This window comes from Vicia villosa, unplaced genomic scaffold, assembly GCF_029867415.1.
Source record: "Vicia villosa cultivar HV-30 ecotype Madison, WI unplaced genomic scaffold, Vvil1.0 scaffold7, whole genome shotgun sequence".
Classification (NCBI taxonomy): Eukaryota; Viridiplantae; Streptophyta; class Magnoliopsida; order Fabales; family Fabaceae; genus Vicia; species Vicia villosa.
The window spans coordinates 2,002,703-2,074,791 of NW_026706810.1; the positions used below are offsets into that span (position 1 = coordinate 2,002,703).

Consider the following 72,089-nt stretch of genomic DNA (forward strand, 5'->3'; position numbering starts at 1 on the left):
CCCAACTTGAATTGAACCACAACATAAAGTGAATACTCTCTACTTTCTAAGGCAAGGCAAAAATTCAAACTATAAATCATAATTGAGGGTTCAAGAAAACAAAGAATCAACATCCATACACAAATCAAAACCAAACGCTCATAGACAAGCATTAAGCAAAAACAATATGGAAATTGACCAAAGGCTCAAAGGAGATACTAATGGTCACACACTCACAAGGTGAATTGATATTTGGCTATGGTAGTTGTGCTCAAAATCAAACAAGTGCCTTGATCACTTTCGTGCATTCACAAAACCAATACAAATGAAAGATTAAACATAATAATATCCAGTTAGAACAAGAAATGTCGGTCTCTCGTATATATACACAATGGAAAGCCACCTCACATTTATGGTAAAAAGGGAAAACTAATTGTGATTCAAGTCATGAGCAAGTTATGCAAAAAGAATGAGTAATATGAAATGTGTACTAATAAAAAGTCTCATAAACATGCTATGCTATAGAAAGCGATAAACGAGTACCTTGCGACGTACAAATTTGAACAATCATTACCGCACAACCGACATGTTGAATCTATCACAGTCGGAGAATTACCAAATGCGACTCCAAATAATCGGGCCAAAATTTGAGTCTAAACAACAACAAAAGAATTAAAAAATAAAACTATAAAATACTATACTATAAAGCCTTGGTGTAAGTGGGAAAAATGCTAGCCAAGTGAATCATTAAAAAGAATTCATTGGCCAAAAGTTACAAGGCGCGCGACGTGTCCGCAAGACCGCGTGACGCGCGCAAAGTTCTGCCAAACCAAGCTTTTCAGCTCCCAGGCCGCGCGACACGCCCTCTTTGCGCGCGACGCGCGCTACAACAGAAAAAGAAAAACCAGTGCGGCAAAACACAAACCACGAGCAACCTCCACTTATCACATGCACTACTCATTTACAGAAAAATAGAAAAATAAAACTGTTGGGGTGCCTCCCAACAAGCACTTGTTTTACGTTGTAAGCTCGACGCCTTTATTGTGCACGGTAGTAACTTCCTCCACGACACGCCAATGCTTTCGTCTCAACGCAACCTAAAGAAAGTGTCCTAACCACACACGAACAAACATTACGAAACAAGAGAATATACAACAATACGTAAACAACACGTATTAACAAACACGTAAGGATAAGTAAAAACACAATTTTTACAAAAGTTTGGTGAAATTGACTAAACAAGTTTAAAAGTGAAGATATATAATTTTAAGAGCTAATCCGAGTTCAACTTGTTTAGTCAATTTACCAAACAAAACAAGTATAACTATACACAAATACACAAGTATGAGTCTAGGCACAAAATATACGATATTCACAAAACTCAAAACCAAAGAAACTATCGCAATGCGAATTCAATAAAAACACCAATCCCCGGCAACGGCGCCATTTTGTTGAAGCGGTAAAGCGGAAAACAACAAAAGTTTTGGAAGTATTTATCCAGGAATTTATCGTCTCCACAGGGACTAGTGCATTGAACTGTCGTTCAACAGTTTCCGCAGTTATGAGTTCGGGTTAAATGGGTTGAAAGTAAAAACTGAAAAGTAACTATAAACATAAACTGAATTCGTTCTTTGGAAAGAAGTAACTTATCTGGTTAGAATCTAAACTACTCCTCACTAACTTAGATTTATCACTCCGCCGCACTCAATCTAAAATACTTGTCAGAATCACCACATATCCCTCACATCATTGTCCATTTCTGAAACACCGATGAGATTTCAACCATATTGCTCTTTCGACGATGTCTCAACCGATCGAACAACACAGAGGCATGAAACTTAGATATTATGTGGATGTTAACCCCAACCCTATGTCTAGAATCAATAGCTATCAGGTGTTCTTCTAATCAAGATTTACGAAGCATATGTCTATAACAACATAAATTCGAAGCGATTAAGCAAAAAGAACATAAAAACACCGATTAAGATTTGTAAAGCAAACTTTATACAACTAGTAGAAAGAGTAACAAACATCCATGTGTTTAGAGTCATTAATATACAAACTCACCAAAAGAGAAATACAAAGAGAAGAGAAGAAAAGGAACCAAACATTTCTTGGTTTGTCAACTCCGGTCGATGAGAAATTCGACCTCCGATCATCCGATTGCGAGCTCCAATGGTGTTTCCAAGCTAAATCTACCCAAAAATGACCTAGGATGAGTTGGGGTTCAAAAATACCCAAAACATAACCTAAAAAATCTGATTTTCGCCTATTTATGCAATTTTCAGTTATATACAGCGCGCGTCGCGCGCAAGAGCGCGCATCGCGCCCACACTGCTGTCGTGAAAAAACAGCTTTTAGTAAAAATGACGTAACTTGAGAACCGTAACTCCGATTTGCGTCCGGTTCGAAGTGTTGGAAAGCTTATTCAATTTACCAGCTAACAATGACAACATATCAACCAAATTGATGATTAATTATTCTTTGGTTTTGAGCTTTATTCGTTGACGAGTTGGTTTCGTTGCTCAAAAATGCGCGTTTGAAGCCGTGTCTTCGACACGTTATTGCTCATGCTCCAAATACGCCTCAATACCTACAAAATAAATAGAAAACTATCAAAAAGTATAAAAGTATATGAAAATACATCTATTCACAAAGTATATGTATTAGTACACAAAACGGGGTATTATTCAAACGGTATTAACAAAAAGTATCGATAAGTGCAACAATACATATATACAAAATAAGTACATTTTTGCACTTATCAGAAGGTTAATTAATAGATTTTATAGAAATGTGAAAGTTTTGCAAATAGGAGTTAGATAATAAGTAATTTTCTTTTTCTTGGTTGATAATTTTTAAATGATCATAAGTGGTACTTAGAAATAGAACATATGAACGTTTTTCATTGGCACAGTCAGAAGTTACGAATGTTGAAAACACACAAGCAAAGCACTTTAGTCAGTGGAAGAAAAGAAGTCACCCATACTTCGATCTAGAAAAAAGTTCTTTAGCAATAAAATTAAGTGAGAGACAAGAGATTCCTTCTTAGGGTTCCGATAAATTTGCCTGCCTTTTGGATTTATCCTTCTTGGATCTGGGCTAATTCTTGAAAGTAGTAGTAAATACTCCTATCTCTACTTTAATAGAAAACTACTGATTCTCATCCTCAAGCCAACTCATTTTAAAGCTTTTACATCAGGGTACAGAGTGGTGATCGGGTGGTTATGTTAGTACTCGATTTTGAGTGCACTATCCTTTAGATGTTTTGATTAATATTAAAATTAGGAATTAGCATTTGTGTACATTGGATCTATCTTCCTTTGTCTAGATGTGCTTCTTCTCTTTAGGAAACTTAAAATCATGTTAGAGTTGCTTTACATATTGAATATCAAGTGTTTTTTGTATAAAAAAAGTCTTGCATAGGTCAATTCATTATGTTGGTTTTGCAAAAAGAATGATTTTAGAACTTTCAGGTCAACACATGCTAAAACAATTTTTGAAAAATTACAATATGTTCAGTATGTGTCAACACATATATGCTATAGGTTGACACATAAACTGCATTTTTGCTCTATAGATCAACACATTCGAGCCATAGCTCGACACATGCTGAATATTTTTAAAACCAGAAGTTTATGTTAAACATGTGTAGACACATACGATTTTTCAGGTCGACACATAGAAGAAAAATTTCTACTATGTGTCGATACATAACATGCATAGGTCGGCACATGTTGTAAGTTTTCAAAAATCAGAAGTTTTTATCTTGTATGTGTCGACACATAGCAGAAAAATTTCTACTATGTGTCAGCACATAACTAGCTCAGGTCGACACATATTGTTATTTTTCAAAAACGTGTAAAAGTCTTTAATTTGTTTTATATGTTTTGTTTCTCACTTAACACACACCATATAAATACCATCCATGCATTTTTTTCTAGACATTGAAACCAGAAAGATACAAAGCATTGATCATCATCTTCAATCTCCCTCTATGCATACACGCAACAATTACACATAATGATTTTTGTTGGGTGCCATCTAGATTTACGTTGATAAGGTCCAATTTAAGATTGGTGTAATCGAATTGGGATGAGAATTTTTTGGGGGCTTCAAGATAAATCCATTTAGGATTTTCTTCCAAGATCAAGGATTTATTTGGGAGTTTTTCATAAGATTGTGCAATTTAGATTCAACCGAGTGAAAGTTTTGAAGAGCGGGGGTTTCTGTAACACCCTTCTAAACCCCGCGGAAAATATAACATAAATCAGAGAAAGATATCATGCATATTAATTCAAGGGTTTCACACATAATTCAAAAATCATAAACACATGCCATACTCAATAACACTTTAAATACAATTCATGTTTCCATAACTACAACACATGCACTTTCGCAGCAGATTCACATTCAATCAGACAAAACACATTATTGTCCCATAATAAATTTACTTCATTAAAAACTTAGGCATAATGGCCAAACATCACATAATTCTATTAAAATAACACAATAGAAAGGAAAATAAGGTATCCTTCAAAACATGAACCAATAATGTTCCCCAGTGTTACATAATCAGAGCACAACTCAAAATCCAAAAATACTAAACAAATAAATAAAGAAATAACTCCACTACTAATCCTTGCAAGCAAAACACCACTACTCCTCGATACCTGAGCGATGTCGTATAAAACATCATTTCAACAGGAAGAGTCCTATTTATAAGAAAAGCTTTACTTTTTATGTTCATTGAAAAGACAATGTATCTGATATATTGTCTAAATACATTAGTTACTCAATGTATCTAAACATAATTTTTTTTCTTATAAATAGGACCAGAGGGAGTAATAAGCAATGTGTAACAACATACAACAAAAAAAATCATCACACTTCCAACATACATGTATTCAACACTTTATAAATACATATCATATGTTTACACGTACGACATAACTCAATAGATTCAAGATAATCAAGTAAATCATTCTCAATTTTCACCAAAGTACCAATTCACACAATTAACACATAAACACACCGACATAATTCACATCGACACATGTGACTCCAATGCAAATGCATGTGGTACCAATGTTATCCCTAGCGGATTCCCTATGTCTCTCTCATAGACAGAAAACCACAAAAAATAAGTCTGTCCTCTAGACTTCAAACCCATCTCCACGGTTTGGGACAAGTCAATAGCTCCCACGGAACTACCAAACATTGACTCTTTTTTACCTGATAAAAGAATGCATGTGAAAATATCGACAACCATATGCAATTAAGACCATCTCTCAATCTTAATTATACAAGCATATATCTCACTAATTCATCATGAATCACCTCACATTTGCAAAAACATACACATATCTTGTTATCAATCACACATGAAAACACATCCATAATACTCACCAATTCAATACACCGCGATTAACATGTAACAAACAAGGTTCAACAATGTCAATCTCACCTAATTTCAATTCACAACATACATAATCAACAAATTCAAGTATTATGTTCATACAAAGATTTACCTTAAAAGTCATCCAAATATCAATTCTCAACATATATATTCACACATACATGTCATTTTACACAATCATACAATGATTAAATCACCTACTGCCAACACAACTATTTTTATTGAAAAGAATATCGCGCTAGCTTTCTAACGCTTCGAACGATACTCAAAACAGATTCACGATTTGAAAGTTATAAATTTGTAAAGTTTCAACGAGAATGCAAACATCGACATCATAATTGATAACTCTAAACATACAAGGATAACTCTTATGAACTTAATTTGCTAACAGTATGACTTAAGTAATAATAAAACAACTCTAAAGAATCAAATACTTTTAATATTAATTTTATGACTCATCGGATTTAATTTTAAACAACTCGAAAGCAGCTCTCACAACTCTAAACATGTCAGAGTTACTCAAAACAAATAAAAAAATAACTATTAATAATCCAAAACAACTCTGAGCACTCTATTGACAACTCTAACAGTCATATTAACAATTTTACCAAGATTGAAAATAATTGAAGTTAATCAAATAACCTAAATAATTATCGCTAACTCAAAGCTCCTAAAAATATAATATTATTAATAATAAAATTATTATTATTATTATTATTATTATTATTATTATTATTATTATTATTATTATTATTATTATTATTATTATTATTATTATTATTATTATTATTATTATTATTATTATTATTATTATTATTATTATTATTATTATTATTATTATTATTATTATTATTATTATTATTATTATTATTATTATTATTATTATTATTATTATTATTATTATTATTATTATTATTATTATTATTATTATTATTATTATTATTATTATTATTATTATTATTATTATTATTATTATTATTATTATTATTATTATTATTATTATTATTATTATTATTATTATTATTATTATTATTATTATTATTATTATTATTATTATTATTATTATTATTATTATTATTATTATTATTATTATTATTATTATTATTATTATTATTATTATTATTATTATTATTATTATTATTATTATTATTATTATTATTATTATTATTATTATTATTATTATTATTATTATTATTATTATTATTATTATTATTATTATTATTATTATTATTATTATTATTATTATTATTATTATTATTATTATTATTATTATTATTATTATTATTATTATTATTATTATTATTATTATTATTATTATTATTATTATTATTATTATTATTATTATTATTATTATTATTATTATTATTATTATTATTATTATTATTATTATTATTATTATTATTATTATTATTATTATTATTATTATTATTATTATTATTATTATTATTATTATTATTATTATTATTATTATTATTATTATTATTATTATTATTATTATTATTATTATTATTATTATTATTATTATTATTATTATTATTATTATTATTATTATTAGAGTCAAGTAGAGTATTAGTTTTAAAATTAACTTACCGTAAAAAAAAAAGGTAACTTACATACATAGCTATTATAATTAACTTACTGTTCCAAGTTATTATTATTAACGATATCGAAGCACAAGGCCGCAGCTACAATTTATCTTGAATAACGAAGCCATATGTATACGTACCAGTATATATATATATATATATATATATATATATATATATATATATATATATATATCATAAAATAAAATGATGCTACAGTATACAAATGCCAATATTTAGAGTCGGTTCCGACTTTTTAGAAGTCTATAATAAATATAAAAAATGGATCCCAAACAAAAATCTGACTTTTAATTTGCCTCTAAAATAAAAAAAATCCCGAAAACAACATCAAAATATAAGAGTTACAATAAATAAATATTAAAAATAAATTAAAATAGAAATATAAATAACTACTAAAATTAAAATTTAATTATTTATAATTAAAATTTGAGAAATGTTAATTATCACACCCTATGTAATTAGGTAACATTACTTGAATTGCATACGCCAGTTTACTATACTGAAAGAATAGAGTGTTCCTATAAAACAATAAGAATTAAAAATAATGATGAAGCTACGTTTTGAACTGATGACGGTTTGCTTCCAATAGCACAGTTTTAACCGCTGCGCTACGAACAACAAGTATACACAATTTTCGATAACACCTACATATTTTACTTTTTTAATATTATAATTTCTTAACTACACCCTTTAACATTGAGGCCCCCATTTTTTTTAGGCCCTGTATTGTGGGCCTGCTTGCCCTGTCCCAGTGCTGGCCTGCCAATATCTAATAAATATTGAGAATTCAACAAACAATCAAACACAATTAATCATCATATATAAAGAATTATCCTCAAAACCTAATAATTTTAAAATCATAGAAATTTAGAGGTTTCACTCTAAACATGTCAAAACCTAGAAATTGAAGAACAAAATCTCTAAATCATGTAACTACCCATTACATACATCATTATACAAATCCATAATAATGGAGAAATCTCACCCTTACCTTAGGATTTGAGTTTCTAGAGTTATCTCCTCTTCTTTCTTTCTCTCCTCTTATCCTCTTCTCTCTTTCTCTTCTCTTATCATCTTTTCTTACTATCTTTCTCTTTTCTCTCCTATTTTGTGAAAACCCCTCTAATTCATATTTTAAATGGGCTTACCAATTAACAGTAACACCTCCACTATTTCTCATGCTAACACAATATTAGACACAAATGATTATTTTTTCATTTTCACACTTACTAACCCAAAACACATATATCACAAATTGATTCAAATAATTCATATATTCATAAAATCACACGATTTAATTAATTACTATATCATATAATAATTAAATAAATAACTATAAGAAAATAATTAATAAATGAAAATGAGGGTGTTACAGTTTCTATCAAAGGAGTAATAGAAATAAGATGATCACTTTGGTAATCTTGGGTTACAATACATTCCCAATTTGGATCTTCTTAGTGAAAGCTTCAAAGAAAAGAGTTCTGTCAAAAGAGTAACGGTAACCGGAGGATCAAATTGGAAGTATTAAATTACTTGATCTATCTCAAGATCAAGGAAAGAGAAAAAGATATGACCTACATCAACCATAAGGTTTGGAGGGTTGAATTGCTACTTTTCTCTTGTAAACTACATTTGCAAAGGTTAATTTTTTATTATCTCTATTCCTTTGGAATTGGGGGTAGACGTACCCGTAGCGAGGCCGATTGGGGAATTTCCTAAACAAATCCCTGCGTCTCTCTCTCTCTCTCTCTCTCTCTCTCTCTCTCTCTCTCTCTTTCTCTCTCTCTCTCTCTCTCTCTCTCTCTCAATCTCTCTCTCTCTCTCTCTCTCTCTCTCTCTCTCTCTCTCGATTTTATGTTTACATGGAGATTGTTAAACTGTTGATTATGTGATTGATACATAGAGATTATTTCTTCGTCTAATACTTCAAACATTTTTTTGAGTTGATTACAATCTAAGTGATTGTAATTGGTTTCTCATATTAACAAAATTCGAAGAAAAATATGGGTTGAATCGATTGCACACAAAATGTTTGAAAAATTGCTTAAGTCGCTTTTTGTGTATTATATCATTGGAAGGTTACTACTGTGTGATTTATATTTAAACACAAATTGATGAAAATATATTGGTTGTCTTTCTCAGCTTATGTATTCGTTCTGGCGATTTACGCATATCCGGTCTTTTCGATAACGGTTCGGGATAAACGATTCTCGATCTGGGATTGTTTCCGCGCACCATAGTAAAAAATTTCATTTTCAATCTATTCACCCCTCTAGATCATAGCCTATCGTCTAACAAGTGGTATCACGACCGCCTGTTTATCTTGTGCTTCAAAGTTGCTTATTAGATAATGGATTCCGAACCTAAAAAGAAGTATAATAGAGCACCCATTTTCAATGGAGAAAACTATATTTATTGGAAAGATTGTATGAATATCTATCTAAATTCCATTGATAGGAAAGTATGGAGCTCCGTCACAAATGGTCCCTTTGAAAATTACTATTGTTAGAACAAGAATTGTTCTGATCAATATTCTTAGTTTTGATGATAACATTATATATGAATTTTGTATAAGACAATGTGGTACTCTAATCCTATGCATTTTCCATTTCAGGAAATCTCTAAAGAGTATGCACAATTCAGCGCAAGAAGCACTGACTCAGAAGGTTCAAGTATGCAACATCAGAACATGCTTCGCAAGACATCAGAAGATGGTCAAGCAGAATCAGAACATGGTCTATTGAAGCATCAGAAGAACTTGAGTTCAGAAGCAGAAGCACTGAAGTTCTTATGGTATCACGCTAGAAGCACTTCAAAGTCAGAAGACAAGAAGATGCTCTGCACCAAGCTGTTTGACTCTGATTAATTCAAACATTGTATCTACAAACATCAGATCAGAAGCAAGTACAAGATGACAGGCTACGCTGACTGACAAAAGGAACGTTAGAAGCTATTAAAGGCAAAGTCAGTTAAAGCAGGAAAAGCAAGGCTCGAGGTAGTTGACAAAAGAGTGAAAAATTAAATGCAATGCTGTACGGATCACGCAACGCATTAAATGCTCCCAACGGTCATCTTCTCAAAACGCCTATAAATATAAGTTCTTATGAGAAGCTGAATAACACAACTCTTGCGCAAAAATACAGAAACGCTGTCAAATTCAAAAGCTCTCAAACTTCATCTTCAACCTCACTTCATTTGTAATATCTTAGTGAGATTTAAGCTTAGAACTTAAGAGAAATATCACAGTTGTGATTATAGCTTATTAAGAAGCATTGTAATACTCTTGTAAGAATTTGTTTTACATTAATTTGTAAAAGGTGCCTAGAGTGATCAGGTTGTGATCAGAATACTCTAGAATACTTAGAGGGTATCTAAGTGGAAAACCATTGTAATCAAGGTTGATTAGTGGATTAAATCCTCAGGTGAGGTAAATCACTCTAAGGGGGTGGACTGGAGTAGTTTAGTTAACAACGAACCAGGATAAAAATCATTGTGCAAATTGTTTTTATCTTACTAGTTTTAAAAGCTACACTTATTCAACCCCCCCTTTCTAAGTGTTTTTCTATCCTTCAATTGGCATCAGAGCGCCGGTTCTAAGGTGCAAGCACTTAACCGTGTTTAGAAAAGATTCAGGAAGAGAAAAACGCTTCAGTACAAGATGGCTGGTGAAGATCCAACAAATACATCTACATCTTGCTCAACTAAGCAACACAATGGAAATGGTAACAATGGTTATACTAGACCACCAGTATTTGATGGTGAAAACTTTGAATACTGGAAAGATAAACTTGAAAGTTACTTCCTTGGTCTAGATGGTGACTTATGGGATCTTCTGATGGATGGTTACAAACATCCAGTGAAAGCTACTGGCGTAAAGCTTACAAGACAAGAAATGAATGATGATCAAAAGAAGCAATTCAAAAATCATCATAAGTGTAGGACTGTTTTGCTGAATGCTATCTCTCATGCTAAATATGAGAAGATATCTAACAGGGAAACTGCCCATGACATATATGAATCATTGAAAATGACTCATGAAGGAAATGCCCAAGTCAAGGAGACTAAAGCTCTTGCTTTAATCTAAAAATATGAAGCCTTCAAGATGGAGGATGATGAAAACATTGAAACAATATTCTCAAGATTTCAAACTCTAACTGTTGGATTAAGAGTTCTTGACAAGGGATACACAAAGGTTGATCACGTCAAGAAGATCATCAGAAGCTTTCCAAGAAGATGGGTCCAATGGTGACTGCATTCAAAATTGCCAAGAACCTGAATGAAGTCTGTCTTGAAGAATTGATCAGTGCTCTGAGGAGTCATGAAATAGAGCTGGATGCTAATGAACCTCAGAGGAAAGGTAAGTCTATTGCATTAAAATCTAACTATAAAAAAATGCACTAACGCTTTTCAGGCTGAAGAAAAAGATTCTGAAGAATCAGAATCAGAATAAGAAGATGAACTGTCCATGATCTCCAGAAGGGTAAACCAACTCTGGAAAAGCAAGCATAGGAAGTTCAAGAACTTCAAAATTCTAAAAAGCTTGAGAAAGGAGAATCTTCTGGAAGCAGAAGATATGACAAGAAGAAGGTCACGTGTTTTGAGTGCAATGAGCCAGGCCACTACAAGAATGAGTGTCCAAAGCTTCAGAAGGAGAAGCCCAAGAAGAAGTTTCATAAGAAGAAAGGTCTTATGGCAACTTGGGATGATTCAGACTCATCAGAATCAGAATCAGACTCTGAAGGTGAGCAGGAAAACATTACGCTGATGGCCACAGTTGATGATGGATCAAAATCTACATCACAATCAGATTCTGAAGAGGTATTTTCTGAACTATCAAGAGAAGAGTTAGTTTCCAGTTTAACAGAACTTCTGGAACTCAAGGCTCGTCTTAGTATCAAATACAAAAAGCTGAAAAAGCTATTTGAATCTGAAACTAAGAAGCTGGAAGTGGAAAATTCTGAACTGAAAGAAAAAGTTTTAAAATTATCCAAAGATATTGGATCTCCTTCTAACTCAGAAAAGTCTACTCCTAGTCTGAACCATATTCTTAAAGAATATGACTTGAGCTTTAGAAAGTTCTTATCTAGAGGTATTGGAAGAAGTCAACTTGCCTCTATGATATATGCTGTTAGTGGAAACAAGAGAGTTGGCATAGGCTATGAGGGTGAAACCCTATACAAACTTGAACATGTAGATGATATTAAAATCACATACAAGCCCTTGTATGATCAGTTCAAGTATGGCCACTCCCATGATATTAAGCTCACATCACATGCTAAAAGCTTTCAAATTACACACACTAAGAAGCATGTGACACAAGCTAGGAAATATCATGTAACTCAGAATAAGAATTATCATGCTGTACCTCCTGTTGTTTATCATGCTAAACCCAAGTTCAATCAGAACTTTAGGAGAACTAACAAGAAAGGACCCAAGAAAATGTGGGTATCTAAGGAAAAGATTATTCCCGTTGCAGATATCCTTGGCTGCAAAGAATACAAAGGAAAGCATGTCATGGTACCTGGACTCTAGGTGCTCTCGACACATGACGGGAAGAAGGTCTATGTTCCAAGACCAGGTGCTTAAATCTGTTGGAGAAGTTAAGTTTGGAGGAGATCAGAAGGGCAAGATAATTGGCTCAGGAACCATAAGTACTGGTAATTCTCCTTCTATAACTAATGTTCTTTTGGTAGATGGATTAGCTCATAACTTGTTGTCCATAAGTCAATTAAGTGACAATGGTTATGACATAATCTTTAATCAAAAGTCTTGTAAGGCTGTAAGTCAGAAGGATGGCTCAATCCTATTTACAGGCAAGAGAAAGAACAACATTTACAAGATTGATCTTCAAGATCTTAAGAATCAGAAGGTAACTTGTCTTATGTCTATTAGCGAAGAGCAATGGGTCTGGCACAGAAGATTAGGCCATGCTAGTTTGAGAAAGATTTCTCAGATTAACAAACTAAATCTGGTCAGAGGACTCCCTAATCTGAAATACAAATCAGATGCTCTTTGCGAAGCATGTCAAAAGGGGAGTTTTCCAAACCTGCATTCAAGTCTAAGAATGTTGTTTCTTCCTCTAGGCCGCTAGAACTTCTGCACATTGATCTGTTTGGCCCAGTCAAAACAGCATCCGTCAGAGGGAAGAAATATGGATTAGTCATCGTAGATGATTATAGTCGATGGACATGGGTAAAGTTCTTGAAACACAAGGATGAGTCTCATTCAGTGTTCTTTGAATTCTGCACTCAGATCCAATCTGAGAAAGAGTGTAAAATCATAAAGGTCAGAAGTGATCATGGGGCGAATTTGAGAACAGATTCTTTGAGGTTTACTTCAAAGAAAATGGTATTGCCCATGATTTCTCTTGCTCTAGAACTCCACAGCAAAAAGGAGTTGTAGAGCGAAAGAATAGGACTCTACAAGAAATGGCCAGAACCATGATCAACGAAACCAATATGGCTAAGAATTTCTGGGCAGAAGCAATAAACACTGCATGTTATACTCAGAATAGAATCTCTATTAGACCTATTCTTAATAAGACTCCTTATGAATTGTGGAAGAACAGAAAGCCCAACATTTCATATTTTCATCCTTTCGGATGTGTTTGTTTTATTCTGAATACTAAATATCATCTGAGTAAGTTTGATTCTATGGCACATAAGTGTTTCCTTCTTGGATATTCTGAACGCTCTAAAGGCTACAGAGTATACAATACTGAAACATTGATTGTTGAAGAATCAATCAATATCAGATTTGATGATAAGCTTGGTCTTGAAAAGCCAAAGCAGTTTGAGAATTTTGCAGATATAGATATCTCAATTTCAGAAGCTAAAGAACCAAGAAGCAAAGTATCAGAAGCTGAAGAACCCAGAAGCAAAGTATCAGAAGATCAAGTTGCTGTTTCTTTAGAGAATCTCAGAATTTCTGAAGAGCCAACTGTCAGAAGATCTTCTAGACTCATCTCTGCTCACTCAGGAGATGTCATTCTTGGAAAGAAGGATGATCCTATCAGAACAAGAGAATTCCTTAAGAACAATGCAGAATGTCAATTAGGTCTTGTTTCTCTGTTCGAGCCAACTTCTGTTGATCAAGCTCTAGAAGATGCAGACTGGATAATTGCTATGCAAGAAGAACTAAATCAGTTTACAAGGAATGATGTGTGGGATCTTGTTCCTAGACCAAAAGGATTTAACATCATTGGTACGAAGTGGGTCTTCAGAAACAAGTTAAGCGAAAAAGGAGAAGTTGTAAGAAACAAAGCCAGACTGGTGGCTCAGGGCTATAGTCAGCAAGAAGGTATTGACTATACAGAAACCTTTGCACCAGTGGCCAGGTTAGAATCTATTCGCTTATTGATTTCTTTTGCCACTCAACATAACATCACTCTATATCAGATGGATGTTAAGAGTGCCTTCTGAAATGGTTATATAGATGAGGAAGTCTATATCCACCAACCTCCTGGTTTTGAAGACTCTAAGTCTCCATGACATGTTTTTAAGTTAAAGAAATCATTGTACGGATTGAAGCAAGCTCCTAGAGCTTGGTATGAAAGATTAAGTTCTTTCCTTCTGGATAATGGTTTCACTAGAGGAAAAGTGGATACTACTCTCTTTTGTAAAACCTTTAAAAAGGATCTTTTAATTTGCCAAATTTATGTTGATGATATTATCTTTGGAACATCTAATGCTACACTTGGAAAGGAGTTTGCTAAGTCTATGCGGGCTGAGTTTGAAATGAGCATGATGGGAGAAATCAAGTATTTCCTTGGGATCCAGATCAATCAAACATTAGAAGGAACGTATGTTCATCAAACCAAGTATGTGAAAGAACTTCTGAAGAAGTTTAATCTTTCTGAAAGCAAAGAAGCAAAGACTCCTATGCACCCAACGTGTATCTTAGGTAAGGATGAGGTAAGTAAGAAGGTAGATCAGAAGTTGTACAGAGGTGTGATTGGATCTCTTCTATATCTTACTGCTTCTAGACCTAATATTTTATTCAGTGTTTGTCTGTGTGCAAGATTCCAATCAGATCCTAGAGAATCTCACTTAACAGTTGTTAAGAGAATTCTGAGGTATCTGAAAGATACTACTAATGTTGGTTTAGTCTACAGAAGATCTAAAGAATACAACTTAGTAGGATTCTGTGATGCTGATTATGCTGGAGATAGAATTGAAAGAAAGAGTACTTCTGGAAGTTGTCAATTTCTTGGAAGTCATATGATCTCCTGGTACAGCAAGAAGCAAGCTACCATTGCCCTCTCTACAACAGAAGCAGAATATGTTGTTGCTGCTGGATGTAGTACAAAGATGCTCTGGATGAAAAGTCAGCTAGAAGATTATCAGATATATGAGAGTAACATTCCTATCTTCTGTGATAATACCTCTGCTATTTGCTTGTCTAAGAATCGAATCTTACATTCCAAAGCTAAACATATTGAGATCAAACATCATTTCATTAGGGACTATGTTCAGAAGGGTGTTCTTTCTTTAAACTTTGTTGATACAAACCATCAATGGGCTGATATCTTTACAAAAACCATTGCTGAAGATAGGTTTAAGTTCATTCTGAAGAATATTAGTATGGACTTATGCCCAGAATGAGAAGATGAGAAGTTCTGACGTATGGATTAGTTCTGAAATGATTTTGTTTTATCTTCTTATAAGAAGTTCTGATGTTGATCAATTAGATGTTCTGATTCTGTTATTACTAACGTTTCATTATCTAAGTTGATTCAGAATCTCTTTAAAGCAAAACAGATGTCACCATCTTTCTAGATGTTGAACACGTGTTCACTCTATTTGGACAAGTACGCGTGCAGTTAAGGAGACGCCGCCCTAGGTAACTGTGCAAATCATTTCAAATATTACGTTATCTCTCCTAACGTCATTTCTCATTAAATGCATTTGATTCTATGTTTTTCTGTAACCCTGTTCATTAAAACGCATATTGCATTTCATTTCAAATCCGTCTCTATAAAAACTCATCTCCATAACAATTCATTTCTTTACATTCTCTCTCTTCATTCATTGTCTCTTTCATTCATCTCTTTCTTTCTCGTTCTTGCATAAACCCTAGTTTCTAAACCGAATCTCAGAGTGAATTCATGCTTTCATCCTCAAGTATTCAACACAAATTGTCTTCAGCACATCTCGTTCAACACAGATATGGATATCATCCTTTGAAGACTTGTTCTATTCCACATGATGAACTTGAAGTTCTATGCAAAACAATGGTGAATTTTGAAAATCTGTTGGAACATGATTTCAAAACCAAGGCTGCAATGCTGGTACAAGGTTGGTCAAACTACTTTGAAAGATTGATTGGACCAGTTTATGCTCTCTTGGTTAGGGATTTCTAGACTCATGCAACAGTTACTCCAACTGCTATCATCTCCTTCGTATTAGGGCATGAAGTTGTTATAACTGAGAAGGTGATAAGGAAGTTGTATGGTCTTGATGACACAGATGGAATCACAGGTGCTCTTCCTGGTAGAGTTGATTGGGAGAAAGTTGGTAGAGAATTGTCTTCCTCTGGATCTACATCTCATCAAACTGCTTCTTTGAAGCCTTCCTATAGAGTTTGGACTGAGATTATTCTGGGATCTCTCTATCATAGAAAGCTATCTCTTGCTTCTACGTATGTAAATCAGGATCAGAAGTATGTACTTTTCTGCATTGGAAAAGGTATGAAAGTTAATCTCTCAAACATTCTCTTTCAACATTTGTAGACAAATATTGAAGAATCAAGAGATGAAGAACGCAAGAAGAATCCAAATTTCAAGAAGAACACTATCCCTCTTGCTAGAATGATTTCAGATATTCTGATAGAAAGTGACTTGATGGATCTTCTGAGAGCTGTTGGTTCACCCAAGTTCTTAATTGTCATCCAAGGACACATTCTGAATGCTTTTGAGTTACAAAGGACGCAACTGATTGAGAAGGTAACTTCTATTCCAAGAATATTTCCAGATATTCTAACTAGAAGAACCCCTGTTGAGAGTTTCTCTCACTTGTTCAAAGAAGATCTAGACAAGTCTGTTAAGCGCTATTTGAAGTCTTGTGTCAAAGCTCAAACTTCTGTTGATCCTGCGTGGATTCGAGGGAGAACTCTTCCATCTCTGGATGAGTTAAGAAAGAAAGAACAGAAGAAGAAAGAAAAGAAGTTGAAGAGAAAGGCCTCAGAAGCAGGACCTAATGTTAAGCCAGCTAAGAAGCAGAAGCAACTCTTTGATCCTCTCAAAGTACAATCTGATGAATACCTTGATAACCGCATTAAGAAAGCTTTTCGTGTAGATTCTTCTGCCTGTTCCACTCAGAAAAAGCCTCCTCCTTCTAAACCCCATAATTCTTTCACCATTCCAAACAGTAACCAACCACCTCCTTCTACGCATATTCTGAACCCTCAACCACTAAATGCCATTCCCCCAACACCTTCTGAAAATTCATCTTCATCCACCTTCACCACAGATTCTACACCTTCTCTAACTCATTCTTTACCTTCAAGAAAATCCAAACCCTATTGCCTTCTGTACCCTAATTATCGATTCACCTTTAACCCTCCTGAACCATCTATTGATATCTGCTTTGACTTGTTCAAGCTTAAATTCAGAACAAGGATGGAAACTTTGAGAGTTTCTCATGACTCCAAGTTGGATCATGTTGCTATTCGAAGCTTATGGAGAATCTTTAAGAAGGACTTTCAGTTTGATGCTATGAACATCCAGAAGAGATGCGTGGCTGAGGCATCTGGTTCTTCTGGTTGTTTCTTAGAGGTTGATGATGGTAATTACTATCATCCAATCAGAAATTGGAGATCTTTTGAGGAGAAGAAATTTGTCAATGAGCTTGAAGATGAACCATGCGTTGCAATGGTTGTATGGAAGCCTCAGTTTCTTGTTCTGACTGGAGACTTTCAGTCGTTGTTCAACTGGCTAAGGGAGAATCCCTCAGAAAAAACACCAGATATGGTATATCCAACTGTTGAATACCCATCAGAAGTTGCTGGTCCTACACCTCCAAGGAATCTGGCTGAAATTCTTCAGGCTCTTGAGAATGAAGATTCTGATATCCCTGCTCCGGAATATGTTGAAGATGCTTCTATGTCAGAAGCTGATGCTGAGAATCCTAGTGCTGAGAAATTTCCTGTTCAGGAAAATCAAGATGATGTTCTCATGATTGATGTTGCTGTTGAGCATGCTACTCCCTTGAATGATAGTTGTGAAGCTTCTTCTGATGAACCTTCTGTTCTGGTGAACGCAATGAAGGCTTTTCAAAAGAATCAAGATGCTCTAGCTTCTCGTTTGGATAAGCATGAAGATACTCACAATGAGTTTCGCTCATTCATGAAGACGCAGACAGAAAGCACTTATGAGATTCAAAACCTTCTGGCCAAGATAGTCTCTAGGCTAGGCTAGTCGTAGTCTTTTGGTCTTAGTTGTTTTCTTGTTTCTTGCATCTGTTTCTATCTTTTTCTATCTTCTGATATTTTGTTGAATCAATGAAATATTATCTTCTTCACTCATATTGTTTTTCATCTGAATCTTTTGTATGCTTTTTGATGTTATGACAAAAAGGGGGAGAAACATGATAATTGATTAAGTCTCAACATTCCTAACATTATTTGCAAGTTCTATGTCTTTGAGATTTTTTGCAGGATTGAAGATATTCTGAAAAAGCTCAACATGAGAAGCAAATACATGGGGAAACGCAATTCTGTAAAGAAACATGCACTTGGAATTGAAGCAAGCTTAGTGCTGTGAAGCTTCAAGATCAGAAGCAAGAAGGAAGAATGTTCTGATATTCTCGTGGCAGAATATGCTCTAACACATTCTTATCCCTCATATGTTCTAATACATAATTCTTTTAAGAACTTATCAAAGCTTGCTCTGATATTTTTTTTAGCATTGCTCTGATACATGTTCTTTCTTAAAAGAATGTTCTAATTCATTCATGCTCTGACTTTTGTTGTCTAGTTTGTTCTGAAACATTTCAGGATCTAAAGATGCTCTGATGATGCTCTGGTACATTTAAGAATGTTCTGATACAATTAAGCATGCAATGATTCAAGAAGAAATTCAAAGCTCTGAAGCTGTCCTATAGAAGCAAGAAGCAGAAGCTCTGAATGTTCTAAAGTTCTAGGCAAATGTGAACGTCTCGACTGAAATGAAAAATACTCAGGGAAGTCTTTTATTTATAAATTCTTCTAGTATTTATTTCAGAGGGAGATTGTTAATCTCAGGGGGAGACATATTCACACACTATGTTTATATGCTTATGCTATAACTGTGTAATTATCTTTAGTCATCTGATATTCTGATTGCAAATTCATATCAATTATATATGTTTTTGTCATCATCAAAAAGGGGGAGATTGTTAGAACAAGAATTGTTCTGATCAATATTCTTAGTTTTGATGATAAAATTATATATGAATTTTGTATAAGACAATGTGGTACTCTAATCCTATGCATTTTCCATTTCAGGAAATCTCTAAAGAGTATGCACAATTCAGCGCAAGAAGCACTGACTCAGAAGGTTCAAGTATGCAACATCAGAACATGCTCTCGCAAGACATCAGAAGATGGTCAAGCAGAATCAGAACATGGTCTAGTGAAGCATCAGAAGAACTTGAGTTCAGAAGCAGAAGCACTGAAGTTCTTATGGTATCACGCTAGAAGCACTTCAAAGTCAGAAGACAAGAAGATGCTCTGCACCAAGCTGTTTGACTCTGATTAATTCAAACATTGTATCTACAAACATCAGATCATAAGCAAGTACAAGATGACAGGCTACGCTGACTGAAAAAAGGAACGTTAGAAGCTATTAAAGGCAAAGTCAGTTAAAGCAGGAAAAGCAAGGCTCGAGGTAATTGACAAAAGAGTGAAACAATAAATGCAATGTTGTATGGATCACGCAACGCATTAAATGCTCCCAACGGTCATCTTCTCAAAACGCCTATAAATAGAAGCTCTGATGAGAAGCTGAATAACACAACTCTTGCGCAAGAATACAGAAACGCTGTCAAATTCAAAAGCTCTCAAACTTCATCTTCAACCTCACTTCATTTGTAATATCTTAGTGAGATTTAAGCTTAGAACTTAAGAGAAATATCACAGTTGTGATTATAGCTTATTAAGAAGCATTGTAATACTCTTGTAAGAATTTGTTTTACATTAATTTGTAAAAGGTGCCTAGAGTGATCAGGTTGTGATCAGAATACTCTAGAAGACTTAGAGGGTATCTAAGTGGAAAACCATTGTAATCAAGGTTAATTAGTGGATTAAATCCTCAGGTGAGGTAAATCACTCTAAGGGGGTGGACTGGAGTAGTTTCGTTAACAACGAACCAGGATAAAAATCATTGTGCAATTGTTTTTATCTTAAGAGTTTTTAAAGTCACACTTATTCAAACCCCCCTTTCTAAGTGTTTTTATATCCTTCAACTATGACCAATGCGGCCGACGTTGTTGTACCTAAACTGAAAGCACAATGGGACGTGGAAGATGAAAAAAAGTGGTCGTATAATTAGAAAGCAAGAAATGTTCTCATATCCTCTTTAGGAGATGATGAATATTATCGTGTGTCTCATTGTACAATCGCTAAAGCTGTGTGGGACTCATTGCAAGTTGACCATGAAGGTACTAATGAAGTCAAACAAGCTAGAATCAATACTTTGAGTCAAGAGTTTGAACTCTTTCATATGAAGAATGGTGAAACCATTGCCGATATGCAAAAAGAGGTTCACTCATCTTGTAAACCATTTAAATGCACTTGGTAAACCTGTTTCTAATGAAATTGCTACTAACAAAGTATTGAGATGTCTTAATAGGAAGGGAATGGCAACCAAAGGTTACCGCTATCAAGGAAGCTAATGACCTATTACCTTTAGACATTACTGCTTTGTTTGGAAAGCTTGAAGAACATGAGAAAAAGTTCATTTGCTTAGAGAAGCATGAGAAGAAGATTAAGATAGAATAGAACAATGAAAAGGAGATAGACAAGAAGTCAATTCCTCTTTTGACTTCTAGTTCTAAGTCCTCAACTAAAGAGAAAGATAAGAGTGACTCTAGTGATGATGATTGTTTGGATGAGGAAGAATGAGATTGTTTGTTAGAAGATATAATAGGTATCTCAAGAAAAATGGAATGAAGCACTCCGACAAAGGTCTCATCAACTATAGATGACAATCGAGTTTCGTAAGGCAAGATGAGAATAAGAAAGATAAATCTAAAGGTTCATGCTATAATTGTGGAAAGGTCGGTCAGTATAATCCAGATTGTCCATTGCTTAAGAATGATAAAGGAAAGGGCCAATACAAGAATTCTAGCAAGTCTATAAGAGCATACATTTCTTCGGAAAGTGATAATGAGTCCTCAAGTGAAGATAGCTCAAGTGATAATGATGAAACGACAAATTTTTGCCTCACAGACCATCTAAAGAAGAAGAATGTAAGTCATTCTAAATATGAACCTAATGATAAAATGTCTTATTTTGATTTACAAAATGCTTTTGAAAATCCATATGGTGAAGGTAAAGACACTTTTAAAAGATTGACTTCAAATAAAAGAATAATTTCACACATAGAAGCCAAGGTTTTATAAATGAAAAAAATAAAAGGAAGCTCTTAAGCAAACCATGTTAGAAGTTCCAAAAGTTAAAATTGATATTTACACAATAACATACGGTATACACTATAACATAAACTATACAAAATGTACACAAAAATTGAGGTTTATTGACGAAAATCAAATGAATTGAGCCGATGAATGCTAATTATTCACAGTAAAAATAAATACAATTTAGCACTCAACAAACTCTCCCCAACTTAAACTTGTTTGTCCCCAAACAAGAATTAATCAACCTAAGGAAACAAATGTAATCAACAAAGAATCATGCTCAACAAGTCTCAAATGGAAAACAAATGAATGGTAAACAAATAAAAGTACACATAAGGAATCATGCTTAACACTAAACTACAACGACACAATGAATACGAAACAAATTCTAAGTACAACAAATATGTCAGAAATTCTTAAACAACAAATGTTCAAGAATGAATCATGCCTAACGCACAAATAATCAAGGGATGAAAAAAATTGAGGGACATTCACACACAACAATCATGCCAACATTAATTCAAATTATGCATTCATCTAAAAAAACTCATGTTGAAAGTACAAAAGCAAAATCACAAGGGCTTTAAGGGTTGTAATGTGGCTTAAGTAACAAAAAATTGTTTTTCTAGGTAATTGAAACAAAAACTTGCCTAAACAAATGAGAAATTACATGTCACCATTTCAAGCATCCGCAAATTCCATTCACTTTTATCTTTTTTCAAATTGTTACACCACTCCATACAACTTATTAACACAACCATTATTCTAGCTTTTTTTCAAGTCTTTTCATTTTTTTTCTTTTCTTTTCTTTCTCACTTTTCTTTTTGACTTTTTTTCTCAACCGCATAGCAAACTACCTTTCTTTCTCCCCAACTTGAATACAACCAAACATGTAATGTGAATGCTCCCAAACTTATAAGGCAACGGTGAAGACTCAAATAACAAGTCATCGTTATGGTTCAAGAAAATTTTTTAGAATCCATACAAAAATTGAAATCAACACCAACATCGATTCTAACAAAGACTTAAAGGGGTAAGAAAATTTCTCACTCACCCAAAAGGTAAATTGACTATTTGGCCACATGGTTGTGCTCAAAATCAAACAAATTCCTTCATCATTTTGATGTTATCATACAAAACAACACAAATGAGAGATTAAACATAATTCAAACGAGTTAAGCAAGAATGTTGGTCTCAATGCAATTTAGTAAATAATGGAAAGGTTCCTCGCATTGGGGTATGAAGTGATTAAAAAGTGAACAAAAATTACAAAAGAATAAATGTCATGTAAGTTGTACAAAGCCTAAGATTCATAAACATGTTATGTTATAGAAAGGAAATAAACACAAACCTTAGCAATGCAACTCTTTTTAAACTTTTCACTCTACCGTAACATTTATTTGTTGAACAATCAAAATTGAACAATCACCAAATGCATCCTCAAGCTAATCAAAAACAAAACTTGAGAACAAACACAAAATTTATTTCTAACAACCTACAAAATTGAACTAAAACTAACTAAACACAAAAAACATAAACCAAAACTGGTGAAAGTGGATGGAAAAATGAGAGATTTTGCAAAATTTAACAGAGCACGCTAAGCGCCCTCTGTTCCCGCTTAGCGCGAACTGGAAAAAACCATAATTTCAAAAATGGGTTTTCTCTCATGCAGCCCAACCATTCTCACTCTTTATTGACTATTCTAGTAATTGAAAAATATACAAACTCAAAAACCTATTGGGTTGCATCGTAACCACTGCTTGTTTCACGTCGTTAGCTCGATGCTTTTATTGTGCCTGGATAGTAACTTCCTCTTGTCATGCCATGGTGTTTCTTCACACCGTGAAAACCTAAAGAAAATGTCATAACCAAACACTTGAACAAATGTTACGGGTACAAATATACACAACACATGCACAAACATAAAAGAAAACACAGATATACAAATATGTACACAAACATTAATTAACACATATATACAAGTATGAAACACATATATTCACAAGTATGGAAACAAATAAAAATATACAACTATGGAAAACAAAAGCAAAATAACCATCTATACAAGCCTATATACAATATATACTGAAAATTCTTGTACATGCATAACACATGCTAACACAATTGTCCTACATGTTGTTAAGACAAATGTAACAACATCTGGAAACAAACCAGATTCAACAGACTGCATTTGATATATAATTAAAATTGAATAATGATAAATAACACATAAAGTTGTTAACCCAGTTCAGTGCAACAACACCTAATTTGGGGGCTACCAAGTCAGGAAGTAAGTTCACTATCAATAGTATTAGTTCAAAGCCAAACAATCCCAATTTACAACTTCTCGTCTAATCACTACCCAGTGCTACTTCTGCCTAGAAGTCGACATCTAGACCTGGGAAGTCGACATCCCACAACCTAAATCACCGCAGCGATATCTAATAGCCCTAATCCTAGTGACTGTATAAAAAATAACCCAACTTATAAGATCACACTTCCAATACAAGAACTCAACTCTTTTACTTAAAAGCTTTAAGAGTGAGAACAAAAGAACTCAATACATTACCTAAAGACTTCTGAGTGAAATAATAAACAGCTCGACAAACTGTCAAGCAACATACATTTCTTGGGAAAGTGATAGAGTTTTCCAAAACCATTGTCATCGGACCCTTTTAACAAAATATGTAGGGATTTGGGAATCTTAGATTCCCCGTGCTTCAAATAGAATAAGTTTTCTGCGTTGTTTCATTTTCTATATATTTTGTTTTCACTAACACTATTTTGTAGCAAATTTTAATTTGTGAATTACATTAGTATGTCTCTAAAAATTTATCATTGTGTGTATTTGTTTTATGTATTCACTTATGTGCTTGTTAACTCTTTATTATGTTTATTACTTCAGTATATCTTTGATTGATCTTCATTGCATTTAAGTCTTTTAAATGCGTAGTGTTAATTATGTGCATTTGAGCAATTGTAAAATTGATCATGCATTATTTATCATCTAATGCATTTTCTTATTTTGACTAGTTGATCACTATTTTGAATTGTTGAAAATTGTTGTTGTGAGGTAATAGGTTATTTTTTTGATGATGACAACAATGAAGAACAGAACATATAAATTAGCATGATAGATGCAACAAATTTTGAATATAAAGGAGAGAACATATACTCAACGTGATGCAGGATGATGTCAAAGATCATAAATAAAATAAAGATGCAACCATGATAAAAGTCAACCAATGCACTAAGAAGTTAAAGATGAAAGTCATGAGTTTGATAAAGGATTAACAAAGTATCAGATAAAGTCTCAGACATCAAAGGTTGTTCATACAAAGGCAAACAAAAAGACTGCATCAAAAGTCTTAGGAAATCTCAAAGCAAAGTATCAATACAATGGATACACCAGACACATGCTTAGGGAATTTATCCCAATTTTGTAAGTGAGTGAAACTTTTGTAAATGCAAAAGTCTTTCTGTATAGAAGTAGTTGGCTATAAGCACACATAATAAAAACTTATTTTAAATTTTCGTGGAAATGAAATGAATTGAGAAAGATATATAGAAGTTGCATAGAAAGAAATAGGAACATTAAAAAAGCCAAAAAATATATATTTTGACTGGATCTAATCGATTATGCCAATTGATTAGATCGAAACTTTTTTGAAGATTAAGGTTATTTGAATGTACCTAAATGATTATCAACGACTATATATCAATTCTTACGTATTTATTTAATGAGGTTTCCTCTTTTGGAGAATTTGAAACCTATAAATAGAGGCCTCATTTGTCATTTCATTTCATTCGGAACTTGTTTTGTATATTGACACACACACACTCTCTAGTTTATGTTTATCACTTTCTCTCACTAGTTCTTATAGCCAAATGCTTTTGTGAGGAAAGTTCTTTTGTGAGTGAGGTGTTCATGTAATTATGGATAGGTAGCAATGTATAAACTTCTTCAAGGTTGTTGCTTATGCACCTTAGATGAACATTGTCCATTTAGGGATAAAAATATGTGGTTGGAAGCTAAACCGATTAAAAGCTTTGGTTGGGGATTGTGTGATCAGTTCTCAATATTTAGTTAGGTTGAAGAACGTTAATATGGTTGAACTTCCCTTAAGACTAGTATAAATCCTTGTTCATTAAAAGGATGAAGTTCTTCCATATTGATGATCTTAGCATTAGGTTCATGGTTAGCCCGTATAAAACCATATGTTAGATTATCAGCCTGTTCAAATCCCAAATGTTAATGGTTATCCTGTTAAACCATATTGAGCTCAGATATTTTGTGAAGAGAAGTCTCACCTCTTTAATCTACCATTGGGAAGGAAGCTTGGCCACTTCTGTCTCAACATTTCAAAGGAGAATACGCAATCGATCATATCCTTCGTCTTGTGTAAATATGATTGTAAGTTAACCACTATTTCTTTATATAAGGGGGTTCGTGAGTTTCACCTGCTAAAAGCTCTCAAGTATATAATGGAAAATCTCAAGATCAATTCTTGAGGAGAGGAGCATGTCTCTTGTTTATGACCGAACCTTTATACATCGTGGTGTTCTTCTTTTCCATTAAATTTTTTATTTTCCGCACTTTATCTTTCAAAATATTTTTCCTCTTAGAAAAACTTTTCAAACTCTGATAGATCTTAGAAAAAGTTTTCAAAACATTTTTTTTCAAACAATACGATTCAAACACCCCCCCATCTCATGTGTATAAAGTCTCAAGTCCAACCAGTAGCATCATAGCCTAACTCGTGTTTAAAGGACTAATCGTCTTAGGAGAAATATGACTTCCGACACAAGATTCTTTTTTTTCTCACCACCACCTTTTTGAAAATCTTCTTTTTGTTTATTTATTAAATCATTTTTAAAAAAATTTGTTTGGTCCGTTTTACCCTACTCATCAAATAAATGATGAAAGAGTGGAAAAACTTCTTTGATCGATTATATTTTATTTTTTGTTTTAATGTCAAGGAAATGTAGGATTCTTTGGAAAAAGATATATGAAGTTTTTCCAAATATCAAACCAAAGGATATAAACACATGAGGCGATGAAAAATTCTTTTCTTAAAATGTTTAAATTATTGTTACTAACATATTATCTAGAGAATTAAGATCTGAAATATTTATACAACTCTTAAATCTATAGATACAAAATCTTCATGAGTTTTAGGGAAATCGAAAAAGAAGAAAAACATAGAAACCGATAGACTAAATTGAAAGATCGTCACTCATATTATGTTCCAATCAATCAAGAAATCCTCATGTTCAAAGAATAGTGCGTATAACTTTTAGAAGGAGACTTATAGCTCAGAACGAAAAAAAATACGTGCTTTTATGTGATGATGCGTGAGGAGAGTCCACTTATATGGTAGAGTGATGAGCACCTTAAAGAGATTTAATATACATGTATTGAACTAGTCCGATCAGGTCAAAAAATCTTGTTCAAAATCCATGAGTAACTCTTTCTCGTTGTTCAACCATTTCTCATGGTAATCATTTTAACTTTTAAGTAACTTTGTCCTCCTTTATTTTGCATAAACTTCTACTTTTTGTTTGAGTTTAGCAACAGCTTTAACCCCTATTTAACTATCCAGCAAGCCTATTTCAAGCTCAAATATGGAAACCTCACTTACTCTCTACAACACTATTTCATATAACTAGAATGCAAAATGCCTTAAAAAGCTAATATGGGTGAAAGTACCTTTAAAATCAGAAATGAAGTACATTGGTAATTTTAAATCCACTTCTAAGGGCATTATTATATACTGTATGATGCACCAAGGGCCCCTTTGTCTGATAAAACACAAGCTAACATGCAATTTATGCCAACTAAAATATACATGACACATGGGTAGTCCCCACTTCATCTTCTCTTATACTCCAAAAACATATATCATCACATATCCACCTTCAAAGCTATGTTTTTTTTCTTAATATATAGGCTTAAAGGTTTGGTACCTTCATTTCTTTTAAATTCTATGAGATTGAAACTCGATGATGTGACAAATGACATGCTTATGTGATCATTGAACTGATGATAATAAACGGTGTCTTAAATGAGAATTCACTTAAATAATGACATCAAATATGATATAAAAAATAAAATGACAATATAAATTAGTAGAATAAATAAAACAAATCATTAAATTCAATGTCTCTAAAAATAACGATATAAATAAAGACAAATTTTGTCTTATTATGTCTAAATTTTCATTGCTACTTGAATTTTTAGTAAAGAAATTTTAAATCTGGTTGATTTTGGGAAGAAAAAAAAACTAATATGTATTCTAATAATATCATAAATGAGTCGTGAAGTAAGAAATTAGCATAAGAATCTTTGAAATAAAACTAATATGTATTCTAATAATATCATAAATGAGTTGTGAAGTAAGAAATTAACATAAAAATCTTTAAAATTGTATTGTTTATTTTGGGTACGAATTCATTGCAGTTTCTTTATTTGAAGAAATATTGTATTGAGTTAAGAAGTATCCGTATTGTATATAAATTATCTCTAACTTTGATTCTCAAATAATATTTGAATTTAGATCTAGATTTTTTTGCTGTAAAAAAATTATGCATTCTCGCAGTTGTGTAGTTGGCTGTTTGATTAAAAATCAAAAAATTCTAATTTAAGATTGATAATTTCAAAATAACTAAATATGTTTTTAGTCGTACAATCAAGATCCAACGGTTAATAACATTTAGGCAGCGCAAATGCGATAAAAATCCGATTGCAAAGAATTCAATTTATTTTTGATATGCAACAAACTAAAATTGTAAGTGATATAAAATACAACACCAAAATTTTATCTAAATCAAACGGACTTCGGTGACATTTTCTTATATAAAAGAATTCACACCCTTGAATGTTTTGTCTCTTCTACTTTTAACATTAAACCCTCTTTCATCTCTTATTTTAAATGGCTAAAATTTCAAATGTTAAGAAATATGGTTGGCCCTAATTCAACCCTACAAAACTGACTTGTGAGGATTGTCCCCACTTATAAGAACATGTTCAGGCCATATATTGTCCGATGTGGGACTCTTAACACACTCCCTCATGCCCAGGACTAGATAACTGGAGCGTGGAAATAAATGGTGGGTGGCCCGATAGAGGAAACCATAGAAGGTGGTCCACCGGATCTTAAACGAGGCTCTGATACCATGTTAAGAAATGTGGTTGGGCCTAACTCAACCCTACAAAACTGGCTTGTAGGGTGAGGATTGCCCCCACTTATAAGGACATGTTTAGGTCATATATTGTCCAATATGAGACTCTTAACAACTTATAAACCAATTAATTCCATTCACTATTGGTAAGATATTAACTTAAAGGATTAACTAATTCCTATTATTTCACATACCAAAGTTTGCTAAAAGGGAATTAAAACAAAAGAAGCATTTTGTATTTTGTATACATACACAACAAAGACACACTTGATTATATTCTTTGTTTGTTTTGTTTTCTTTCCAAGTTGTTAATAGTTAACATGTGACAATAAAATTGTTATATTTAATGGCTTTTCAATTTGCTCAAATCACGAACTTTATCTCAATTATTAAAAAAAAAGTATGTACCAAGTTCTGTTGCTAAACGTGTTTACTAGATTGTGTGTACATTTTTATTTTGTTGTTGAAATATACTATAATCAAGATTCGTTCATAAAAATATAGCCAAAAAGATATGTGAAGATACTTAACAAGAACCGTTCAAAAATGCAAACGAAAAGATTTTATTAAATATTAATAAAATGGAAGTTAGTACAATTGATACTCAATCCCTCATGAAGGATAAAATAGCAAGCTATGAGCACCAAAACACCAACACAAACGGCAACCTATCTAAGAAAGCAGTCTAATGGAATTAATATATTCTAATTGGACGCCTTTGTTGGTTGGAGGAGCAATTTGGTAAGGCGGGTGGTATTGAATTGAGATGGTTCTTCGGTTTAGTTTTTTGTTGGATCATGTGAAATTGTAGAAATGATGTTATTTTTAATGGGTTGGATGTGTCCTCTTTTGATGGATTATTGCTTATGAAATTCCTATTATGGAATTGGTTTAGTGTGTTTTTTAGGAACCATTGTAATAGGTCCCGGGAGGATTCGTTCCTAGACCCGAGACTTTTCTTTTTTTGATTGTTGGTTGGGTTGTTTTCGGTTTGGGGTTGGGGGTTTTATCCCAACCGAATTTTATATCTTTGTATTTGGGTTAAGCACCCCTAGTGCTCTTTTAATCCAATTTTGATTATTAAAAAAAAAAGAACCCTAGCCAAAAACTATTTTTTATGACACACATTTGAATCGACAACCTCCTCCACTATTAGAGGTATTTGAAAAGAAAATGTAACTATTTAGTGTCCTCCAAATAGTATGAATGATCAAGTGACAAACAAACATATATTGGTTTGAAAACTAACTTATATTAGTTGCGCTCAACTGAAGTAACTTAGGGTAATAAAAAGAAATGTGAGTGAAGAGTTTATAGAGTTAGTAGTAGAAGCATGAATACATTATTACAAGCTTCTAGAAAAAAGAAGGAAAAAATAACCCTTAATGTCTTACATTTAAAGATTCAACCCTGGGGTCGTCTTAGTAAAAAGTCGGAAGAAAAAATAAAGAAATATTCAGTAGGTACAATAACACCAACCTAGATAAATCAAGATATTTATGTTTCCATATGAGCAGTAATCATAACACAAAATAGTGCATTCATTTAAAGGACTTTATTGAAGACGTCAATCAACAAAGAAAATTGACAAGATCACAACCCAAGATAAAGGAAAAGCGACAGATATGAGGTGTGAGAATACATCACCCCTAGAAGAAAAATGCTTAAAGTGCAGGGGTCGCTAAAGAGAGAATCGTTTGAGGGCGAAGATGAGAAATAGCTACTTGTGGCTAACATTATTTCCAAAGTTGTTATGGAAGAGTAGGAGAAACTTCTCATCATAATGAATGTGGATGGAAAAACCTTTAGATCTTGGTAATATCTTCCCCATTAACATCGTGACAAAAAGAGAAAGATGCACGAATAAAGACCATATTTGGACCAGGTATAGGATCGAGACAACAACAAAAATTTGACAAAAATTATGGAAATAATGTCACAAGGTTTTCCCAACTCTGAGGGATCCCCTTGTAACTTAGTAAAAAGAAAACTAAAAAGAATGATGGCCCTTGTGGCCAAGGAAGAAGGGTCGTCTCTACTATTATTTTTTGACAAATAGTTGATTAACGAAACCCATAACCCTCACATTCCCCTCCTAGTAAGAGCGATGATTGAAAGCTATGGTATATGTCGAGTCTTAATTGATTAGGGAAGCTCCTGTGACATCATGTATGTGGAATTGTAGGATGTCTTGGGGCTAACCCTAAAAGATATATAACCATACAGAGGGAGCGACCTATAAGGGTTTAACTGTTCGATTTCCAAACCTTAGGAATACATGGAGCTAATGGTAACTTTTTGGGAGAAAAATATCACTAGAGACTATGATGGTATAATTGTGTTTGATTATTGTAAATTAATTAACAAATATATCATTGGGAGACTCACACTATATGCATTTGTAGAAATATCATTCATGGTCTATCTCAAGATGAAATACCACATGAAAGAGGATGCAGTGATATCTATTGAAGCCTACCAAGAATCATGCAAGTCATGCTTCCTCGCATTTCCAAAATTCACCAAGACGAGTTCCCAAAAGACAAGGAAAGCTAAAAGAACGATAGAAGTCACTAACAAGGGATTGAACTTGAATCTACATGACATTTGGTCCATGCTCATTAGGGACCTAATGAGAAAGAAAGTAGTATCCAACCAAGGAAAATGGACCTTGTCGAAGAAAGGAATGAACATACCCCTATGTTGGAATAAATGTAGAAGTGTTGTAAACTATGTGCCAACAAAAAGACACAATGGGTGAGTAATTTAATATCGTCTCCAAAGACATCATTTTTATTTCAACAAGACATCAAAAACTATACTTGATATCGGGAACATAAAAGACATAATATATACAGGGGTGCACATAGCGTGGTTGAATTGGTTGTGCAAATTGTAAAGTTAACAAACTAAACTAACTATTAATGATGTCTTTCCTTCTCCCTTGTTCCAATGCTTCATAAAGTTCCTATTTGATCATAAAATTTGGAAGCCTAATGACTAAACATGTTTTACAATTTATAGAAAACATTTGTGATCACAGAATCGCACTAATATGACTTATAGGTGTGCCATAATTTTTATTTTGTGTCTAGCGTGGCAGTTTGTGATTGTAGTTAATGTGAAAATCTTTCTTTGTGTGAGTGGTGTAATATTTCCATTAGAGAAATATCATGACGTGTTGGCTTTGTTGTAATGTTATTTCTTTTCATGTTGACTTTTATCTTACCATGCTTAAATCGAGCTGCTGTGATGGATGAGTACGACCCATTTTTGGCTCCTTTTTTAAGTTTTTCTTCTTTTTCCTTTATTTCTTATGTGTGAGTCCTCTCCTTAATTTGTCATCAAAACTTCTATGATAAAATACCAACAAAATTTTCTAATTAGGATGATTTTGACTTAGATTGGTCTTTTCCATGCTTCTCTAGATTTCTGTTAAATCCTACAAAAACATAAATGAATTATAAGCAGAAAGAACTTAAATTGAATATAAATTATACTAAAAACATGCATTGATGAAATGGCATCAACCCGTTGTAAAACACCTCAAATACTTGTGACCATAAGAGTAATTTATCATACTTTTAATCAAACTTATTTTATTTCGTTCAGTTAAAAAAAAGTTGTCTCAAATAATCAATGAGTTTTCCTTCACAAACCTTCTTCATCGTAAAATCGCTCCACAATGAAGGCCTAAACATCAAATGGACGTACGACAACAAATATCCATGATATATACATACATAAGATTCAAAGACATAGTCATCCTTGAGGTATAGCGAACAAAGGAAAACAACCAGATGACTAGTTAAAAGTAAGGCACATGCCATCCCAGAGAGGACAGTATAAACTCATGAAAAGGAAACTCACAATGGCAGACAAACTTCTCTTCTCGAATAGCCATCAACAAGGAAAAATGTCCCCTAAAGTAGTCCACCCTCAAATCAAGGTAACATCCCAAAGATATGAGAAGACAAATGACATCACTTAAATGAATGTGAAATCTTATATTGAATAGACATGTGAAAAGATACATTAAAATGGCTTGCAACCAAACACCAAAACAATGTACTTTATAACAAGTAGAATCTTTTTCACAAAAGGGTAAGGATCATTCATTGAAACAAACATGAGATTACAAAATAAAAAAATTCAGGTACAAGCACCACAACCCATCTTGAAATAACTTACCCAAAAAATAGTAAAGACTTACTATGAATGTCCACTTATCAAACAAAGTCTTCATAGGGCTACCAATGTATCAAAGGTTTATAGGCCTGTTTGTTTTAGCTTTAAAAATTTTGATTTATAATTTGTATTTTATAAAATTGTTTTTATAAAATTGTTTTTTAAAATATTAAAAGTTTTTAAAATTTTTTTTTATGGATTGAGAGACTAATTTTGACATCGTTGTCTCAGCGGGAAAGTTAGCTATTAATTAACTTAACTAACAAATAATGCAAGAGTCGGCACCGATCTTTATTGTTTCTAAAGGAATGGGAAAAGAGCGAATAAAACCCAATGAAGTTTTAAAACAAAACTAATAAAATAAAGAGAAAAGGGTACAGGGGTTGGTTATGCAAGGGGGAGGTAGTATCACCCCTCACATCTGTGGTACTCCACATGAACCTTTTTGAAAATCAGTGTTAAAATAAAGAAGAGCTCCAACTTGGATAGAGATCAACAAGTATGCCACTAGCTTTTTAAAATGGAAAAGAATCAAAACCATGTCAATCAATATCATGGGGATGGGATAATTCTCAACTATGATGATTACTCATGTATAATCTTTGAGAAAAGATTTTAAAAGGAAAAGGCCAAATGGCAAAAGATTTGAATGTGGTTTGTGTTTTGTTAGGAGAACTATCTGAAGTGGGCCCCTTAAGCAAGTGGTACTTGAACATTTCCTCCTTTTATTTTGAAAGAGTTTTGACATGCTTAAGTGTCTTAGCATTTATTCAGGAAAAGATTTGATGATCACTTGACAAAGTCAAGTTTTATTGAAAAAGAGTTTAAGTTTGAAAATAAGAAGATTTTGAAAAGAGAGAGAGAGAAGATTTTGAAATTTAAGAAGATGGGTAAGAGATGAAAGGACTATCCTAAAACACAAAGTAAAAGCTAAGGAAAAGAAAAATATAACCAAGAAAAAGTCAAACAAATTAACACAAGAATTCCCTTCCTTTGGATTAACCTCAAGGCATGATATTAGATGAATCAAAGTACTCGAGCAGATGAATAACCAATAGCCATAAGATAGCAATCCAATTAATCATTTATCAGATATAACTTGAACTTAACTCAGATGAACTTGCATCCGATGAAATTATATCAGATAAACTTTTTAAGTTTCAAATAATTAGAACACCTGTACACAAACAAAACAACCAAACAGAATAACCAACAGATAGAATCCCAAGTCTCAGATAAATTAATATCATATGAATTATCCAATTCAAGGCTCTAATCCAAGGTCCAAAAGTCCAACTCCATAAGCAAGGGATATCAGCTATTGTTCAAAGAAGAGATTAAGTCTTTTAAGTTTTTGCCTTTATTAATGTTTTTTAGGAATAAAGCAAAAAGTCCAAGTGGACATAGGAAAAATTGCATAAATATAAACAATAATGATGAGATGAAATGCTAATAGTAAAGCAAAAGATAAATTTCAAAAATATGAAAGGCAATCATTTAATGTTAGATTTAATTGTTAGTGTTAGAGTTAATGATCTGATTCAGGGAAAATTTAATGTTATGTTAAGCAACCGTAGATGTACTTATATAGAAGTAGCATCTATGAGGTCAGTCAATAAAATTTATGTATCATATTTGTTAGAGAAATGGTAGAGATCATTCTCCTAAAACAAATAGCACAATTCAAAACAAAGGTGATCAAGACTAAGTTAAGGAGATAAGATTATTGCATCAACTAAGTCCTTCTTAGTACCTTAGGACAAAATTATCATCAACCCAAAGTAATTCACATGATCCTTTGGTCAAGTGGAAAGTAAATTTGAATTGGTGAAAGTTCATCAGATACTAGTCAAGACTCAATTGAACCAGATGAATCATCAATCATCCAATTGATCAAGAAAAGGAAAAATAAGAGAGAGATTGAGAGAGAAACCAAATTGGATCAAGATATGATCAAGATACAAGGCAAACAACAATATCAAGTATAAAAAGCATTAAAATACAACTAAATGCATGAAAGGATTTTTAAAACATTTTATAAAAGGAAAATAAAAGGTAAAATACCAAAGTATATTCAAAATAGAAAATAAATTTTATATGAGACCATAGAAAAAACATAAATGATCAATAATACTTTTAGAAATTTTTTGGTCATTTTTGAAATCATTTTAACTATTTAAAATTAAGTAAACAATCAAAAATAAGTGAAAAATAGTAAAATAGAAAATAAAAATATAAAAAATAAGAATAAGAAGAAGAAAAATCATAGAAAAAATTTAAATTATTTTGGTATTTTTTGAATTAAAATGAGTGAGATATTGATTTTTGAAGTTAAAAACAATTTAAATCAAATTTTGAAAAAAGCAATAAAATCAAAAATATCTGAGGCATTAGATCATACTTCATTAATTGATGTGGAAATATGGAAGGCTCAGAAGAGAGGATCTATGGTGAACATGAGTCAAACAGCGCGCATACAAACAAAATAAGTCAAGTCATGGAAACATTTCATTTTGCACAGGTTGAAGATGACACATCATCTTCAACCTCTAGCCAACGAAAATAACCTGAAAATCAACCAAATTTGTGATCTCTCAACTGGAAACATGGAATGCTCAGACTATCCCCATTGTGATCATCTTTTCATTGTGAGTCCAACCATATCACCATATAAATTTATTTTAACTGAGCTATGAGAATTTTGAGAAAACTTGTGACATTTTTGAAAATTTAAAACAAGATTAAATGATGAAAACAATGAAAATAAAATTTTAAAGAATCAAGAAAATCAGGGAGTCAAGGACTACATCATAGCATTTTGTTTGAAGTAATTTGATTCTTGCAACTACCTGTACGAAGTGTGATGAAAATCTTCTGCAAACTAACTTGGTGATAGAGCTACAATGCACGATTCAACTTGGTTCTTGTTGGAGTAGCTTCAATGAAGATCAAGGAAGGTCCTCTAAATTGAAAAATTGGATGAAGAAAGTATGAAACCGAAGTGGGGATTTTGAGCTTTGAGAGAGAGTTTGTCAGGGTGAATTTGGCTATCAAAGCTTGTGAAATGAAAAAGATAGGGTCTCTATTTACAGAAGAAGTGAAATGGAATGTTGAGGTGTGGTGATGATAAGGTTTTCATGCAAATCGTGTGCATCCTTGATGATGAGAATTGCATGACTTCCCTTGCTCAAATTCAATCAATTCGTGTGTTTTGGATGCTAAAACTCTTATGGAAACTAGGTAATATTGATCAGAAGCAAAAACATGTTAAAACTCTTATGATCATGGTGCAAACTTCAACTTCAAGCAACCATTTTCAAATTCATGGGGCATCATGCACATGAGGCTTTTTGCACTCATTCTTTTTGCAACTTATAAAAAAAACATCGCAAAGATTTCAACGTGCCAAGAAAGTATTCATTTGGAAGCTTCAGTCAAAATTTATGGCATGTTGAATTTGGTAGAAAAATTCACAAAGATTCCAATGTGCCAAGAAAATACTTTATTGACACTTAGAAAAATTCTAAGTCCAAAATGCCTTAAAATGACCAGCAATGTTCCAATGAATTACATGACTTTCTAAGCATTTTTAGCTCTTAATCCTTGAAAAGAACTTGTAGAAGGAATCATGAAGAGTACTGTGCAAAAATAATGAGCTCCATAAGATAAAACTTGAGCAAGTTATGATCTTGGTAAATTGGACAAAAATCACTTAAATCCTTAAAATGACATATAATGTTTCTCCATCTTTGATGACTTTTCATGAACAATTAGCTCTTGACTTGTAAAGAGAAGTTGCTAAGGATTTAAAGGAGGGTCATTTTCAAAAATATGCACTAAAATGTTGAAGTATGAAGGAGATACACTCTTTTGACCATACACTTGAAAAGTTGACTTTTTAGGTCAAACAACCTTGATCAAAATTAAATCCTCTGACATTTTCTTGTAATTCAAGGCACAATGATGCATATATGAACTCAAAATGATATCTCCATAAATGAATTAAGATTGGCTTTGGTCACACTTGAGGTTACTTAATAATGAAGGCATAGAAATAACCAACACTTGTGCAATCTTTGATACATTGATGGTAAATGATGCTTGAGAATGATATAACCTAAAACTATAGGTCAATCTTTGATGCATAAGCCTTTGAGAATCACTAATGATTAAGCTTTGACTTTGAGAACCTTCAAACCTAGCTGAGGAACCATGATGGATGTCTCTGATCAAAATCCTAGCTTGCAAACAAAACAAAAAGAAAGAAACAAGATATATTTTGGATATTTTGATTAGATGTTAGTAAACAAAATCCACAAAATATACAAATGGGTGCTTAGTGATATCCAAGTGATGAGACCCACAAGAGAGTCTAAGATTGGAGGGTATCAAGCTTGTGATCTTGATGCAATGTATAGATGCAAATGGGGTGGGATCTTAGGGTATGACAATCATGTAACATAAATATACATTATTTAAGATTAAAACATAGTTAAAATAAAAAAAAATCAAAAAAATGTATCTCGAAAAATAATTTTTATGATAAGCTATTTGAAGTAGTTTCAAAAATATACTATTATAAAAAAAGTTAAACAAAAATATGTAAACAATATGAAAATCATTTTAAAAAAACTAAAACAAACGAGCCCTATATCTATTCAATTTTTCCATATTTAACATTATTATAAATGTCCATACCTACAATATCAAAATGCACCCCAAAATTCAGAACTCGGGTATGAGTACTAGTAATTTCAAAACATTCCGCAACTATGTCCTCATTGTTTTGAATGCATAGATTTAACCATCTTTCATTCTCCGCATTAAAATACACAATATTCTCCTCAAATTCTCGAAGTTGAACCTCAACATGAAGTTGAAGGAAAATCGCGATATAATACGCAGCAGAAATTAAAATTTTCCTTTAGTGATCCTTAAAAATGGGCATGATCAGTGATAGAAATGGTTACCTCTTGTGGCGATTGAAACCTTTGATGTTGAATCAAAGGAGTGATCACGAACGTTGGTGAAGAACAACGCCTCTACTCAGTCTACATGAACAAATCCATTCAGTCTCAGTGCTAGCTGATACGAATGAAGCTTTGAGTGAGAGAAGAAAATACGCCTAAGGTTTCTCAGATCGAATTTTCATCAATTCCAGTGCTTCAGCACAAGGGTTCTATTTATAGAACCACTTGTGTGGGCTACAAGCTAAAGGCCCAATTAAGGCTGCAAGCTAAACGCCCAATTAAGTCGTATATCACTTAAGCGCCTGGTACCTTACTGTGTTCCTTATTTACTTTGTCTCATCAACCTGTCCTTATGTGTGTGACCCTGTAGATTTTCGTGATATTAGCAATTATATTTAATCACACATTTAACATAATAAACAGTGAGAGGTATCTAGCAACAAATCAGTGCTACCTAAGTCACAAAAATGTCATGTAATATGTGATAATGCTTATGTGTATAATTACCCTTTTGGCCTTATGTCTATGTTGAACACAAGGCATAAATTGTTTCGCCATTGTCTAGTTCAATATTGGGCCCTTAGAAATTTATCCTATTATGCAGGATAGGAAAACCCCATCTAGGTCACTCATGTCCCTCAGCATGCTTTGTGAAGTACCCATCAACTGTCTCTATGGTTATCCAGTTACGGACAATGTTTAAGTAGCAATAAAGCACTCGACTCTACATCTAGGGTCCAAAGTGATTTTAGGTCGAAGGGGGTGTAACACCCCAAATCTACCCCCACGATTAATAGGAAAATCAAAGCACAAAATCTCAAAACAAACATCATTCATTGGAGGCGTCATATTTTCAACTTAAACAAAATCTCATGCAAGCTCATATATGAAGATACATAACACATATACAGAGGAACTCATACTTCCTTAGTCATTCAAATTCAAAACAAACTTTATAACATCGCAGTGGAGTGCAAAGAACAATATAAATCCTAAATCATAACATCTTCACCAACATGGAAATAACTATCTGACATGTCCCACAAGAGAATAATAACAAGATCCAACAAGATATAACATCATAATAAAAAACAAGTAAGTGCCCCCCCGAGTATTGGTATTAGAGCATAGACACACCGACTCGAGCTATAAAGTAAACGACTACTCCACGTCGTTACCTGCACGTTACCAACAAAGGGTAACATTCAAACAGAAGGGGTGAGATATCAAACAGTATAAAGGAATGTATGATAATATTCAAAGTAAGGAAGGAGCATACATAGTTCACCACTTCTCATATTACAACAACTTACAACAACTTTCATCACCATCGCGATATTATTAGTCATTCTCAACAACATAATCAATTTCACATCTAAACATCAACACATCACAACATTCATGTCACAATCACAACAAATCAAATGCAACTCAATATGCAACTTCATGTTATGCGTATGCATGTGGTACCATTTGGAGTAAACTCCCAACTTAAACATTGTTGTTCAGGCCAACTTAAACATTATCATATATGCCAACTTAGACATTTTCCATTTAGGCCAACTTAAACATTGCAATGGGTGCGACTCAATGATACACATCCACAATCACAACTTAAACAACATAAACAACATCAGCTAAACAACATCAACTCAAAGTCGAATTTCAACGACAACAACAACAACAAAGGCATCATACTATTCATAGTAATTCATCGTATCTTAACCACATATCTACGGTATACAACTTACACAATATTCAACTTTGCAAAGATATTATCAATGGGCAAACATACAATTTCAAGCAAAGCTTCCAAAAAGGTTTTTCAAAGGTTTTCAATCATTTCCAATAGATAGGAATTTATTAAAGCTTCACGGGGTTTCAAACGGCACTTAAAAAGGAGTTACGGATCAAAAGATACATCAATTTGAAGTTTCCAAAAAGTTTTCAACAACAAGGTTTGCTTAGCGGGCTCAAGCGCACTTCTCAGAACAAAAAACAGAGGCAAACCATTTCCGCGTCTCCTCTTAGATGACCATCAACAACCATCATCATAAACATGATTTTAAGCATAATTTCATGAAAATCCAACATAAACCCTAAGATTCTAGAACACACATTCAAGGTTACTACACATACAATCTAACCCACCCTAAACATCATCATACAACCCTTTATCATGAATGAATCTCACCCTTACTAATTCTCAAATTGCTAATGGGCTTTAATCAGCACCTCTCAATTACTAACACCAACTTAGGCCCAATAACTACTAACCTCAGTAACTTAAGTCATCTACTAATAATTCCCAATAAATAACACAAAAATCACTTAAACACATAATTAACACATAATCAAATAAATAATTCACATAACACGCAATCAAATAAAGCACGTAAATAAAACGGTCGTTACAACTCTCTCCCACTTAGAATATTTTTGTCCTCGAAAGTTTACCTCAATCAAATAACTCAGGATACGACTCTCGCATCTTACTTTCCAACTCCCACGCCAAACTCTCTCTGGTAGCTCCCGACCACACTACCTTCACCAAAGTAAACTCTTTTCCTCTAAGCTTCTTCGTCTCGCAATCCTAAATCTTTACTGGCATAATCTCCACCGTGCGTTTATCCCGTACTTGCACATCATCCATATGAATCACATGAGAAGGGTCAGAAATATACTTCTGAAGTTGTGACACATGAAACACGTCATGCAAATTTGAAAGATTTGGCGGTAACGCCACTCTATACGCCACATTCCCAAACTTTTCCGAAATCTGATACGGTCCAATAAAACGAGGAGTGAGATTCTTAAACTTCAATGCTCTCCCACACCGGTCACCGGCGTGTCTTTCAAAAACACATGATCACCAGCTTGAACTTCCAAAGCTTTCCTCTCTTGTCATGATAAATTTTCTGCCTACTCTGAGAAGTTTTCATCTTTTCACGAATCAACTTAACCTTCTCGGTGGTCTCTCGGACAATCTCCGGTCCAAGTACTACCCTCTCATCAGACTCATGCCAACATAACGGAGTCCTACATCTCCAACCATACAATGCTTCGAAAGGCGCCATTCCAATACTAGAATGGTAAGTATTGTTGTATGTGAACTCGATCAATGGAAGATAAGTATCCCACATACCTCCCTGCTCAAGAACACAAGCTCTCAAAAAATCTTCCAAAGACTTAATCATCCTCTCCATCTGGCCGTCTATTTGAGGATGATACGTTGAACTCAACCTCAACTTAGAACCCAATGCTCCTTACAAGCTTTTCCAAAAATATGAAGTGAACCTCAGATCTCTATCTGAAACAATGCACAAAGGAACACCATGCAACTTAACAATCACATTGGTATAAATCTCCGCCAACTTAGAAACTGGATATGTGATGTTAATAGGTACAAAATGAGCCGACTTCGTAAGTCTATCAAATATCACCCAAATCGAACCTTGTCCTCTTAGGTAAACCCGTTACAAAATCCATTGAAATGTTATCCCATTTCCATTTCGGAACTTCTAACGGTTGCATTAACCATGCAGGTTTATGATTTCAACTTTCGACTTCTGACAAGTCAAGCATGCATGCACTAATTGAGCTATGTCACGCTTCATTCCAGGCTACCAAAACAAACTCTTCAAATCTTGGTACATCTTTGTAGCTCCTGGATGAATACTCAAATCACTTCTGTAACCTTCTTCAAGAATCGATCTCTTCAAATCCACATCATCAGGAATACAAATCCGATTACGGAATCTCAACACACCTTGTAAATCCAACTTAAATTCACTATCCTCAGATTGATCGATTACAACCATCAAATCCACTAATTTCACATCTAACTTCTGAGCTTCCTTGATACTACCCAGAAAATTATTGTTAATCTTCAACATACCCAATCTAACACTCTTAGGTGTCACTTCACATACCAAACTCATATCTCTGAATTGCTCAATCAATTCCAATTCCTTAACCATCATTGGCGACATATGCAAAGTCTTTCGACTCAAAGCATTGGCCACAACATTAGCTTTTCCTGGATGATAATTCAAACAGAAGTCATAATCCTTCAACAACTCTAACCACCTTTGTTGCTTTATATTCAATTCCTTCTGATCAAGTAAATACTTCAAACTCTTATGGTCGCTAAATACTTCAAATCTAGAACCATAAAGATAATGCCTCCAAATCTTCAGTACAAACACAACAGCAGCAAGTTCTAAATCATGAGTAGGATAGTTCTTCTCATGAACTCTCAACTGTTTTGACGCATAAGCAACAACTTTATCATTTTGCATGAGCACACCTCCTAAACCCATCTTAGAAGCATCACAATAAACCACAAACAATTCTTTCGGATTAGGTAATATCAAAATCTGTGCCGACGTCAACCTCTTCTTCAACTCGATAAAAATCTCTTCACATTGAAGATCCCACACAAAGGCCTTACTCTTGCAAGTCAACTTTGTTAACGAAAGTGCCAACTTAGAGAATCCTTCAATGAACCTTCTATAATAACCGGCTAATCCCAGAAAGCTTCTAATCTCGGTAGCCGACTTAGGAGTCTCCCATCTCAACACAGTATCAACTTTAGACGGATCCACAACAATGCCATCACCAGAAATGACATGGCCAAGAAAGCTAACTTCTTTCAACCAAAACTCACACTTGGACAACTTAGCATACAACTTATTCTCTTTCAAAACTTGCAATACCAACTTCAAATGCTCGGCATGATCTGATTCTTATTTAGACTAAATCAAAATATCATCAATGAACACCACCACAAAATGATCCAAATACTCATGAAAAATACGGTTCATGTACTCCATAAATACTCCTGGCGCATTAGTAACACCGAAGGGCCTCACAGAATACTCATAATGTCCATAATGTGTCCTGAAAGCCGTCTTCTGCATATCCTCATCTTTCACTTTAATCTGATGGTAACCCGACCTCAAATCAATCTTGCTAAACACACGAGAACCAACCAATTAATCCATCAAATCATCAATTCTTGGAAGCGGATACTTGTTCTTGATTGTCACCTTAGTCAATTGCCTGTAATCAATACAAAGCCTCATACTTCCATCTTTCTTCTTAACAAATAACACTGGAGCTCCCCACGGCGAGACACTAGGTCTTACAAACTTCTTCTCAAGCAACTCTTCCAATTGCTTCTTCAATTCAGACAACTCTGATGCGGACATCCTGTACGGTGCCATAGACACAAGTCTAGTACCAGGTACCAAATTAATAGAGAATTCAACTTCTCTCTCAGGCGGTACATCAGGAATTTCATCAGGTAAAACTTAAGGAAATTCACACACCACCTTCATTTCATCTATTATAGCTTGATTCTCAATAGACATAGATCCAACCAAAGCAAACACTTGCACCTATTCTTTTATCAACAGGCTTATCTGTCTGGCCAACAACAATTCCACACCTTCCTCTTCAGGAGAAGAAAACCTCACCGACTTATCATAACAATTAATGTGAACATGGTAATGTTCTAACCAATTCATACCCAAGATCACATCCAAACCTCTCAACAGCAAGCAAACAAAATCAACAACAAAGTCTCTATCGAAAATCGACAAGGGACACTTTAAACACACAAGAGAAGTAGTCACTGATCCCTTAGCCGGAGTATCGACAACCATCTCTCCTTTCATAGCAGACAACATAAAAACCCATCTTTCAACACAATCAGCAGAGATAAAGCAATGGGTAGCACCCTTATCAATAATAGTAATTAAAGGAATGCTATTAATGAAACATGTACCTTTGATGAGTGCATCCTCACTAGTGGTCTGAGTTCCCGACAAGGCGAACATCTTTCCACTAGCTTGCTCCTTCTTAGGCTCCTAACACTTACTTCCAATATGGCCTTCTTCACCATATTTGAAACAAACTATCTCCTTATGCGTGCACTCAGATAACGCATGACCAAACTGCCCACAACGGAAACACCTCTTGGCTTCAGCATTGCACACATTGCTCTTATGGCCGACTTTGCCACACTTGAAGCACACAATACCAGCAGGAGCATCTCCCCCACTAGTTCTCTTGCCCTCAGCCGCTTTTTGTTTCCCAATACCAACCGTACCATCATAAAGTTTGCCATGACTCTGTTGGCTTTTACCTCTCCTCTCGGTTACTATCTTATAATACACATTACTATCCTCCTCATAGATGCGACAACAATCAACCAACTCCGCAAAGACACGGATCTTCTGGTAACTAACAGCTTTCTTAATCTCATAATGCAATCCATTATCAAACTTAATTCACTTAGAAAATTCAGAAGTTGCCTTATTATAATGCGGATAAAATTTAGCCAATTCCACATACTTAGCAGCATACTTAACAACAGATTTGTTCCCTTGCTTCAACTCAAGGAATTCAATCTCCTTCTTACCCCGAACATCCTCAGGATAATACTTTCTCAGAAACTCTCCATGGAACACAACCCAAGAGATCTCCTCACCTACATCCTCCAACCTACGACGAGTCTCTAGCCACCAGTCATCAGCCTCGACTGCTAGCATATGAGTCCCATACCTCACCTTTTGAGCTGGAGTGCAATCCATAACACGGAAGATCCTCTCCATCTCCTTTAACCAAGTCAAAGCACCATCCGGATCATACGTACCCTTGAAGGTAGGCGGATTTTCCCTTTGGAAAATCTACAAGTTACGAGATACACCATATTCATCTGCATTTGGTTGGTTCTGCAAAGCTTGAGCCAATGCTTCCAAAGCAGTAGCAATCGCGACATCATTCCTTCCATCCATCTCAACTCCTATCTACAACACAAAATCAATTAACATAAAATAACAATACACGATTGTTAGACCATACTACAACTCGACACTTGGCCAGACGGAGCGACCGTCTCTGATACCATTAATATAACACCCCAAATCTACCCTACGATTAATAGGAAAATCAGAGTACAAAATCTATAAAAAAACATCATTCATTGGAGGCGACACAATTTCAACTTAAACGAAATCTCATTCAAGCTCATATATGAAGATACATAACACATATAACAGAGGAACTCATACTTACTTAGTCATTCCATTTCAAAACAAACTTTATAACATCGCAGCGAAGTTCAAAGAACAACATAAATCCCAAATCATAACATCTTCACCAACATGGAAATAACTATCTGACATGTCCCACAAGAGAATAATAACAAGATCCAACAAGATATAACATCATAATCAAAAAGAAGTAAGCGTCCCCCGAGTGTTACGTATCTGAGCATAGACACACCGACTCGAGCTATACGGTAAACGGCTACTCCACGTCGTTACCTGCACGTTACCAACAAAGGGTAACATTCAAATAGAAGGGGTGAGATATCAAACAGTATAAAGGAACGTATGATAATATTCAAAGTAAGGAAGGATCATGCATAGTTCACCATTTCTCATCTTACAATAACTTACAACAACTTTCATCACAATCGCGACATTATTAGTCATTCTCAACAACATAATCAATTTCACAACTAAACATCAACACATCATAACATTCATGTCACAATCACAATGAATCAAATGCAACTCAATATGTAACTTCATGTTATGCGTATGCATGTGGTACCACTTGGAGTAAACTCCCAACTTAAACATTATCATATAGGCCAACTTAAACATTTGACATTTAGGCCAACTTAAATAATGCAATGGATGCGACTCAATGATGCACATCCATAATTACAACTTAAACAACATAAAAACATTGGCTAAACAACATCAACTCAATGTCGAATTTCAACGACAACAACAACAAAGACATCATACTATTCATACGATTAATCGTATCTCAACCACATCTTTACGGTATATAACTTACACAATATTCAACTTCGCAAAGATATCATCAATCGACAAACATACAATTTCAATAAAAGCTTCCAAAAAGGTTTCTGTCATACCCCAAAATTTTCCCATCATATTTCAAAATATTTTGACTCATATGATACTCAACTGCTAAAGACAATACAAGAATTGGGCACTCATACCTGGTTCCTAAGCAATTAACCCACATCTAGGGTTTTGCTTCTCTCCAAGTAAAATCAACTTCTGATACTTCAAGTGGACTTCATGACCTCTCATATGCCTCATAGGATCCTCATACCAAATTTCAAGCCCTGATTCATAAGATTGCTCAGTCTATTGCTCAGATAGTCAATAGTCGACTAGTTTGACCTAAAAGTCAACTGTGGTCAAATTACAGTAAAAATTCCTTATTTTTGGTCAACATCCATATTTTGAAGTAACATTCATCATTTGATCAAAATTTGATCATGATTCATCAAGGAAAGATCAGAAATCAACAAAACTCAAAGTTTCTAAATTAGGGTTTTTGACCTAAAAGTCAACTAAACTTTGACCAGCCATAACTTTCACATGGTACATAAGAAATTTCCCAACCAAAGCCTATTTTGAAGGAAATTGAATTCTCTATAACTTTGCCTCTCTAAAACCAAGGCCAGAAAAGCTTCATTTGAGAGATATGAGCCAAAACATTACAGGTCCTTCTAGAAGATCGCAAAAAGCTATTTTTTGTCAAAGCCCATATCATCAAGATAAAATCTCCAAATGGAAAAAAGGTTCCAAAGTGGCTTGTAGGGGACATCTTGATCTTTCCAAAAAGTCCTAGAATACTTTCATAATATAAAAATTGAGAGAGTTATGGCTTGGTAAAGTTGAGCAATTTTGAGAAAATGCATGGAAGTCAAAGTGATGAATTTTAGGTTTTTGACTTAATGGGCCTAAATCCATGATTATAAACCTAGTCCTAGCATGATCCACAACCCATATACCTTTCCATTCATTTTTTATTACTATTATTTATTTTATTTTTTAATTTAATCACTTAAATTCAATTTAAATTAAATAAAATAGTAAAGACATAAAAGATTTGATTTTTGTTTATTTTTGTGAATCCAATAGTCAATTCAAATCATGGCCAAGGTGATTGGAGAAGATTGACCAAAAAATAGCAATATTAAGATTTAATTTTTAATCAAAAAGTTGCATATTTCCAAGTCATCAAAAGATTTGATTTCTCTCCAAGATTCAACTCTAATTACCATCCACTATATAAACACAATATGCTTAAATGCAAACCACGTTTTGGAAGCCAAGGAAAATAGGGTTTAAGAGAGAAAAAACTTCTCTCCAAACTAGGGAACGACTAAAAATACTTCCCAGCAAGTTCCAGCCAAAAACCAATCATTCAATCCTCTTCCTGAGGTTCCCAAGGACCGTTTCCATTCCTTGCTCAAGCTCCCATGTGCCCAGAACGATTCCATTCAGACTTACTTTGGTAAGAATTTCAAACCTCGAATCTCTCAATTCATGAATTATTAATGGATGTTACGTGCATAGATGTATTCAGGGTGCTATTTAGAGCAGGTTTAACGTGTGACATATGAGCATCATGGATTAAATCGCGAATTGCCATGGCTAATGGCCCGAGGCCGGGTTTCTTCGAAACCCTAGTTACGATCACTTTTAGGCCAAACTAAGGGAATAATCGTGATCAGGGGACAATTTTACGTGGAACTGGGCTATTCTCCTTGTTAATATTGTTTTTTGCAGGTTCTAATTTTTAGGGATTTTCCGCAACAGAATCCATAGGAAAATCCATGGCAGAATCCGCATGTTACAAGGTAGGGGATGATGACGTGGAGCAAAGAATTGCTGAAATATACGCGTAGAGTTCTTATTGGTGAGTCAAACGGAGTCCTTCCTCTCTCCTTCCATGAATGGCTGGTCAAAGAGTTGGAGATTCAGCCTCCTATCTTGGTTAGCCACGTCACAGATGGGATCACGGGCGTGGAATGATTATTAAATATTGTTTTCTTTTATTTATTTAGTCGCATCCATTACTTTAACAGCGTTGACAGATGGTTTATTTGGCATAAGGGAGTTGGAGTTCAGCGTGGGGGCCTGGGTTCTAACCCTACCCTCCACGCTATATTTTTTTTACCAGTTTTGTGTTATGATTTGTTTTCAGATCCAATGCACACAAGCAGCGCAAGCCCATGGTGCATCCTCGCTTCTCGACCATCGGATCTTATGGAGACGTTATCAGACGCCTCTAGAAGTGCAGCTCCACCATGGAAGTGCATCCTCGCTTCTTTTTGTCTTGTTTTTATTATTATTTATTTTGGTTTTAGGTTAATTATTTTACCCTTAGATTTAGGTTTTTTAACTAACCTACCAATTAGGATTAACTTTTTATTTAGTAATTAGGATTAATTAACTTAGGTTAAATAATTAGGATTATTAGTTTAAATAATTAAAATTAACTAATTTAGATTAAATAATTTATTTATATTAAATAATTATTTTAGGATAAATAATTTAATTTAGGATTAGTTAGTTAATTAGGTAAATTAGGTTTGTTTAACCTTAGGTAGGTATCATCCATTAACCTTCGCTTAGGTTTTTGACCCTATAGGTTTATCTTACCCATTAGTAACCTCGGGTGAATGTTGTCAAATAGGGTTAAGGTTTCTCATTCGCTTTATTTTTAGGCTAATTAATTTGATTTTAGGTTTATTAATTTTTAACCTCGTTTTCATTTTTAGGTTATAATTTATTTAGCCTTAAACTAATTTTAGGTTAACCTTTAAGGTTTAAGTTTATCTTCTTTTTGTATTCAACCTTGAATTTCTTCGCGATTCTCTTCTCATCCCATACTCTATGAATGTCGCATGTATGTCTATTTTCTGCCATTTCAATTCTAGAAAATGTGTATAGGTCGCAACAAGTTTTCTTGTAATAGTTTAGGTTTATTTTCCGCATTTAAAAAGTTTTCTGCCTTTCTTCCCGAGTTTTTGGATATGTAATCCCATATCCCGAAGCCTTGTAATAGCGTAGGATTTTACTTTCCGCATTTTATTTTCCGTAAATTATAACTGTTATTTAACTGCGTGGTTAGTAATTTAGGGAGTGATAAGCCTGTTAATTAATTTAGATCACTAACTTTATAAGATAAAATATCTGAATTGAAGCACATGATTGTTGCACACACACACCTTTAATGGTAAACTCTTTTATGCTACCTTTCGATTAGAAATAGTCAAGTCCCTCGGATACGAGGATGCCTTATCAATGTTGCCCTCAGTTCATTATCATCATCAAAGACGATAAGTCCCTTCGATGTTGCCTACAAATGTATATGATCTTGTCCCTCGATGTTGCCTACGGTAAGATGATGATCGTCCATTTCGAATGATAAGGTATCCTTATTGGTTGCCTAAAATGACTATTATATCCTTCCCTGTGACTTCCTACCCTCTTTATGGTAGGGATAGTCTTATGGCGAACGATAAATCCTCGATGACCCGTACATCCAATGAAAAGACTACCTACACTCTGTATGGTATGGATAGCCCTTTCAAACGAAAAACTTAAAGAACAAGAAAGACTAACTTAGGGTAGGTGCTCTTAAATGCTTTCTCCACATTCAAAATTTCAAATTACCTTTCACACCTCTTTTCAAAACAATTTCCAAAAGGCTACGCTTATTTACAAGCTAAAGTCCTTATTCAAATCTTTTCAATTCACACACGACACTCTTTCAAACAATTCAAACAAACAAGTGAGCTAAGCAATTAAGAGCCCATGGATAACCATGGATACAAAGGGTGCTTACACCTTCCCTTTGTATAACTTACCCCCCGAACTCAAAATCTTTAAAAGGTCTTTTTCTGTTCTTTTAGCCTTTTCAATTGGATAAAATAAAAGTCGGTGGCGACTCTCGCTATCTGCAACATTTCTAAAAGTCAGTTCTCCCATTGTATTACAGTTTCCCAAAGGTTTTGAATCATTTCCAATAGATAGGAATTTATTAAAGCTTCACGGGGGTTCAAAAGACACTTAAAAAGTAGTTACGGATAAAAAGATACATCAATTTGAAGTTTCCAAAAAGTTTTCAACAGCAAGGTTCGCTTAGCAGGCTCAAGTGCCCTTCTCATAACTAAAAATAAAAGCAAACCATTTTCGCATCTCCGCTTGGCGGACTAGCTCCGCTTAGTGAGCTCGCAAGTTTTCAAATTTGCTCCCAAATTCCGCTTAGCGGGCTAGGGGCCGCTTAGCGGACGCGCGATTATGCAGAAAAATAACAGAGATATCAGACCTGCGTAACCATACTTCCACCTCTAAAAACCATTCTCAATCAGAAATTAAAAGCATATACAATCAATATCTAACATCATTCATCAAGAACCATCATCAAAATCATGATTTCAAGCACAATTTCATGAAAATCCAGCATAAACCCTAAGATTCTAGAACACACATTCAAGGTTACTACACATACAATCTAACCCACCCAAAACATCATCATACAACTCTTTATCATGAAATAATCCCACCCTTATTAATTTTCAAATTGCTAATGGACTCTAATTAGCACCTCTCAATTATTAACACCAACTTAGGCCCAATAACTACTAACCTCACTAACTTATGTCATTTACTAATAATTCCCAATAAATAACACAAAAATAACTTAAACACATAATTAACACATAATCGAATAAATAATTCACATAACACGCAATCAAATAAAGCACGTAAATAACACGGTCGTTACAGGTGGTATACACCACTTATCACCGTGAAAATAACTTATGACACTTTGGATAACATTCTATGTAGTATTCTCATAGCGGGTCAATCCATTATAAATATTACTCCTAATATTATACCTATGTCAAGACTTGATAACTCCTTATCTATGAACCATGAGATGTGATCACCAGTCTATCTTCGTAATAGTCTTGATGCTTTAATGTTATCCCGCTTCACATTAAATCTCGACCGTGGATACTTTAAGAATAGTGTCCTTATGTTTAATGGGATCTAAAGATTAAGTCGCACTTAGCATTTCATTAAACAGACTAACTATTCTAAGGGCTTTATTATTTTGGAAAAACAAACATAATAAAGAAATGCCTTTTATCATTAATAAATAATTTGATACAAGTACCAAAAGTATTTGCCTCTAGGACTTACACCAACAATATCACACTAGCACTATAGTCAATCAGGCATACCCCTAATACCCATATATCTAGTATGGTCATCATGCTTATGTTACGCAAGAGGTTTTGTCAGTGGGTCGGCAATATTGTCAAGTGTAGGTATTCTACATATCTTCAAATCTCCCCTATCTATTATCTCTCAAATGATGTGATAGCACCTGAGTATATGTTTGGATCATTAGGGAGATCTAGGCTCCTTAGTGTTAGAACATAGTTTGGTTCTAATCATATCTTAGTGTTTTGATGTTAACAAGTAAATAAATTTTGTATAAGTAATTGTGGTACTCTAATTATATGTTTCTCATTTCAGAAGATGTTCTAATACAAGTGCCATCAGAACATGAACAAATGCAGAAAAAGAAAAGTCGCTGTAGTTTTAATGAAGTAACTTCTGAAACACACCAACCGTTGTAGACATACTCAATTAGAAGTTATATTCAAGTTGTGAAATATGAATCAAGATAAGATACCGTTAAAAACACAATGATTAGCAAAACGGTTGAAGAACTCAAATGGAGCAACTCCCAAGGTTGATTGAAGAAGCTACACACATGCATCTCGTTGGAGAAACAAAAACTAAAAGCAAACACGCAAGCATTTAATGCTCTCTCTCTCTCCATAGATCAAGATAACGGATAAATATTTGAAGCTATAAATATAAGCTCACTTGAAAAAGATTTAGAAGAAGATATACACACACAACACAAGATATATACATTGTTATTCTGCTTAACAACAGCCGGTGTGTGAAGTAACAAAAAATTCGTTGAAGAAAAATATTCTCATATCAATACTCTAAGTTCATACTTCTTGTACTAAAACATAGTGAAATATCACAGTTGTGATTAAAGCTTACTAGAAGTAATCTGAAACACTATTATTTGAAGTTACCTTGTAACTTTTCCTTGAGAGACAGACCAGTTGGGTCAGAATTCTCAAGAGGGCTAGGACTAGTTTAGTCTTAGAGGTTTGTTAGTCACGAGTAGTTAGCTTGTGCAAGGTTGTCAGTCACCAGCAGTTGGCTCGTGCATGGTATTGTTAGTCACACCTGTTGGTTGTGCAGTTGTAATCAAGTTTTGGTTATAGTGGATTAAGTCCTCGTTGAGAGAGGCAAATCACCTTGGCGGGTGGACTGTAGTAGTTTGAGTTGCAAACGAACCAAGATAAAAATAAATGTGTTTTGTCTATTGTTGTTGAAAGCGAAAAAGAAAAAATTATTCAACCCCTCCCCCCCTTCTAATTGTTTTCTAAACCTTCAATTGGCATCAGACCGCCTGGTTCTGGGTGCAAACACTTTACCATGTCATATAAAGATCCAGAAGGAAAACACTATGGCAAATGAACTAAACAACAATGGTTATTCAAGACCTCCTGTGTTTGATGGGGAAATTTTTGAATATTTGAAAGATAGACTAGAAAGTTTCTTTCTAGGGTATGATCCTGACCTATGGGATACTGTGGTAGATGGATACGAACATCCTGTAGATGAAGGCAAAAAGATAGACAGGAAAAACATGACAGATCAACAAAAGAAAGAATTCAAAAACATCACAAAGCTAGAACTATCTTACTAAGTGCTATCTCACATGCAGAATATGAGAAAATCACAAACAGAGATACGACACACGATATGTTTGAATCACTCAAAGTGACTCAGGAAGGTAATGCTCAAGTCAAAGAGATAAAAGCTCTGGCCCTCATCCAGAAGTATGAAGCCTTCAAAATGGAAGATGACGAATCTATTGAAACCATATTCTCAAGATTTCAAACTCTGACCACTGGCTTGAGAGTACTAAACAAAGGATATGCAAAAGCTGATCATGAAGAAAATAATGAGAAGTCTACCAAGAAGACGGGGACCAATGGTTACAGCGTTCAAAGTCGCAAAAAATCTTGATGACGTATCCCTTGAAGAACTCATCAGCGTATTAAGAAGTCATGAGATTGAACTCGATGGAAATGAGCCTCAAAAGAAAGGTAAGACTATCGCTCTTAAATCTGTTAAAAAATTTGAAATTAACGCTTTGCAGGCTGAAGAAGAATGCTCGAGTGATTCCGGATCAGAAGAAGAAGATGAGTTTTCTCTTCTCTCCAGAAGAGACAATTAACTCTGGAAGCATAAACAAAGGAAGTTCAGAAACTTCAGAAGATCGGAAGACAAAGAACATGAACACGCCAACATAGCATTCATGGCTGCGACAGAAGATGACTCAAGATCAGAATCAGAAACTAACAAGGTATTTTCTGAACTTATTAGAGATGAGATTGAAGAAAGTTTATCAGAACTTCTAGAAAACCACGGAAAATTATGAATCAAATACAAGAAACTTAAAAACAGTCTTGTAGTTGAAACAGAAAAACTTAAGGTAGAGAATTATGAGCTTAAAGAAATAAATCTGAGCGTCATAGAGGAATTGAAAACTCAAAAGATTTCTAAGTCAGAAAGTGATACAAGTTCTAAAGATATTTTGAAAGAATATGACGTTGGTTTTCCAAAATTTATGGCTAAAAGTATAAACAGAAGCAAGATAGGCTCTATGATTTATGGTGTAAGTAGAAACAATAGAACTGGAATTGGCTATGAGACACCTAAGGGAAAGAAACCATATCAACCTAAACCCGTTGATGAAATGAAAATCACATATAAACCCTGGCACACACAATTTAATTTTGGTCACACTCATGACATCAAATATACATCCTATTCTGATAACTCTTATGCTAAACCTAAGTTCAAATAGAACTTTAGGAACACTAACACCAAAGGAACCAAAAATATATGGGTACCTAAGGAGAAAATAATTTATGTTGCAGATGTCCTAAGCAGTGAAGTTGAAACATCAGTCATGGTACCTGAACTTTAGATGCTCGCGTCACATGAAGGGAAGAAAGTCTATGTTCAAAATTTTGGAACTTAAATCTGGAGGAGACGTTAGATTTGGAGGGAACCAAAAAGGAAAGATTATTGGTTCAGGAACTATCGGTAACGGTAACTCTCCCTCTATAACTAATGTTTTACTAGTAGAAGGATTAGCCCATAACTTGTTGTCTATAAGTCAATTAAGCGACAACGACTATGATATTATCTTTAGAAGAGGTTTGATTCTAAGGAATAAAAGATAATTCAGAAGATCATCAAACTACAACATTTATGGATAATCTAAGTAACTCTGAGGATCACTCAAACAAAAGAACTTCTAGATTCAATTCAGCTCATCCAGAAGATGTCATTCTTGGAAAGAAAGATAACCCCATCAGAACTCTATCATTTCTCAGAATCAACGAAGAATCACTAGTTGGATTAGTTTCTATGGTGGAACCAACTTCTTATTAGATTATTGCTATAAGAACTAAATCAGTTTACAAGAAATGATGTATGAGATCTAGTTCCGAGACTTGATAAATTTAACATCATTAGAAGTAAAATTAGTCACAAACTTCCAATTTACATGTTTCAGAAGTTCATTTCTTATATGATTCAGAAGTTCACTACATAAAACGTTGTAAAACACTAACCCTTGGATTTGAACGTGTGTTCAAACTCTGGAAGGTCACGCGTGCATGATATGGTGATGAAATACCTAGGTAACTGTTCCAATCACTTCAAAAATCACGTTCCCTCCCTTAATTGTCGGATTCATTAAATGATTGCCATGACTATGATGTTAATATTTGATGAAAATATTTTATTATCTATATAAAATCTTTTATTAATTATATGCTAACGGCATGTGTTCTCTCTATAAGTAGTTTTAGAAATCGTTCATTTCACTTTTTCTCTTTCGAGTTTTTCAAACCCTATATACCATTTGCCTCCTTTTCTCTCTTCACAACAAACCTTAACCGTTCATCAATGGCGTCAGCCTCATCCTCTCAACAAAATCGTGTTGCTATATCGAGTAATCATCAAACTGAGGGTTACGCTGAACCACAGAGGATTGTGCTTCTTCCCGTAAATGAGTTGGAAGTGGTCTGCGAATACATGGTTGATCTGGAAAATATCAAAGAAAATGGGCATGATTTATTCCCTGCAGTTGAATTTCAAGGCTGGGGAAACTTCTTAAGAGGTTGATTTGAGTAGTCTTTCCTCACCTGGTTAAATAATTCTGGATTCATGCTGTCACTTCGCCAAACGCGGTTCTGTCATTCGTCATGGGTAAACAGATTGTTATCACCGAAAACCTAATTAGACAGTTAATTGGTTTTGAAGGTGAAGGATTTGTCGGCATTGCTGATGGAAAACCATATATGTCACTAGTTTATGAAGAAATCTTCAAAAACAGGGAAGCTTCTTCAAAATTTAAACATCTGAAGGAGTATTACCAAGTTTGGACAAAAATATTCCTGGGTTGTATCTTCCACCGAAAAGCAACAAGTTCTTCAGATTACATCAATATCGATCAACAATACCTATTATACTGCCTCGGTAAAAATATCAAGATCGATTTACCATATATCCTTTTCAAACATCTATGGACTCATGTCAAGGAAACCAGAGAAGAAGAAAGAAATCGAAAGGTTAAAGGCAAGAAAAATTGGATCCCTCTTTCAAGACTAATCTTTGATATTCTGATAGAGAATGGCCTGATAGCACATTTAGGAGATGCCAACTTGGTGAAAGAGTTAGACCCAACATGTGGAAAAGCCCTAAATGGGAAGAATTTAAAGAAGATGAACATCATTAAGGAAATTATCAGTCAACCCACTCCTTACACGGCAAGCTTCATCACAGCAAGAAGAGTTCAGATTGATAACTTTCCTGTATTCAACGCTGGAGACACTCCTGACATCATTCTACACTTTCTTGAGTCGTGCAAGAGGGATGGCACACCAATTGACCCAGCATGGTTTCAAGGGAGAAACAACCCTCTACAATTAGTTTACAAGAAGAAGAAATCAAAGAAGCGGAAAGTTGTTGAAGATGGCACTTCCACGAGAGCTCCCAAGGTTCAGAAGACAAAGAAGAAAAAGTCTTCAAGTAATCCTTCTACCTCTATCTCTGTTGTCGATTTTGAAAATATAGAAACATCTGAACAACCCCAAACATTGGAACATCAAACAGCTCAAACATCTGAATCACTTGTATCTCAAACAATTGAATACCCTGTACATCAAACGTTTGACCCTCTCCCATCTCCAACAACTGAACTGCCCTCACTTCAAATAATTCCACCATCTGTATCTCATACATCTGATCCACCTTCATCATCGGAACCATTGTCACAACAAACTTCTGATAAACAAAATCTCTATGCTTCAAATCCTGAAATTGAACCCACAATTCCTCTAGTAAATCAAGATTAAAGCCAAAACATTGCACAATTGTTGTCTGATATTTACAATTTTTAACTTCCACCAGAACAAACTGACCCCTCTCAATCACCAGAAACCACACAAATCACTCATCCTGAAAAACCAACAAGAAACTTTGATTCCTTCTCCCCATCAAACTAATTCAAATACTTCAGAAATCCCAACAGAAACAGAACTTCAAACTACCACTCAAAGCGAATATTCACTAGCAGAAACTCAACCATCCTCACAAATAGAGACTGCTCAACTCCCTGATTTCACAACATCAATGCCACCAAAAAGCCAACAGGAAACTCCTGTTTCAGCTCCCAAACCATCAAATCCAAATACAACAGAACTTCCACCCCCAACAGAAAAAGATCTTTCTCTTCCCACAGAACAAGAAACTACCCCTTCCCTTGAAAGAAACCATCAAGAATCTTCTGAAACCAGATATCAACCTGAAATACTAACTACAAACCCTATGAATGATTCCAAGGATCTTGGAACATTCCTGGCATCACTAGCCCCTTAGCTGTGATATTGCCTGATATTCCGACACATAACATCTTTGATACCTCTGAATCAATCGAACATAACTCACCACAACCCCATGAAATTACTCGACCTCACTCCCCAGAACATATCTTCATTCCATCCTCTACCGAAGCTCAAATCATTTCATCCTCATCATCACCACAAAACTCACCATTCAACACACCAAACTTACCCCTGATCACATCAAAAGTCCCTCTTCCGAAACCTCAACCAACTGAAACCTCTAAACCTCAACCAGAACAATCCCCTAAACCTCAACATACTGAACCAACTCACGAGCCTACTTCAACAGATGTTGATATATTATTTCATAATTTTGAAATAGAGATGCAGGATTGGATTGCAAAATTAAAGGCTGATTGTGCAACATATGGGAGTCCAGTGGCTTCAGAATCCCTTTGGGATGCGTTTAGAAGGAGATTCACCTCTGAATCCCTCAGACTCGAAGAAGTATGCCTTACTCATGCTAATAAGAAATTTTCTGAGTGTCTGAATGTTGTCATCACACTAGTGATGGATCTCTGGGCATTAAAGCCTTCTCTTGTGATCACCAATACTCCCTGTTATTCATATTCCGAACATATGGATATAGATGATGACCAAGCAAATCCTTTGGCTTTGGTAAAACAAGTTTCGATTGAAGTGCCAAAAGACATTTGTGAAGGAATAATACCAGCCTGGGTGATAAATGCAGATATTCTGACTTCTAAGATTCTTACTATTTCCTTTGTGCTTTCAACGTGTGATGTTGCCTCAACCTATGATCCATCTTCTCATATGCTCGAAACGCTTAATGAACTAAAAAGGGAAAATGCAGCAATTAAAGAACGACTAGACAAGCAGGATGAGACTAACAAGGAATTCAAATCCTGGATGATTAGGCAAGAAGAGTCTACAAATGAAATAAAAAACCTACTGCTATCTCTTGTCCCTAAAAAATCTTAGATCATGTTTTCAGATCCTCTAACATTTTCCTAGTTATTTTCTGTTCTTTGTTTTGTTTACCATGCTGATTGGCTTGAACTTTGTGTTTTCTATGGAAATCCTTTGTTTGTGCTTTATCTTCATGGTTTTTATTTTACATTGCTTTTTTATTATGACAAAAATGGGGAGAAATATCTATTCTGATCATTAAAACATATGCAGAAATCTCAGTCTAATCTAATTAAGCATATAGAGAAAAAGTAATATTCTGATCGATCTGAAAAATATACTCTGATCTGACAGTTACTCTCAAACATTTCTAACTTGTATCCGAGAAGTATTGGTTTTGAAAGTATGCAGTAAATTCTGATTCTGAAAGATAATACTATAGATCTTCTAAAGAAGCAATCTTCTGAAGAAACAAACTGAAGAAAAAAATACTCAGAAAAGTTATTTTCTACATTTCTCTTTAAGTATCTATTTCAGAGGGAGATTATACGTCTCAGGGGGAATGTTTCTCTTATATACAAAATTTCTGATCAGAACGTAAATGTTTTGTCATTATCAAAAAAGGGGAGATTGTTAGAACATAGTTTGGTTCTAATCATATCTTAGTGTTTTGATGATAACAAGTAAATAAATTTGTATAAGTAATTGTGGTACTCTAATTATATGTTTCTCATTTCAGAAGATGTTCTAATACAAGTGCCATCAGAACATGAACAAATGCAGAAAAAGAAAAGTCGTTGTAGTTTTAATGAAGTAACTTCTGAAATGCACCAACCGTTGTAGACATACTCAATTAGAAGTTATATTCAAGTTATGAAATATGTATCAAGATAAGTGTCATACCCCAAAATTTACCCGATATAATTTACATCTGTCAATTTATTAAGGGCGTTAAAAATTAGGAGCCATAGGGTTTAATATACCTATTGTTAAACTCGATCTCTTATAAAATGCCCTTATAAATTGATTAAAACAGAATAAAGGTGTGAATAGCAAATATTCGAGATCCAATTTGGTTCAGGCCCATTGGTATTATCATTTCTTTTTTTATTATTATCACTAACCATAAAGATTATTAATATTATTAATTTTAACTAAGATTAGTATTAGGAGTATTGATATATTAGTATTAATTTATTTAATTTAATTATTATTAGTATTTTATATTAGTATTGTTTTAAATATTATTATTGATTAAGATTATTAGCTTTAATAACTTAATTTACAATTGTCATAAAATTATTAAGAGTTTAGTCAAATAATTAAATAGATTAATTAAGATTATTAGGGTTTTTTGTTGGATTGTTGTTGTTGGGCCGAAAAACAAAATGAAAGACTATGGGCCGGTTTTCTTTTCTACATGGACCAGGGTAGTGAACCGGGTCAAACCGACCCGGCCACTATTCATCATCCTCATCCCTCTGCAGCGCCGCTCAACAACACAAGAAACCCTAAAAAAATTTCGTTCATGCCCAGGCCCAGAACTTGCCGTGAATCAAACTCAATCAACCAAACGAAAATCAAGTCTTCAGTGAATCTAATCTTCAACAATAATCAAAATCAAATCTTCATAAAAACAAAATTGAATCAAAGATAAACAGAATCGAATCAAATCTTAATATAATCAATAATATTTTTATTAAAAAACTGAGTCAATTTACATTACAGATCGAATCGTTGAATCAAACTAACAATCTAATCAAAACCTTCCTAAAATAATCTAAACCTAATGTTATAAAAGAAAAGAGGAGAATTAGATGAAGGGGGAGAATTTTCTGGGGGAAGCGCCGCGAAAACGGATACGGATCATCTTCATCTTCGAGCAAACCTGCAAAAGGGAAAAGGAGAAGGGGATTAGACGAATCGAATCGAAATCGGGAAGGGATAACAGAGAGATTCACGATAAGAGGTAAGCCTAAAACTTAGCTTTAGGGTTTTGATCTATACGCATGTGCTTTGATTTTCTGGATTAGGGTTCATAGGTTAAGAACATGTGAGGTTCTGGGTTCGGATTGAAGGATTCTGGGCTGAGGGTTGAATTTTCCGATGAAGATTCATCGGATTCTGGGATTTGGACGGTGGTGGGGGGCAGTTCATGACGGTTTAAATGGTGGTTGGTGGTACTTTTCTGGATTTGTGGGTGTTGTTGTTTGGTTCCGGTTGAGAGAGACAAGAGTAAGGGAAGAAGAGAACGAGAGCGGGGTAAGTGGAATCGGAAAAATGAAGTTTTTTTCTTTTGTTTTTTTTTGTGCGTATCCTTGTCCTTTTGGCCGTCGTATGAAGGGCACGTGGCCTCTCATGGCCACTTGTCGCTGCCACTGAACATGATTCAGTGCAGCTAGTCTTATCACGCACACTTGGTCCCAAACACATGCAGACCGTTTGTTTCATCTGGATCAAGATCCAACGGTCGTAACCTAAGCGCACACCCTAATCCCATGAGCATGCGAAACATTGGAACCAAACGGACTCAGACACTATTGGGCTCAGCCCTATTGCTATCCACACACCCCAAACTACTTAACAAATGGAAAAATACACCCCCCCACACAACATAACTAAGAAATATATTTTTTTAATTAATTGATTTTGTAAAAATGGTTAAATTGTTTAATTATTCTTTTCTTGGTAATTCAAACTAATTTTCTCCCCGAAACGACTATACCTATTAGTCGCATTAGGCGAGAAATAATTTTGATTAATTTAATTTATTTGCGAATAATAATTTAATTAATTCTTGAATAATTCTCTCCTCGACCCGACTAAAGCTATTAGTCGCATTAGACGAGAGATAAAAATAAATAAATTAAAATACATTTAATTTGCTGTCCGCGACGATCGAATCTATCGATCTGAGTAACCAGCAATTCCCCATTAATCCGTTAGCTATACTGATCAAATCTATTGATCATCGCATCTAACGGTGACATATTAAATCAGGGTTGTACGTCCGAAACATCTAAAACACACTAAACCACGATACTATGGATTTTCATCCTTTTAAATCAGGCAATTCAAAGTGCCTTTCAAATCAAATTCAAACTACGATAGGCCATTCAAAAAGCCTTCAAACAACCTCATACTAATTCTAAGGCGTACAACCCTGTGCCCGAACTACGTTGACTCTGATTCTCCCTAAGGAGATACGTAGGCACTTGGATAACCAAGGCGAGTCACCTTCCTCAAAACCTCCATTCAGTTCAAATCTCAATTTTCACCCTATTCACTTCTTTAGCTATTAAACCTTAATATTTTTGCCATAAAACTGTTACCTTAGATTCAAAGCCATAGGAAAGGGTTGAGGGTGCCTAATACCTTCCCTCGACCTGATTATAATAACTTACCCCGAATCTCTTAACTGCGTGTGGTTTCCTATTCGCCCTTCAGAATAGGTGGTGACTCTAAGTCTTTAATTTTTAGGGCAGGTTGCTACAGCTGGCGACTCTGCTGGGGACTACATTTATGGTGAATTATTATGCTCCTAAGCCTTGAGAGGGTTTAGGTTTGTGGTTAATGGTTTAGTTTTTTTGGCGCGTTTTAGGGTTTGGCAAATTTGCCAATTTTAGGGTTTGGGGGAAGGTTTATCTTTTTTTTAATAATAAATATTTAATTATTTATTTATTGTTTTTTATTTTCATTAAATGTTTATTTGCCATATTTGTATCAAATGCTTAATTGTTATAATTTGCACTGTTGGGTTTTGTATGTGATTGTTGTTAAGCCTAAGCGTGGGAATTATAATTAAGACCAGAGGGGAACTACATCGCCTACGAGTCTTGTTATAATTCCACTCAGAGTGGGTTAAATATTCGGAAAGGTCTGATACGAGGCTCGACCTTGTTGAGGGCCGGACTGGGTATTTAGCTGATCTCTCTGGGAACCTACCCCGAAAACTCGAACCTCATGGATAAAATGAGTTGTTCTAAAATCCAAAGAGACAAAAAGTCTCGGCGGCTACGAACGACCCCATGAGACCTTCTAGAACAAACCAATGGGAAGGGTAGCACCCAAAGCCGTTACGTCGAACTTATGAACCTAGGGCTTATGTGCTTACGTGTTTAACTGTACGCTTTCATTATTTTTTTTATATATCTCATATAATTGTGGCATTCATCATGCATCATGTGCATTCTTGCATCATGTCTTATCCACGAAAAATAATGAGAAACAAAAAAAATGGAGTTATTATATTTAATCAATAGATGTGGATAAAACATAAACACGAATAAAGCATATCATTCATGGCATGCATATCATTTTCATGGCATTGAAAGAAGATTTCTCTTTACCTTCAGAGCAAGAGACCATTGGGAAGGATAATCTAACATCTCGACTGTCTTATCAGACAAGATTTCAGCAAAAGAAATCAATGGAGCAGCTAGAACAGAATCAAGCCGCTCTTCGTGAGGAGGTGGATCAACTAAAGGTTAGTATGGAAGAAGTTAAAGGAGGTATGACTCAGATGTTAGGATTCATGAAGGCCCTCCTAGATAAACAAGAAAAGGCAAAAGAGGTTCAGTCTGGGGATACCCTGGTTCAGGATGAGATCCCCAACGACGGAAACCCGCTGCTAGGATTTGTGACAGGCTTTGGCCCTGCTAAGGAAAGACCCCAGGTCTGATCTGTTAGAAGAGCTATCCAATTCCAAGAGAAAGGAGAGGCCTCTCAAGAAGCATTTGTCCCCACTCCACAAACGAAAGGGACAACCCGCACAGTTCGCATTCCTGCTAACAATATCCCTAAGGATGATGATTACCTGGATCTGCAATACGGAGTACAAGAGGTGGACAACACAGACCAAGCACCTCAGGCACAGCAGTCTATTCCTAACTCTGGGGAAGACTCCAAAGACAATGAACAAATCAAGGCGCTAGAGGAGAGACTGAAGGTTGTAGAAGGATACGATGTTTTCGATGTGGATGCCTTTGAAATGAGCTTGGTCTCAGGTTTGACTATCCCACACAAATTTAAGATTCCCGACTTTGAGAAATACAAAGGACTCACATGTCCGAGGAACCACCTGCGCATGTATGTGCGAAAAATGGCTGCTTATGCTCACTATCAAAAGCTGATGATACATTTCTTCCAAGATAGCTTAAGCGGGGCATCTGTTGACTGGTACATGCAATTGGAGAAATCCTATATCCGAAGCTGGAATGATCTTGCTAATACATTCTTGAAGCAGTACAAGTACAACTTAGACATGGCACCCAACCGGATGCAACTACAGAACATGTCACAGAAGAAGGATGAATCATTTAAGGAGTATGCCCAAAGGTGGAGGGAAATGGCTTCTCGAGTCCAACCTCCCTTGATGGAAAAAGAACTGGTGGACATATTTATGAGCACTTTGCAAGGACCATACTACGATAAGATGGTCGGAAGCATATCTTCGGGGTTCTTGGACTTGGTAGTCATTGGTGAAAGGATTGAAAATGGGATAAAAAACGGGAAGATACAAGGGGCACCCTCAGGTTCCTTTCACACAAAGAAGTCATACGATGGGAAAAAGGAACCCAACACTATTGGGGCAATCCTGGTTAATCAGACTCTGGCACTACAATAGAAGGATCAGCAAAAGCAACAGGGTGGCCAACGCACCTGGAGGTCAAAGCCAAAACGATCATTTACCCCGTTGCACATGCCACTATCTCAAGCTTTGCAACATCTGCTCAGTCAGAACTTGATAACTCTGCTGCCTCCATACTCGGCCCCAGCTAACCCCGCTCCTGGGTACAAGCATCATGCTAGGTGCGCTTATCATTCAGATAGTCCTGGTCACGATACAGAGGATTGTGGGCCGTTGAAGCACAAGATCCAAGATTTAATTGAAGAAGGACTCATTGAGTTCGAAGAGCCTCGCAAGTCTAATGCTATAAGTGGCTAGAAGGAGGGTTTCTAAGATCATTAGTTTTTTGTTTTCATTCGCAATTTCTTTTCTGTTTGTTTAAACTTTGGTTTTGCGGTATACGCTATGTACTTTACAATAATCATTAATGCATTGCTTACGTTTGTCTTGATTTATTCCTAGTGTTTTCACTATATTTAAACTGTGTTTTTACTTGGTTTACTTATTTGTGATATTCAACTTTCGTTCAAAGACGTGTACCTTTAGAGGGAGAATGACGAAAACGATACCACAATCTCATATAGTACGCTTTCGAACAGACCGTGTTGACGATGTACAGGCATTATTTCAATTCCAATACAGTGGAGATATAAGGATGTTAATCCCTCGCCAACCCCTTTGAGCCTAAGAAGTAGGAGTTTTCCTTCACGTACAAAATAAAAACCCTCAAAATATAACCTGGGGTTGGGTAGCTGTTCAGTTAACTTAATTATCCCAAATTGTTCCTTTGAACATAATCACTGATGGTTCTCCGTCATAATTAAGCCTGGCAGTCAATGTCCGCAAAGAAAAAGAAAAAAAACAACGCAAGGCCTGCCAAGTCAAAACCTATTAAGGAGACTCAGGCAAAATTGGGGCATCCCGCTGACTGTAATTTTAAATAAATAGTTCAGGCAAAAATTAGGGATAATAAAGTAAAAAAAAAGAGGTCACTATGTAGCAACCTACCCTAATGATTAAATTATTAGAGTCGCCACCTATTCTACCAAGGCGAATAGGAAACCTTTAATGGTTAAGAGATTTAGGGTAAGATACCATATTCGGGTTAAGGGAAAGTGTTAGGCACCCAAAACCCTTTCCTAAAGGTCAACATTGCAAAGATGAAGGTTATGGCAAAAAATATAGAGAAAGGCAACAGATAGTTAATAGGGTTAAAGGCTTAATTATTGACATGATTAAGATTTGGAGGAGGGGGACTCGCCTTGTTGCCAAGTGCCTACGTACCTCCTTAGGGAGGATCAGAGTCTACGTAGTTCGGGGGACGGGTTGTACGCCCTTCGAGTTTGAAATTTGATTTGATATGGTTTTGGAGGCCTTTGAGTAGCCTATCGTAGTTTTGAATGAGGATGAAAATCTGTAGTTTGATATTGAGGTTTTGAAAGGTTTGAAAAGTGTTTTGAGGTTTGGGCGTACAACCCTGATTTAATTTTGCACTATTAACCGCAACGATCAATAGATTCGATCGCCATAGTTAACAGATTTGAAATTGTATCGTTACCAATTTTAATCAATTGATCTGATTATTACTAATAACGAATTAGGATATTTTTTATAATTTTTAATAATTAGTTTGTATCGTTACCCCTCGTAATCGATTGATTCGATAAAAAAGAATAACGAATTAAAATTAGAAAAAAGAAAAGTTAATCATCACAACTAATAAAAGTAGTTGCAACCATTTAACTGGATATGATTGAATTGCATTTTAATTAAATAGCATTTTAATTAAAATCATTGTTGACCATAGCGATTAATCAATTTAATCGGCACGAACAACAAATTAAGACTTTTCAATATAAATATCATATACTAATTTATTTTAAAAAATAATTATTAGTATATAAATAATATATTAAAAAGTATTTTAATTTAAACAAATAAATAATTAAAATTATTTAGTTTATTAGGGTTAGGATTTAGTGTGGTTAGTTTAGAGTGTATATGGCATGAGAATTAAATCTGGAGCGTGTGATCTAGATGGATGGAGGTTGAATGGTTCAGATTTTGAGAGTCTATGGTGAACCATGTGACTGTGTGCGTATGGGAACAAGAAACCAGGTTTTCAATAAAAAAAATAACGTGGGAGGTGGGGTCCGAACCCACACTCTCCCCCTCACCTAAGCGTTTCACTACCACCCAGCCAAGCGAATCATGTAACGCCCGGAAATTTATTTATTCGCTTAATTTAGACGTTTGTGATGTTTATTGAATTTTTGCGTTTTGAAGCGATTTAGTCGGTATTAGTTCGGGATAGCGGATCGACATTTAATCTAAAATTTTAATATTTTTAGTATTAGAAATATTAATAAGCTAATATGTAGCGTTTTGGGAATTTTCTGAGTAATTGAGATTAAACCGTAAATATGAGTTATTGAGTATTAAACTGATATATTAAATAATCAGATATTATTTTTTTATGGAATAATAGTGGAATAGTGTTAGAAATAGTATTTTAATTTATTTTGAGTTAATGAGTTTATTGGGCCTATTTTTGATTTAGTAAAGATTGGTGAAGGGGGTGTTATTTATTAAGCCCAATATTATAGAAATAATAGGTTTTGTGTAGTTAGAGTGAGAGATAGAGTAGAGAAAAAAACCAGAAAAGAAATATAGAGAGAAAGTCATTTGGTAGAAAGAAAGAAAACTAGGGTTTTAGAGGGAAGGAGAAGGCCAAAGAGGGATTCCATTCAAGAGCTATTTTCTCCAAATTTCTCCAAGAATCCATTAGAGCTGCACTCAATCCAAGGTAAGGGTGGGGTTCTCTTCCTATAATGGGGCTTATGAGCAATTGTATGTTGGGGATTGGGGATTTAGGTTAATGTTTTGCTATGTTGATTTGTACCAAAACTTGATTCCTGGTTGTTGTGTTTAATCGTTGATTGTTGCTGTGTGTTGCTATCTGTGTTGCTGAACTGAATTGCTCTGTCAAGCGGCATTCCTATGCATTGACGGTGCCATTAGGTAGGGACAGGCGGTACCCAATTAGCACATGCTAAATCCAAGTAGTATGCTATATGATAAATAAATAATTTAGTTTTGGATAGAATGTTTGGTGATTAAAATATGTCATGAAGTTTGATAAATATATCATGTGAAGTCCATAAATATTAATTATGCTACTTTTGATGCAGACATCATGTTTTGTTCATGTATTATGAACCTAATGGAAAATAATAATGATAATAATAAAAACGCTTTGTACAGTAGATAATATAATGGTAATTATCAGGGGTTATATGGTTAGAAAAAGTAGTAATTATAGAATTAATAAACTGTCCCGTTAACCGAAATAGCCGAATTAAGCGGTATAATTAGTTGCTCAGAATTTGATGAAAATTGACGTGGTAGCTAAGTTTAATTAGCACATTAACGTGGTGGTGTTCTTTTGTAGAAATTGGGATATTAATCGGTCAGTTAAATTAATAGTTGAATTAATTTTTAATAAGCCTATTTAATTAGAATAAATTAAACTTAGATTAACTATTCGGTTTAGCGGTAAATTATGGTATCTTGTGAATTTGACCGTGAATGTGATTGTTGTGAATATCTTTGTGATTCTTTTGCTAATGGTATTCGTTCGTTGATTTGATGAATTTCCGGAATTGTTCCGTTGTTTACGTGATGTTGTCGTAAAATGTGTGAGTGTTATTACTTGAGTTAATAATGACAATTTTGATATGGGCGTGTGCCTTGTGATGAATATTTTGTGAAGTAAATGATGATGATGATGTTGTGTGATGTTCGGTTCATCGAGTCACATACATTTGCATATACTCTGTGACGGCCTGAAAACTATGGCAAACATGACGGCCTGAAAACTATGGCAAACATGATGGCCTGAAAACTATGGCAAACATGACGGGCCAAATGGAAATTGGTGACGGGAGCTGAAGCTCCGATTGGTACCACATGCATATACATGAGTCGTGTCCCATGTGTCTTATGTGATTTATACATTGTGACGTTTTGTGACTATATTGTGATTGTAATTTTGTGACTTGTTATATGACAGAAGTATTTGAATTGTGAATTAATGACTTGGTGAATAAGATGAGAATATCAATACTTGTGAATGCGATTAACCGAATATGTCTAATTTCTAATATATAATTTATCATGCGCTCAATTATATGAATTGATATCTCACCCTTTCTTTGTTTCGCCGTTGCCTTTATATTGGTAACGTGCAGGTGATTCGCATTGAGAGGAGGTTAGCCGAGTTGGTTTTGAGTCGTTGTTGCTCTGATACGTAGCACTCGGGGGGGACGAACGAGTTGATTTACTTGCTTTTGGATTTTTATGTTTTGGCATACACTTGAGTTATTTGTTTGAGATTGTCGCTTTAAAGTGCTTTAATTGTTGAATTAAGATGCTATGAAATCTTGAACTAATTGTTGAGTTTCCGTTGCACTTCTATGGAAGTTAATTCATGTTAAAGACTATTATTTGATGTTTTCAGTCCTTCTGTATTTGTGAATGCTATGTATCCGCTTTATGCGACGAGGTGAATTGTTTTTGAGGATGATTATGTGATACCTCAATTGTTTGTTTATGAATTTTTATACTCTGATTTTATTTAAATTCCGCGGGTAGAATTGGGGTGTTACATTAGTGGTATCAGAGCAGGTCGGTCTTGTCCGGCCAAGTGTCGAGTCGTAGTGTAGACTAACAATTGTGTATTGTTGTTTGTGCTGATTGTTTTTGTGTTGTAGTGGAGCTATGGCTGGGAGGAATGATGCTGCGATAGCTGCTGCTTTGGAAGCGATGGCTCAGGCTATGCAGAACCAACCGAATGCTGATGAGAGTGCTGGATCTCGTAGTTTGGCGACTTTCCAGAGGGAGAATCCGCCGGTGTTCAAGGGTACGCATGACCCTGATGGTGCTCTTGAGTGGTTGAAGGAGATCGAGCAAATCTTCCGTGTTATGGATTGCACTCCTGCACAGAAGGTTAGATATGGCACTCATATGCTGGCTAAGGAAGCAGATGATTGGTGGCTAGAGACCCGTAGGAGGTTGGAGGCTCATGGTGAGGAGATCACTTGGATTGCGTTTCGCATGGAGTTCTTAAGGAAATATTTTCCTGAGGATGTCCGTGGTAAGAAGGAGATTGAATTCCTTGAGCTGAAACAAGGAAACAAGTCTGTTGGGGAGTATGCTGCTAAGTTTGGTGAGCTGGCTAAGTTTTACCAATACTATAATGGTGCGAATGGTGAGTTTTCCAAGTGTATCAAGTTTGAGAATGGGTTGCGTCCAGAAATCAAGAAAGCGGTTAGTTACCAGAAGATCCGTATTTTTGCTGATTTGGTGGATAGTTGTCGGATTTATGAGGAGGACAACAATGCTCATTATCGTGTTATTAATGAGAAGAGGGGAAAGAATCAACAAAGCCGCGAGAAACCGTATGATGCTGGTAAAGGGAAGCAAAGAGTTACTCATGGTCATAAGACTAGTGGGGGAGATGCTCCTGCTAGGATTATATGCTTCAAGTGTGGTCGACCTGGTCATAAGAGTAATGCTTGCACTGCTGATGTGAAGAGGTGTTACCGTTGTGGTAAGACGGGGCACATGTTATCTGATTGTAAGCATAAGGATGTTGTTTGCTTTAACTGTGGTGCGGAGGGGCATATTGATAGCCAGTGTCAGAAGCCAAAGAAGACAGCTGTAGGTGGTAAAGTGTTTGCTTTGTCAGGAACTCAGACATCTAGTGAGGATGGCCTTGTTAGAGGTACTTGTTTCATTAATAGCATTCCTTTAATTACTATTATTGATACCGGTGCCACTCATTGTTTTATTGCTGCTGATTGTGTGAAAAGATTGGGTCTTACCTTGTCTGCTATGAATGGAGAAATGGTTGTCGAACTCCCCGCTAAGGGAACGGTGACTACTTCTCTAACGTGTTTGAATTGTCCTTTGTCAATCTTTGATAGAGACTTTGTTGTTGACTTTGTGTGTTTACCGCTTGTTGGTTTGGATGTGGTATTGGGTATGAATTGGTTGAAACGCAACTACGTTCATATCAATTGTTTTAACAACACGGTGAGATTTTCTTCCCTTGAAGAAGAAGGAGTTGGTTTGTTGAATGGTAAGCAGTTGAAGCAACTGATGCAAGACGAAGCGCAAATGTTCTCATTGATGGCGTCCTTGTCTTTTGAGAATCAAGTTCGAATTGATGAGTTAAAGGTGGTGAGAGAATTTTCTGAAGTGTTTCCGGATGACATTCCTGATGTACCTCCAGAAAGAGAAGTTGAGTTTACGATTGATCTTGTACCTGGTACCAGACCTGTTTCTATGGCACCGTACAGGATGTCTGCATCAGAGTTATCTGAATTGAAGAAGCAATTAGAAGAATTGCTTGAGAAGAAGTTTGTAAGACCAAGTGTATCACCGTGGGGAGCACCCGTATTGCTTGTAAAGAAGAAAGATGGAAGTATGAGACTTTGTGTTGATTATTGGCAGTTGAATAAAGTGACGATAAAGAACAAGTATCCACTTCCAAGAATCGATGACTTGATGGATCAGTTAGTGGGTGCTAGTGTGTTTTCTAAGATTGATTTGAGGTCCGGATATCACCAGATTAGAGTAAAAGAAGATGACATTCAGAAGACCGCGTTCAGGACTCGGTATGGACACTACGAGTATTCGGTGATGCCCTTCGGTGTCACTAATGCGCCGGGAGTATTCATGGAGTACATGAACCGTATTTTTCATACTTACTTGGATCGGTTCGTGGTGGTATTCATTGATGACATTCTCATCTACTCTAAATCTGAAGAAGAGCATGAAGAGCATTTGAGGATTGTGTTACAAGTTTTGAAAGAGAAGCAATTGTATGCCAAGTTGTCTAAGTGTGAATTTTGGTTGCATGAAGTTAGTTTCCTTGGTCATGTCATTTCTGGTAGTGGCATTGCCGTGGATCCTTCTAAAGTTGATGCTGTGTTACAATGGGAGACTCCGAAGTCAGCTACTGAGATTAGAAGCTTCTTGGGTTTGGCCGGTTATTATAGACGGTTTATCGAAGGATTTTCTAAGTTGGCACTTCCATTGACGAGATTGACTTGCAAAGGAAAGGCGTTTGTGTGGGATGTTCATGCATTTAAAGCACGCATCCAACACAACATATATGAAGCAAGAGATCAATGAAAATAAGGCGCGCGAATTTTCAAATGCGCCAGTACCACGACGACACGTCATCATCGTCCCAACCAAACCTGCAAATTCTTAAGAAAATTTGCTACGAATCTGATACGAATGGAATCATACGAACCTAATGCTAACCTTGTTTTAATCTAATTTTAGCCCTAGTGAGAACCCCTAATTCAAACCCTAGAAACCTTGCTCGGCCTTCAATGGCAACACGCGATTAAAGCAAGCAAACTCAAGATAATTAACCCAGAAACCATCAATGCATCAAGGCAAGCCAGAATATATGATCAAAGCATCATGAAAGTGTCTATAACATGCTAATCGATTCAAAGTTTGAAGTGACTTACTTTGACAAAATTGAGGTAATTCTGGGGGTGCTGATGAAGCGTACCAATCCAAACACGTTCCAAATCCCCTGAGGAAGCTTTTGAAATCCTTAGATCTTGTTGAAAGCCACGAATTCTTTGAAAACGAATTTGAGATTTTGGATGAATTTTGGAGTTCTTGCAAGTATGCCTCTGGCCAGAATTCGTAACCCCTAGTCTATTGCTCTGCATCAACTACTTATAGAGGTTCAATTAGGTCTACATCAAGGGCCCAAAACTCCTTAAATCCATTCTTGCCATGTTTGTGAAAATTGATTCAATCTTGAATTGAAACTTTCTATTTTTTGCCAAATCTCATGCCAATCTTTTCCAACCATTTATGCACGAAAATTACATTGTATTTTGACATCAATGCTGATTGGATTTGATCTATATGCATCTTGTAAATAAATATTTGATCTTTCCCTTTAATTAAATTATTTTAAATCATTTAAAAATGAAATAAAATTATATATAAATTAAATAAAAGGTAAAATTCGTGGCATATGGTTTGGGTAACTTGTGGATCAAGTTTGAGTCATAAAATATAGGCCCATTTGCAAAATTTTCCAATTTGAACCTTCTTATTTCACATTTTGCCTCCAAAAATTGCTCAACTTTGATCAAGCATATCTCACTCAATTTTTAAGCTATGGGGGAGTTCTAGGACTTTCCGGAAACCTCAAGAGGTCCTCTACAATCCACTTTGGAACATATTTTTCATTTGGAGCTTTTATCTTGATCATATCCTCTTTGACAAAAAACTGCTTTTGAAGGATGCTTGAAAATGACCTGTAATCTTTTGCCTTGTACCTCTCAAATGAAGCATTTCTAGCCTTGGCTTGTGAGAGACAAAGTTGTAGAGAATCCAATTTCCTTCAAAATAGGCTTTGAATGGGGAATTTTTGATGTTTCATGTGAAAGTTATGCCCAGTCAAAGTTGGGTTGACTTTCTCCTAAGAAACCATAATTTGAACCTTTTTGTGTTTGTTCATCTCTGAGTTTCTATTAGTGGAATCATGATCAATCTTTGATCAAATGATGGTTATACTCTTATTCACTTTATGTTGACCCAAAATTGAGAGTTTTTGACTGTGCTTTGATTATGGTTGACTTTTA

General features: G+C 34.7%; 1 protein-coding gene across 1 annotated transcript; it reads right to left on the minus strand.

Moving 5' to 3' along the window:
- Window positions 1-25,722: 25,722 nt before the first annotated feature.
- On the minus strand, window positions 25,723-44,876 carry LOC131643135 (uncharacterized). Its single transcript, XM_058913289.1, has 6 exons — window positions 44,826-44,876; window positions 44,667-44,775; window positions 44,281-44,507; window positions 44,112-44,226; window positions 42,304-42,701; window positions 25,723-25,854 (listed from the first exon to the last, which is right to left on the minus strand). Exons 1-6 carry the CDS (start codon window positions 44,874-44,876, stop codon window positions 25,723-25,725), a joined length of 1,032 nt encoding a protein of 343 aa, XP_058769272.1.
- Between the last annotated feature and the right edge of the window lie 27,213 nt (window positions 44,877-72,089).

What these genes read in the sequence shown, in the direction of transcription:
- LOC131643135 (XM_058913289.1), bottom strand. Translation starts at nt 44,876, where the DNA reads ATGGTATCAGAGACGGTCGCTCCGTCTGGCCAAGTGTCGAGTTGTAGT. An exon ending in AGATGAATATGGTGTATCTC is followed by an intron (nt 44,508 to 44,666) that starts GTAACTTGTAGA and finishes ATATGCTAGCAG; the next exon opens with TCGAGGCTGATGACTGGTGG. An exon ending in ATCCGAAAGAATTGTTTGTG is followed by an intron (nt 25,855 to 42,303) that starts GTTTATTGTGAT and finishes GGATTTGAACAG; the next exon opens with GCTGATAATCTAACATATGG.